This window comes from Colossoma macropomum, unplaced genomic scaffold, assembly GCF_904425465.1.
Source record: "Colossoma macropomum unplaced genomic scaffold, Colossoma_macropomum, whole genome shotgun sequence".
NCBI lineage: Eukaryota > Metazoa > Chordata > Actinopteri > Characiformes > Serrasalmidae > Colossoma > Colossoma macropomum.
This window is the reverse complement of record NW_023495471.1, coordinates 76,156-135,913: the sequence shown is the minus strand read 5'-3', so window position 1 is coordinate 135,913 and position 59,758 is coordinate 76,156. Positions and strand designations below refer to the sequence as shown.

The following is a 59,758-nucleotide window of genomic DNA, read 5'->3' as shown; positions in this document are numbered from 1 at the left end:
CTTTTAGTTCATGTAAATTCAATAGGAGAAAATACCTGGCGGGATTTTGTGATGGAAAGAGCCTCCATTTTTTTGCTCATCTATCCTGTTAGGACTAAACTAAGGCATTTGAGTTGGTGTCCTCAAGTTGAGTTAACTCATGAAATGCTGTTATACTAAGTTACCTTATCATTGTAAGTTGAGTTCATTTTTACAGTGCAGAAAAGCAGAAACCTGCAAACTCAAAACTCGTGTAGTAGAAGCGAATGAGAGGCTAAATATTGAACACTGTAAGTAAATAACTGTGTGAGGCTAATTCACAGCCACAGTCATCCGAATGTTCACTGACTGAATTCAGCACAGTATCTTCTATTATAAGTGAGATTCCTCTAATCAGGTGAAGTTCAGGGAAACATGTTGTTGTGGTGTTTACCATACACTATTTACCATACAGCCAATGCAGCAGACCATTTTCTCATATATACCACATAAAAATAAATGAAATATAAAACAGTTGATTTTCTCCTTATGTGAAAAATCTATGTATCCCTGCCTGCTCTGCATTTGTAATCTATCTCTGAAGTTTGTGGGTTGTCAATATGCTACTTATTAAACTCAATAAATAATGCAGCATTGATCCCAGTTTTGCAGTTTTTGAGTTCTGTCTGTATCTCTATTGTGCTGTATTTGGTGTGGAGTGCAGTTGCTAAATTCCATGAATAAACATCTGAAATATGTGCAAAGATTTTAATACCCCCATTACATTACATTACATGTTTTCTTGATTTTGAAGTCAAAATAAGTTATTTCACTTTCTACAGGGAAGACACTTGAATATGGCTTTTTTTCTGCAGTTTCTATTTGTTTGCTCAGTTTAACAAAAAAAAAAAAAATAATAAAAAAAAACATAAAATATGTCATGACTCTTGCACAGGCCACATTTGTTTTATTTATCCCCCACAACATGTTAAATACGGTAAATAAACAATAATTGTGTATTTAAATGTACAGAGGTGTGTGTACAGATGTGTTCACTTATTTACACATAGGAAAATCAACAAATATGTCCTTTGACCAGGTGTGGCCTGGAAAACATAACAAAATAACCCACTTAATCACCAAATCACTTAAACATTAACAACTACAACAAAAATCTTCCATTGCATACGGGTACTTAAAGGTATGACAATATTTTACTGTTATTATGATAAACAATATGTTTGTTTAGCATGTTTTGAAATTGTATCTGTGAAGTTCACCTACCCACCTTTTGTGTGTGTTTGGAGTTTGGGGTGGGCTGGTCTGCATCATGTAACTCCTGGTCTGAAAACAAGTTCCACTTTGGCCCTGGCTGAAGTACTTTATGATGGCAATTACACATGGATAAGTGTGTTTCTGTGTGAACAGGTCTGTGTAGAAGACGGTAAAAATGTCCAAATTGGTCTCAAATGGTCTTAAGTGCCATAAATCGACACCACACTGGTAGCATACTGGGCATTTCTGAAACACTGTTCATTTAGCCTGATATTTAAGTGGTATTTAAGGCCTTAGAGCAGGAATGTATTCTACTGTACTGAACATGGATTCTATATATAATAACGTTAAAGGCCGGCGTTCTTTTGTTTAGCCTCTTTACCTGTTGCGGCTGAAAATGAACATCATTTCTACGTTATTTGCGAAATTCTATCTGGATTTGTTTTTCAGATTACTACCACAGCATCCGTTGACAATGTCACGTTATTACGTTGTTTTTCTGTTGGAACGTTTTTATTATCACGTATTATTTTCTAATACAGAAAAAAAAGCATTTATTTTACAATTTTCTTTTGTTCATCGTTGTAAATATGTGGGTCCTTGGAAGACTATGTTAATGTTCTCGATGATATTGCTATTAACAGACATTGTTGATGTTATTAACAGTTAATAACAAGCCTATTTAACTAGTATGTACAGAACACTGGTATGGAAGGTTCTAAGGTGTGTAACGGAGGAACATGTTCTGTGTTCTAGATTTAGTTCTCGCTCTGCATCCGTTTGTCTTCCAGACGCGCTTCGCTTTCACTGCTGACCACAACTTAAACAGAGAGAGAGAGAGAGAGAGAGAGAGAGAGATTAAGGATTAGTGCCTTTATTGTATCGCTGCTCCCCCTAGTGGAGACTGCAGAGTATTAATGTGCTGTTGGAAGCTGAAGTAGAGCGAAAATGTGGACTGGCCTCCATGACTGGATTGGGGACCCTTAGAAGTCTGATTTGTCTGCAGCTATTTTTCAATTACATAATTTACGTTTACGTTTGATTTATATTCTATATGGACAAATTCCAACTTTTTCCGTCCATTTCAGTGTTAAAAAAATGAGAAAATGGCAAAAAGTAGCACTTTTTTTTCTCTCAAACACGACTATAGAAACAACTTTCAGTTTTCATTAAATTCAACTGCCAATAACTGGTCAACTCACTGGATGAACAAAAACTGCCCAGTCCATTGGCTAATTAAACGAAAACAAAGCTGACAGGGTGGAGGTCAGTGAGGTACAGCTGTTCTCTCTCTGTTTGAGTCGTCTCTGTTGGCTCTGTTCCTCACCTGTGGCAGCTAGCTGGACACCTCTGAAGCGAGTTTGACCTGCCTGACTCAAAACAATGCTTGACTGAAGTCTCGTGGGGTCAGATGTGATAACCATGAAACGTGGGGAAGCTTTCAGTCCTGTTTATCAGAGGGAGTCAGTTTTGGTGTAAGTGGTGGAGGATTCATATTTTTGAACAATACTGCCACCTTATGGCAACACCTGATAAAGAACAGCACGCTTGCCATCTACACTGACCCTCACTTCACTTTTTAGGAATTTTTTTTGATTATTAAAAATTATAATAATACAAATAAGAATGGCACGGTAAGAAACAAAACTGGGTCGCTCAACCTAATATTCCGTAGCTCAGGCTTTGGAGACACTAAGGTCAGCCCAGCTCTGTCTGTAGCTGATTGAGGGTGTGTGGGGCGAGTGAGTGATTTACAGCTTACACACTTTAAATAAAGAGTTCATGTTGAAATATGTTTCTCATAAAAAGGACGTTATAATACTGTTCAAAACTCTTTCATCTTCATCTTGGGTCTTGTTCTTCTTTTCTCTACTTCATCTCTGTAAAGACAAACATAAAGACAAACAGTGATTCAGAGGTGAAGGATGTCCTGGCATTCATACGGTCTCAGCTCTGGAACGGACCTGTAGACTCATAATCCACTGGAGAGAAGATCACCTTAGTTAACAGAGACTCATCTGAAGGTTCTGGAGGAGAGAGAGGGAGGAGGGGTTATGAAATCTGTGCTGATACCAATCATAATGTGTAATGCTACTAAAGAATGAAACATGATCTTTTAGATGAGTAATAATAGCCAATATTAGGAGAGACAGGGAGAAATCAGCAAAGCGTTTATGCGAAGCTGTGGCCAACATCTTGGAATAGTTCATCAAAATTTAGTGCAAAAACAAATGTAGAAATAACAGCTGCACCATATTCTAATAATAATAATAGTATCAAATAAGCATAAATCAGCACCTGACCAGCATAAACCAACATGATGTACGCTGCTCTCTTCCGCAGGGATGGCTTTGACATCGGCAGGTTTTCATGTTAGATGCGCTAATGAGCTAACAGAGCTAACATGTCAAGTTGGATGCTGATGATGACTCATGGTCTTTTTCACACAAGGTCTTTTCTCCTTGGAAGATGATATGGCAACACATAATTTGTCTGAGAAATCCATTCTCACTGTTTCTGGAACTAGCTAACATCAGCTAGAGTAGTTAGCCTAGTTAGCTAAAAATGCTCTAACTGCATTCTCAGTTGCAGTGAATAGAACAGCACTGGATGTATGACTACTGAACAGAGGACTCTAACCTTTGTTAAAGAGCGCTACGCTGAAAACCCGGATTAACTCCTACTATGCAGATGCTTTAAAAATGTAGTTTAACTCAAATTCTAATGGAGCGATTGCCCTTGAAGAGCCTATGAACCCTGCCAGTTGTGCTCACTAGTGCGTATTCACAAAGCTTCTGAAAGTAGGAGCGCTGATTTAGAATCAGATTTATGTTGTATTTACGATGATCTTACTGATAGGAACATATCCTAAATCAGCCCTCCTAACCTGTGAATATGGCCCACTTCTAGGATTGTGATTTCTTTGTGGAATGCTGCTCTACATACAGTCTCAGCTCTGGAACTGACCTGTAGACTCATAATCCACTGGAGAGAGGATCACCTTAGTTAACAGAGACTCATCCGAAGGTTCTGGAGGAGAGAGAGGGAGGTGGGGTTATGAAATCTGTGCTGATACCAATCATAACATGTAATCTCCACGTAAAATAGCAACTTTGGGATCATCTATGCTACATAGTATCATTAAAAGAGAATCCAGAGAAATCTCTGTATGCAAAGGACAAGGCTGAAAACCAGTGTTGGATGGCTGTGATCTTCAAGCCCTCAGGTGGAACAGACATGATTCTGTAGTGGAAATCACTGCATGGGCTCAAACACTTCTTTGTCTGTGAAAACAGTTAATCACTGCATCCACAAATGCAAGTTAAAACTCTACCATGCAAAGAAGAAACAGTATATAAACAGGATCCAGAAATGCTGCCGCCTTCTCTGGGCCTGAACTCATTTGAGAATACTGAGAATACTGCAACAACGGAAGATCTAACTATATATGCTACCTTCTGTGCCATTTGCTGACTCTTGTGTGATAATGGTCTGCTGCCAAATTTGATTGTATTGGTTGTGCATTCTGGGTGCGTATTAAGGTCGCATCAAGTTTTTCTTACCAGACCTTTCCTTCGTTATCCATAGAAAGAGAATAAGAACCACAGGTGCACTAATGATGATAACAGCTGCACTCCCGTATGAGACTTCACCTGAAACAGCAGCATGGTCAAATGTTTCAGTTAGATGATTTATAAATATACATCTTTAAAGCATTTTTCCTTTCAGATCTCCTACCTTGCAGGACTCTGCGATCAGACACCTGTAGCACCATCTCCTTCTCCAGACTGCTGTGCTGAATGATGCAGGTGTAGCTGTGTTTGTTCAGCTCCTCAGGTGAGACAGTCAGAACGCTCCTCCTCTGGAAGGTTCCATTCTGGTTGGGTAGCGTCTCTCTGAGCTCCACCTCCTCATGCAGATCCTCTCCATTCTTCTGCCAGGAGATCATCACTGCTTTGGGGAAGAAACCTGTAGCATGACACACCACTGGAGAAGAAGAGTCCTTCTGGAACAGAGACGCCTCAGGAGGGACTGGAGAGAGAGAGAAACATGACATTCAATCCACTCCTCCCACCCCACAACAGTGTTTCCTTTCAACATCATTAAATTTAATGCTGACAGCTGGTGAACTGAGCCTATCAGAATGTCAACTTGAAAGCAAACCCAATACCCATCTCCATTCACAGCTGCTACACAGAGCCAGACACTTTACATTTGTGTGGCTTTTTGCTCTGTTTTTTTCCTTTGTCAGGTACAAAATACACAACACAGATAATATGTAAACAAACTAGCTAGTCAGTTACTATCAGTCTGCATGTGCTTTAGATCAGTGGAAGTGGGACCGGAACCCACAGCAACAGGGAACCAATGAGAAACGTCTGTGGAAGTCAAATCACTCCTGTGATGCGTGAATGTAATATACTGCACTCATGTGTCAGAGAGAACAGCAGGAAAATGGTGCGAGGTTTCTTGCACAATACCAACCCTCCAGCTGTGGCCACAGTCCCCACAACCCTGAAGTGTTTGAGTGGGCTGCGGAGGACTATCAGTGGGACGAGAAAGACTGGGTGGTTCGAATGCTTCCCCTGTGTTCACAGCTGGCGTACATGGATCTGAAGAAAGCCATCCTCTGGCAGGTCAGCCGGACCTCCAAGCAGCACCGGTAGTGAGATGTTAGATTGGTCCTTCATGTCCATGCTATATGGCTCCTTTAGGAGATGGCTCCTAGCTGAAGAATGGGACTTGGAGGGACTTACTGATCGGGTAGTAATGCCGCAATTCATAGCCTACCTACCAGAAGTAACAGCTGATTGGGCACAGAACCACCACCCCGAAATCCTAAAGGAGGCCACCTCGCTGGCAAGGGCAGATACCACTAGTCAACCACTGCTGGTGCTGTAGGTTAGTTGCAAGGTCTCTGTAAGGGAGACGAAGTACACCACCATTGAGAAACAGTGTCTTGCCATCAGGTGGGTGGTCCTCACCCTCTGCTATTGCCTGTTGAGATGCACTTTCACTCTCTGTTTGGATCATACCCTGCTGCAGTGGCTCCACCGCATGAAAGCTGCCAGTGCTCAGATCACCTGCAGGTATCCGGCCTTGCCGCCCTTTAGGTTTGAGGTGGTTCACAGGCCTGGGGCTCTGATGATGGTGGCTGATTTCCTCTCCTGCCTTGGTTGGGGGTGTCAGCTGCTGGCCGGACAGCTGCCTGGCCTGAATCAGGTGGTGGGGGTATGTGGCAGCAGGGGCATGGTCAGACACTGTCTGTGAGGCAGAGGGCTAGTTTGAGTCAGGGAGCAGGCTGATTGGTAAGCACATGCACCTGTGGATAATTGTCTCTCTCCCTACTAATCCTTTTTTTTCTTCAGTAGAGGGAGAGCTGAGAAAGAGAGGCAGCAGAGAAACCTGACATCTCAACAACGAGCTTAGCATGAACGACAAGATGACAGACAGATGTTTTTGTTACAGATGACCGCTTTATCCTCCAAGACTAGGGTTTTTGTTTCACTGTGAATGATAAACTATCTCTGTGCCTCTAAGACTGCCTCTGCCGTACTCCTTACTCATTCACAACCGGGGTATCTCAAAATGTTTGTGATTGTGTTAACCAATTTTTATGTAATGACATGCATAGCTAGAATATATATATATATATATATATATATATATATATATATATATATATATATATATATATATATATATATATATATAACTACAATACCCCCACACCTCTCAAATCTCACTCCAACAAAAATGTAAAAGTTGGCAGCCCTGCTAGAATTTGTCTAGGTCCTTTTCACATTTCTGGGTTTATTCTGCTGGATGGACTCATTACTGGCTCTTTTCAGACAGTGGAGCAAAAAACCCTTTACTGAACTACTTTTTTCAAATTTTATTTCAATTCAATTTAATTTCAGTACATAATGCAGTAGCTTTTCCTGGCAGCTTAATGATTCTTGGCTATATTGTATTTACAACATATTGTTGCTGTCCAAAAAAGCTCTTTTTTGTGTTTTTTTTTTTATATATATGTTTTGAGCACAGTAACTGCCCTTTATGCTGTGTGAAAATTTCATGATCAGTGAACCAATAGAAATGCTTTAAAATAGCTTGGAATAAAATCTGCATAAAACTTAAACCACCTCTCCTGTGACGTAACCATTCTGGAGATATGTGTATGTGCTTCAGATGTGTAGGCTGAATATTAATGTAAAGTTTGGTGGTATTACTGTGAAAAATAAGATGATTAAAAAGAACAGTAAGTCAAGCAACTTACTTAATTGCTAATGGGTCAGTGTGCAGTGGATGGATGCCATGAGTGATAGTGATAGTAAATAATCAGTTGCTTTTCAGTGATGAATGTGACTGAGTGCTACTACCCCATCCCTGCTCACAATGTATCTAAGTAGCATGCGACTTTTTGTAGCTAACTGCAAATCTTTGTAGCTAATAGCTGTAGCCGCTACAGTTTTACTGAATGTAGCTAGTAGCTGTAGCGCCTACTAATTCTTTTAGCTCATCTATAACCGCTTTTCTCGCATCTCAGGAAACTTCTCCATGAGTTTCTTGTAAAATGTCTCTCACTGTTCGACTTTTTACGAGGCTGAAGTCGCTTCTCATTCACCAGCTTCTCATACGAATGGTCCCAATCCACCTTAACTGGTGCCTGAGGCGCTAGATTGTACAGCTGCGCTATTTAAGGTGGAACGGGACAATTTGAACGAGAAGCAGGAGAATGAGAAGCGACTTCAGCTTGGTGAGTTGTTGGAGATTAAACATATCAGGAAACCAGCTGGAGTGATTATAAATGCAAATAAGTCAGTTCGTCTCAAATCTCTCTCTTTGCCACTTTCATTGTCTGCGTTGCTGTGTGACCAGCAGTCTGTCCGTCAGTCTTCAGCGTTAAAGGGTGAATTAGCAGTTCTGCGTTAACTCCAGTGTTTAAGACCATTTATTGTGAAAACTGTTAGAACTGTGTGTTATAATGATTTTACAGTATAGGAGGATTATTATATTATTTTACCTAAAAGTCTAGTTCTGCTGTGGAGCCGCAGCAGCTCTGCAGCAGTGGAGAGATTATTCAGGCCTGATTCACCCCAGACAGAGCCAGCGTCATGTCTGTACAGATCTGGCTGAAATGTTTAAATTGGAGCAGTTTTATTTCAGCAGTTGACAATGCTTTGCACAAATTCTCTGGTTTATATTCAGTTTTTTTGTTGATTTTTGTTAGGAAAAACCTGGAATGACTGACTCTTTACTTTGCCTTTAGTCTAAACGTTTGCTGGATATCAGGCCTTCGGCTGTGTAAGTTTGATCGTTGGTTACACTTAAACTGACTTTTTGGTGATCTTCTTGTATATTTGCAGCTTTTCAATTGTCTGTTTCTTTCTGGCTCATGATTTAATGCAGTGTCTTGTTCACACTGTCAGTTGGGCTTGTTTGGTGTGTCAGGTGGAGATTCACAAACATTCTGACAATCACGCTTTGAAAGGAGCTAAAAAGTAGCCACTACTTTTTTTCTAATAAAGTTGCTAAATTGTAGCAGCTACAAATTTTGGGAAAGTAGCTACTAATTTTTCAGTAGCTACCCCAACCCTGAGTGAGAGTGAACAGTTACAGTAACAGAACATTTTACCTTACCTTTCCTCTCCACGGTGGATCTGCCATCACCTGTATACTTCTCTAACAAATTGATACAGTCATTGTCCAGGTAGTTCTTCATCTGAGGAGCCCAGGCTTCACTGTCCCACCTCTCTTTTGTGATAACAGCTTTAGCGTTGGCTGCAGTCCAGGTGAGAGTGTTCAGATCCAGACTGATGAAGTCTTCCCCGTCATTACCGTACTGATCATATCCGCTTTTGGTCCCATTATCATCCAGTTCACAGCCGTACATCCACTGCACTGTGTGAACTCCTGCAGAGAGACATGAACACTTCATATTGACACAAAATTAAATACTGCAGTCTGATCGCCATTCAGCTCCATTATCTACAGACACAGCACTGCGGTCTGATCTCCATTCAGCTACATTATCTACAGATACAGCACTGCAATCTGATCTCTATTCAGCTTCATTACCTACAGATACAGCACTGCAGTCTGATCTCCATTCAGCTCCATTACCAACTGAAACCGCACTGCAGTCTGATCTCCATTCAGCTCCATTATCTGCTGATACAGCACGGCAGTCTGATCTCTTTTTAGCTCCAAGTCTGATCTCCATTCAGCTCCATTATCTACAGATACGACACTGCAGTCTGATCTCCATTTAGCTTCATCATCTGTTGATGCAGCACTGCAGTCTGATCTCCATTCAGCTCCATTATCTACAGATACGACACTGCAGTCTGATCTCCATTTAGCTTCATCATCTGTTGATGCAGCACTGCAGTCTGATCTCCATTCAGCTCCATTATCTACAGATACAGCACTGCAGTCTGATCTCCATTCAGCTGTCAACTGAGCTCTAGTATCTACCACCACAACAGGCTTGCTCAATTTGCAGGCCTTCAGACCCTTGTAATTCAACATTTCACACAGATTTAAAGATTTCTGCTACAAAATAAAAGCTTTAAAAGGTAAGCTTTAAGAAGTTTAACACAAACTGTATTTCTGTGCAAATATTATATTTGTCTCTGTATTTGTATTATTGCGTCTTTTTCCATGACTGGTTGATTTAAACTGGTTGTTTTAAACTTCTTAGCTATTATTCAGTGGATTTGGGTATTTTCAGGCCTGTAATTATATTTTATAGCCATTATCTGATTTATGAAGGTCCTCACAGTTTTGTCTCATTTCATTTCTGAGTCTTTCCATGTTGATGAATGGACGTTCATTCATTAACTGGCAAGTTTTCACTCCAGAGTCATAGTGTATTTCAGAGATCCAGTGTAGCTGCATACATGTATTACTATTTCTCTATAAAAAGCTTATTACTTTATTAAAAAAATAAATAAATAAAGTAAAGCAATAAACTATGAGACACCATACTTTACAGTGATCATGGATGAGGGGACAAAAGCTCTGTGTGTGTTCATGTTCACCTTCACTCTGGTTGAGGCGCTGCTTTAGATTATCCACACTGGTTCTGAAGTTCTCCTCATGACGCTGACTAATCTGGGTCTCTTTGTTCCAGTAATCTTCATCCTCAACCTCCTTTATCCAGCCTGTCTTGGGGATCATCTTCCTGATGTTACTGTCATAGTACACAATCTGCTCTCCATCCACCAGACCCACCACAGAGAACTCTGGGAAGCTTATTCCTGGAGTTACTGCAGTGTAGAGGTATTGCAGAGAGTGAGTGGCTGTCAGGATGAAAAAACAAAAGACTAATTGTAATCACAATGTTGTTTTCTGATTCCTAATATTTTTCGATGATGCTCAAGGCTATGATTGTAAAAGGAATATGTTTTCAATGATAATCGATCGTAATTTATATCATTCAAAATTATTCTCACAAACCTCCTAAATCAGTTTTCAGCTAATATGGAAAAGGTTCAGTGTAAATCCTAAAGTTGAGGTTCATTAACTGAACTGAGTAAAGACAATTTAAATAAGGCAAACATATCAAGTGTCATGAAACAGTTTCTTACTCTTAAAGTTCATGAAACTGATGACCGTTAGTTTGAGTTTTGATTTATTAGAAGTTAATTAGCTGTTATTTACTGGTTATTTACAAATAAAGTTTTTTTTTTTAATGTTATCCTCATGCTGAGAAGTGCCACCGCTTAAAGTTGATCTAAAATTGTCTTGTTTCCTGATGACATTACTGGGTATAGCATATACAAAGAGAAAAGCAAAGGCCCCAAACCTGAAACTTGTGGGTTACATCTATATTTATATTTATTTGTATTTATATAAATACATATATAACCCACAAGTCATCAGGAAACAAGACAATTTTAGATCAACTATTTTAGATCAGGTGGTGGCAGTTGTGGGGCCTACAGCGGGGTGGGGGTGTTGGGGGTTGGCACTGCAACAGTATTAACTGCTTATGTTTTTCTAATTTCTCCATTTGTGTTTTCTTTTGATTTTATGAAATGAATGCTATTCCGATAGCATTAGAATTATTGGCAACACTTTCTATGAATGTCACGTTTGTAAGCATCTATAAACACATTTAAAACATGTTATAATGCCTTCATATGGCATTATAAACATGATTATAAACATTTACAAAAATGAATTACACTTTATAGCCATGTTTATTATACATTATGAATTGTTAATATAATGCATTATAAGTAGTGTTAATAACATGTTATAATGTCAGTGCCAAAGAAGTCAGTCCCAGCTTGGAGAGCGTAAAGTAAAGACAAATACCAAGCTAACGGTGGTGTACATTACCTTTCCCACATTGGGTAAAGCACTGATGGCAGCACTAGTTTAAACTCTGACATTTGAAGCCTGTAATGTGCTTTACTGTGAATGTTTTAGTGTTTCAGTAAATCCTTCAGTAAATACTTCAACTTGAAGCCTCACTCTGAACACTGGAGGAGGCTTTAGTACAGTACGCTTCACTTTACTTAGAGCAGATAAATACAACTTATGAGCTCTTATAATTTGTTATGAACAGTACTTATAATGTCTTATGTTAACAATTCATAATGCATAATAAGCATGGCTATAACATGTAATGCATTTTTATAAATATTCATAGCCATGTTTATAATGCCTTATGAATGCATTATAACATGTTATGAATGTGTTTATAGATGCTTACAAAGGTGACATTCATAGAAAGTGTTACCAAATTATCTTCTATTGTATTGACTGCATTTTTTTTTCAGTCCTTCTTTTCCTCAGTTCCATTTACATTAGATTGATTAGTTGATTAGACTGATTATTTTATTCTCATCTGATTTCTACACATTACAGGTGTTTCATTCTGCTATGTAACTTCATTATATTCACTGTTATATAGACAATTTTGGTTACTAGTCTCTTTCATCCCAGGACTAATGCCATTTTAATGTTCTCTATTGATGTAAATGCTGAAATGGTTAAACTGGTGCAGTGCTGAATGTAAACATGGCCTCAGATACTCTGATGAAGTAAAGACACGTTCATCTGTTACATTCCATTGCCTCCCAATCAAAGCAGTGTAGAACCAAAGCTGTGTTGTTTGAAGCAAAGAGTTGAAGTAGTTATTATTCAGTAACTACAGGGACTTCAGTGCAAACTGGCTGAGCTATTCTTACATTATAGTGTGTAATAAAACTTTGGAGCTGCCATTTAAGGGGTTAAAAGTCTGATCTTTTGGAAAGCATTAACAAAGTTATGAGCTCCGACACGCAGAATACTGCACTATATTTTACTTAATGCCACATATTAATACACATAAATTAATACCACAATATCTATATATGGTATTTATATTTTACATTTACGTCGCTGCTGTCGGAAGAAAACCTCGTATCTCCATTTTTGTAGTTTTTCAGTTTGTCATAATTTGAAAATGTCTGTTGCCCTTTACATTATGTGTAAATTTCATGATGAATGGCCCAAAATTACTGAGAAAAAATTCTAGTTCCATTGACTTAAATTAAAAGTAAAGTAGGTTTTTCTCTTCTCCTGTAAAGTTACCATTTTGGAGATGCGAGGTTTTCTTCCGACAACAGTGAAATATTACGTGCATTACATATATTAAATATAGATATTTTGCCTAAGAAATTGTTTACATAAAGTAAACTCACCTGCTGATGCCAGATGAACACTGAGTGTGAGAAAAAGGAGAGACTTCATGATTTTCTGCATGTTCATGCAGATTTCACAGCTCTCTGCTCCAACCAGTAAAGCATTAGCATGTCTTAGATGTACAGGAAGAGGGTCACTTCCCTCCTTCGCAGCCACACAGTACTGAATACTTGAACTAGCAGTGAGGTAAATGAAGTAAACCACAAACATTCATCTTAACACTAAGAATTGAAACTGGCCAAAGGGAAAAGGGCATCAGTTACACTGAAAAATAAACAGCAAGTCATTAATAAGAGGATTACGTATGTGGTCAGTTACATCATAATCCAGTCCAGCTGCTTGATTTGGACAAAAACAATTCAAATGTCGTGAAAGCAGCGGCACAGTATGTTCAACTGACTTTTTTTTTAAGAACAATCCTAATAAATAAAAAATTCCTATTAAATAACTACAGTGACAGTGTGTTTACATGCACTTAATAATCTGATAACTGCAGAAAATCAGATTCTGTCAGTAATCTGATCAATGTGTTTACATGCACTTGAGTAATCAGATAATGGGGAAACTTCAGTTCTGCATGACTCTGCATGAATCTGTTTTCACATATGCTCAGACTGAGAAATGCGAAAGAAATCAGAGTAAGAGTTTACATGCACTGAGAAATCTGATTACTGAGCTAAAATCCAGCCTCTTTATTGGATTTCTTAATCTGATTTCTAGACCTCACTCCGATCTAAGAAATCAGAGTGTGCTGTTTACATGACCATTTGAATAATCAGATAACTGCAGAAATCTGATTATGATTGGATTATTGAGTGCATGTAACATTGTAACTATTTTGTTCAACCATTATTTTACTGTCTTACCCCAAAAGCCGACGTGTGTGTCTGGTTTGCACCTGCTTGTTTAATGTGACTTGCATCTGGATTGTAATCTGATGACCAAACCAACCGCATGCATTCACACTTGTTAGTCAAGTGTGTCCACATTTATGCTTTATGGTGGGTCAAATCATCTCATATACCACAACCAATCCTGTGTTTTTTTTCTTTGTTTTCATGTTGTTTTTTATTAAAAATCACAATTAAGTCAGTGTTTACAAGAAGACAAACCATGTCTCATGAACCATGAACAACAGGTCTTTCCCCATTCAAAGAAATGTGAGCCTGTATTTGTACTGGAAACAGCTGCCCTGCAGCATCGCCGAGATGGCCGTTGAGTGGACAGACTTTCCGATAATGACTCTGAAATAACTTCACAGTTGAACTGAAGGAGCAGATACACCTTTGTTTAGTGGTGGAGGTCTAGTGGGCGGAGTCTTCCCCAAATGCAGAACAGCAGTGTTGGAAGGGGTTTTGCTTGTGAAACGTTTTGAGTTTTCCATGTGTCGAGTATGTTTACACCATTCTGTATGGATAACGTCCATCCAGACATAATGCTGATGCTCACTGGTGCACATCCTGCATATTTTATGGCTTTGTTCATTTTGTTAACATTTCTATCATGAAAATAAATTAAAAACACATCTGACTTCAAACTGAAAGCATTACAATCTAAATTCTGGTTTTATGCAACAGGGAGACACAGAATGAACTTGAAATAATAGTCCTACCTATTTCATGTTATTGTCTCATCTGACTTTTTGATTGTTTTTGTAGCAGCTTGGTTTGGTCTTGTGGTCTTTATGCTTATGATGATGCTGTTAAAAGAAGGAGTCTGTTGTTTACTTTGCTGACTTTTACTGCACGTTTCTCTGGGCTATATTTAATGGAGTATGTAATACAGGATATTATTAGCTGGCCGCTCTTGTTTTTCAGGCCCGTTGGCTGGTCCTTGAAATGCATAGGGTTATTAGAGTTTTTAGGTGGTGTTGTATCTCAATCTCTCTCTCTTTCTCTCTCTCTCTCTCTCGCGCTCTCTCTCTCTCTCTCTCTCTCTCTCTCTCTCTCTCTCTCGCTCTCTCTCTATATATATATATACACATAGAGAGAGAGACCTCAATCTCTCTTTTGCTTGCTCGCTCACTTGCTCGCTGAGTAGTCGTAGCTCATGTGCGTGTGTTGGAAGCTAGACATTAAAGGTAGCCTACAAGCACGTGGGCGGTTCTTGTGTATACTAGGAGATGTGTGAAGATGCAGATAACTTGCCAGGAGCTTTGGCCAAATTGGAGTTAAACACTAACTTCCATGAAGTGATGCCTGTTTTCAATAAATCTAGACTCAATAAATCAAGTCATGTTAATTTCATCAAACTGCATTGTCATTATAATATAGACATTGTTATGAAATGTCTTTACTGCCATACATAAGCAACATACCTTTGTTTTTAAGCTAATGTAACTGCATATTGTACTGCATATTTGGCCTAAGCAATTGTTTATATGACTGAAGTGAACTTACCTGCTGATACCAGGTGAACACTAGTAAAAGGAGATCCACTGGTGCTGTCGTATGACATAAACTGAAAGCATCAGAGGAAAAAACAATTCGGACATGAGCAACAGCAGCGCTGTGTGATCACGGTGGCTTTTGTACACTTGTGCAATGCGTTTACATCCTGTTACAAGTTTTAGAGGTTATTCATTTTGAGGCAAAAGGGGCACGGGCTCAGGAGTATTTCACTGTTGTCAGAACAAAACCTTGCATCTCCATTGTTGATGTTTTTCAGTTTTTGATATATTTTGAAAATGCCTCTTGTTTTTCACATTGTGCGTAAATTTCATGATGAATGGACCAAAAGAAACGGCCCGAAATGACTTGTAAAAAATTCTGGTTCCATTGACTTACATTAAAAGCAAAGTCTGTTTTTTCCTCCTCCTTTAAAGTTACCATTCTGGAGATATGAAGTTTTCTCCTGACAGCAGTGATTTGTTTCTGCTGAAACGAGGGATATTAATAGGGAGTTTCTCCTCCTCTGCTGCAGTAACAGCCTCTACTTTTCTGGGAAGACTTTACACTACATGTTGGAACATTGCTGTGAGGATCTGATTGCATTCAGCCACAAACAGTGCTTTTCTATGGAGATTATATCAGCTGTGTTCGCACAACTGCTTACACTTGCACCTGATTTCACTCATTAGATGGACTGTCTGGACACTTTTGGACATTTTGGATATTTTAAGCAACACATACGAGGTGAACGAAAGAATGAATTCTGTCATCATTTAAAATGGAGGTTTATATTGCCTTTAGAGTGAGGAGCGATTCAAACGTCAACGTTTTCTAAGCAATGATTTTAAACATTTTCTTTGTTTTTGTTAAGCTATTAGTAATTATTATTTTTTAATTAATATGTGGCCGTCTATATTCTTATGGCCTTACTTCAGCTTATATTTTAGCTTTTTTTCTGGTTTTACTTTTTTGTATCTTTTTCATTGTCCCACTTTATGACCATTTATTTATTTATTTGAGATTTGTTGTTGTTTCTACAATTCCTTTGTTATTACTATTGCATTTTTACTTATTTATTTCTATTGGTACTTCATCATTAGTTTTAGACTGATCAATTATTGCATTTTTAATCCTTTATTACTTTATTCAATGGTTTTATTTTCTGCATTTTTGTTTTTTTTTTTCTCTCCTTTTTTTCTCTTTGTTTTTGTTCTCTTATGCTGGTCATTTGCCTTTTTATTTTGCTGGTTTTTATTTGCCTGTTTTTTTTATTTGCCTGTAGAGCAAACTGAGCTGTATTTTAAAGTATGAAAGGTCCTATAGAAATAATGTTTATAATTATAATTATTGATTATTTTATTTTACTTTGTTTTAATTTAATTTGGTGTTTGCATCCTGAAAAAAAAACATTATTCTTGAGTGAGCTTTTTAGAAAATGGTGTGAATGGAATTTCAAGCCAAATCTGTTTTTGAAAATGTTAGCTTAGCTTTAGAATAACATTGTTCTTGAGGTTATCTCCATTGATACCTCCTTTGATATTTCCTTTGATGGGACTCCCACAGCTCTCTTACTCCTCTATGTCCACTGCCAGGAGTGATCGAGTGTATAAAAGTGAGAGTTCATGTAAATCCAACTACTTCAAACTAAAGTGCTGTTAAGATCAGTCTGAAAGTAACATCCTTTAAGATGTTATCTAGTACCCTCCCACACTTGTGGTTTACTTTCCATCTCTAGCTGTTAGCGTAGCTGTCAGCAATGTCCAAAATATGCACCTGTGACCGCAGCCTGAAAGTGGATATGTAGCAAAAATACTGCAGAACTGCATTAAGCAGTACATTTCATATTTACTAAGAAAAAAAACATGAAGTATTCAGATCTTAGACATTTCCAAGGGTTACTGCATATATACAATAACTGAAGTTGGCCAGACTCTGGACCAAAATATAAACGTACATGCTGAAAACTTTGTTAAATTCATTTAAAATTTGTTAATAACTGTGATCCTTGTAACAGCTTTTTTAGTTTTCCAGTCTTCAACTGATCATTGGTCATTGAGGAAATGGTGACCTCAGAAGAACATGAGCTCTGGACGCTGAGCAAGTAAATACAGAAGTAAGGAAGAATGTGCCAGAAAATGATTTGAAAAGGTGTTACATTGACACAGGGACAGTTGAAAATTCCTTTTTTCCATCATAGACTTACTAATTAACCCTAACTTTGCTACGAGCGTGTCTCATGATGATTTATCTTTTAAAGTTTGTGACGAATTTGCAATTAATTCAATTAAGTTTGTCCACATGTGATCTTGACCCTGTTTTCTGCTTCATTCCTTAAGTTAGTTTTTGATTGTGTTCACAAGGATGTTTTAACTATTGTAAATTGTTCAGCAGGTGTTCTTCCAAAAGCTTTTAAAACTGCCCTGGTGAAGCCTCTGCTAAAAAAGAGTAGCATGGATCCTTCAGTACTAAATAACTTTAGACCAATTTCAAACCTGCTTTTTTAAGTAAATTCTTAGAAAAAGTTGTTTTCAGATAATAAAATCGAATATTGAATAAGTTATATGAGAAGTTTTAATCAGGTATTCGTTCTAATGATAGAACTGGTTCATGTCATGAATGACCTCAGGCTCAGCGCTGATGCACAAAATCCTTCTATTCTGGTTTTATTAGATCTTAGTGCCGCTTTTGATATTGTTGATCACAAGATTTTAATCCAGCGTCTTGAATGCTGGGTCGGCCTCTCGGACACAGTTTAGAATGGTTTAAATCATATTTAGGTAATTGGCAGTTTGTGGTTTCAATGGGAAATCATTCATCAAAAAATAAAAAATCTTGTGGAGTCCCTCAAGGTTCAGTCTTAGGGCCTTTGCTTTTCAATTTGTACATGCTACCTGTAGGTGATGTCATTAGGAAACATAATATACATTTTCATAGCAATGCTGACGACACCCAGTTATACATTTCTATTCTTTCTGAAGATCAAGACTCTGTAGACAGACTGACCAGCTGTGAGGTCAGATATTTCTCAGTGGATGTCGCAAAATTTTCTACAACTAAATCACAAAACAACTGAAAAACTGATATTTAGTTGTAAAACTCAGAGAAAGCTGCTTTATGAGAAGCTTCATTCTTTAGCCGAAGTAGGGGTGTGATCTTAGACTCTGAACTCTGTTTTATCTGCATGTAAACACAGTCACTAAAGTAGCTTTTTATCATTTGAGAAAATCACTAAAGTTCAGCCTTTTCTCTCTCAGAGCGACGCAGAGAAACTTGTTCATGCATTTGTAACAAGCAGAGTTACTGTAATGCTCTTTGTACTGGACTTGCTTAGTAAACAATACATCCTTTACAACTTGTACAAAATCAATCAGCATCCTAACAAAAACAAAACAAAGAAATCATATCACTCTCGTTTTGAAAGAGCTGCACTGGCTGCCTGTATGTTCTAGGATTTTAAAGTCCTGCTACTAGTTTTTAAGGCTCTAAATGACCTTAAAGCACCTGTTTACATTACAGAATGTCTGCTTATGATCTTAGATCTGCAGATACTGACCTTCTACAAACACCTTCTGTAAAATATAGAAAACATGGAGAGACTCGTTCAGTTATTCTGCTTCCAAACTGTGGAGCTCAATTCAGCTTTTATTAGACAGTCAAGCTCAGAGCTCATCTTTTCAGAAACATTTGAAAATGCATCTCTTCTCAGAACATTTTCCACAGGACGCTGTTGGCTGGATGTTTCTGGTTGGTGGACTATTCTCAGTTCAGCAGTGACACTGAGGTGTTTAAAAACTCCAGCAGCACTGCTGTTTTATATGCTGCTAATATAATACAATATACATTGGAGATTATATAAATGTGTTCAAGATCAAACTTCTACAGTCTACAGAAGGCGCCCTCTACTGGCCACCCTATACTCTACACAGTCCCAATTCACAGAGACTTTGTTAGGAAATTTAGAGTGAATATGTGCAGCACTAACACTAAGACATCTTTCAAACTCAGAACAAATAATAAACACCCCAATTCGGTTAGCAACTTTTAATATGAAGACAGTGGAGTATTAGAATCATGAATAAAAGGTTTAAAAATGAAATAAAAGCTTACTCATTCACTCATTCACTCACTCACTCACTCACTCACTCACTCACATACCTTTAACAAGACTGTCCACAAGGGGGAGCTACTGGCACTCTAGTACCTGGTGTACGTCCAGACCAGCAAGTACAGTCATGTGAAAAAATTAGGACACCCCACACCTTTGTCTTTTAAACTAAAAATATTTGAACATTTGGATATTTAATCTTCATTTAACAACACCGAGAGATGGAGGTTATACAACTAAGCAAATAAATAAAAATAATTTGTAAAAAGTAAATTATTAGAAATGCAATTTTCTTCTGAGAAAAAAAGTTAGGACACCCCCATATTCCTACATAAAATGCCTAAAATTATAATCAGGTGTACCATATCAGCTGCAAATGATTAGAACATTGTAAGAGAGGATTTTGGAGGAGCCTGTCTTATTTTAACCTCAGACATTTATTTTGGTTTGCTCTTGGTTGTTGAAGTGAGTTGTATCATCATGGCGAGATCCAGAGAGCTCTCTGAGGCCTTCAGACAGAAGACTGTACATGCATATGAGCCTGGGAAGGGATTCAAAGAGATCTCAAAACCATTAGATATCAGCCCAAGAGCAGACCGCATGATGCGTAAAGAAGTCTCGAACAATCCTAAAATGCCATCACGGGACCTACAGGCAGCTCTTGCCACAGTTTATGTCAAGGTGCATGCATCTTGTGCTTTTGGACAGATGAATCCAAAGTTGAATCATTTGGGCACAGTAACCAAACCAAACACAGCATTTGAGCACAAGAAGCTCATACCAACTGTGAAGCATGGAGGTGGCAGTGTCATGGATTGGGTCTGCTTTTCTGCAGCAAGGCCTGGCAGGCTCTCCATCTTAGAATCCACTATGAATTGTGTCAGACGGTGCTTAAAGAAAATCTAAGACCATCTGTTCAGAAACTGAAGCTGAAGTGAAGGTGGGCCATACAACATGACAATCACCCAAAACATTACAATAAATCCATCAAGGAATGGCTCAAAAGAAAGAAATGGAGAGTTCTGGAATGGCCAAGTCAAAGCCCGGATCTTAATCCTATTGAGATGCTGTGGGGTGATTTGAAACAGGCTTTGCATGCAAGAAACCCCTCAAACATCACACAGCTAAAAGAATTCTGCATGTGACATGTGAGCGGGAAACCTTTCTCCCAGTTGATGTCAGAGACTAGTAGACGGTTATAAGACATGTCTAATTGAGGTTATTTCAGCCAAAGGAGGAAATACCAGCTTTTAGGGCATAGGGTGTCCAAACTTTTTCCTCAGTAGGAATTGGCATCTTTTCCATTGTTTTTTTTTAAATAAATTCTAAAAAAAAAGTCAAATTTCATTGTTTTTACAAAGGTGATTCAATAACATCATCTTCATCTATAGATCAAATATCGAAGATAAACATTTAATGGGATGTCCTCATTTCTTCACATGACTGTATGTATTCCTGCAGGCTGGACCAACTCCAGATAACAGGGCCTTACCTCCAAACAGGTCAGTCGTAACTCCAAACAGGTCAGTCGTAACTCCAAACAGATTTGCATGCTTATTGGTCTAATACAAATGTTTGCAAACAGACTCTAGCAGGCCCTGTAGGTTTTACCACATTTTGTGGTGGACTTGTTAACAACTCAGTACTTTATCTATTATCTCAATACTCTGAAATGTTGGCATTTTAATCTAAACAACAGTTTTATATACAGCAAATATAAAATGTCCACATGCTTAAAATGCATGCGCCTTTCAGTTCTGTCATTGTAAAAGTTCCCCAATCACAGCAAAAACACTGGAAGAATAAGAGTTAATTGCAGCATTTACACAAGTGCATATCCGCCTGACTTTTAGTTAACTAAGACTACGATACAGGTCAAAATGAAGTCTAGAAAAATATACACAATTATTAGTTTTGTCAGCAGAATAATTCTGTTTAACAATCAGCCAGCAGGAGCACCAAACCCAGCATCACAGCAAACCCACCGGACTTCTCAACAACTAATAGCAAAGAAACCTGATTCATGCCCTCACATTTTTGAGCTATAGCCCCCCACTCATTTGGAACTATGGACCACCTATTTGGTGTTACGCGCTCCCATCTATGGTACACCCATTTAGCCCTCCCATTTGGAGCTACAGTGTGTTTTTCTCAGTGCACATCAGTGCTGTACTGCCCACATAATTTGCCTATTTTAATATTTTACTCCTACTCCTGCAGCACGAGCAGCTGATAGTAACGGCAGATGAGCAATAAAATAACAGCAAAGATACACTTTTCATTTTGCCACATGGACTGCAGTACATATTTCAAGCCAAGCATTAGTGACCTGACTGGCTCAATTCAGATTGGTAAACCAATCATAAAGAAGCAGAAATTAAGTTTATTTTTTCCAAGTTTTTTTTTTTTTACTAATATTGCTTTTTTGTGATGCACATAAACGTCAAGCATCTCTGTTTTATATTTTCTATTTATATTTTTATATTTTCATGGAAAATTTCTGACCACTAAATGAACACTTCTGTGTGTAATTTGGTCCCTTTAGCAGTTTCATTGTGAAACCAACCAACCCAAATTGAAAAGATACAATAATACAAAAACTCGCATGAACAGGCTTATAGAGATATGATGATGATGATGATGATGATAATAATAATAATAATAATAATAATAATAATAATAATAATAATAAGAAGAAGAATAACACTTTTTATTTATATATCACCTTTCAAATGCTCATGTTTGCTTCATAGAGCATCAAAACAGGCCAGCAAAACAGCCAACTATGAAACACAGTCACGTCATAAAGAAAACAAAACAAGAGGGAGGACATGAAGGACAGCAAACAACAGATATGTACAGTAATATGTATGGTAATAACAGAAATAACAGCAAAACAAACATTTTTACAGATCATAAGGAAAAAGCAAAATAAAGACGTCATTAGCAAGACATGAAAGTTAGTTTTTGTTCCTCAGTCAGTGGCCTGTTGCATTTTGAATAACCTGTTCTTAAAGAGTGGAAATTAAATAAATGGGGTTGATTTATGACTTTTACAGTGCTGTATATTCTGCACTCACTGGATTAGCTGAAGTCCACTATGATGCCAATTACACATGGATAAGTGTGGTTCTGTGTGAACAGGCCTGTAGAAGACGGGTTTATCTGCTAAACGATACAAAATGTCCAAATTGGTCTCAAATGGTCTTAAGTGCCATAAAACGACACCACACTGGTAGCATACTGGGCATTTCTGAAACACTGTTCATTTAGCCTGATATTTAAGTGGTATTTAAGGCCTTAGAGCAGGAATGTATTCTACTGTACTGAACATGGATTCTATATATAATAACGTTAAAGGCCGGCGTTCTTTTGTTTAGCCTCTTTACCTGTTGCGGCTGAAAATGAACATAATTTCTACATTATTTGTGAAATTCTATCTGGATTTGTTTTTCAGATTACTACCACAGCATCATGTTGTTATGTTGTTTTTCTGTTGGAACGGTTTTATTCATACCCAGCCATCACCATGTCTTGGGATGTCTTCAGACATGTCTAAAGACACATTATGCAGACGTCCTAGGACATCTTGAGGCATGTCTTAAGAAATGAAGACATGTCTTTAAGACATGTCTCTAGACACGGATCTTAAGATGTCTTGGCAATAATAACATCCCAAGATGTCTCAAGATGTAGGATGCATAATACATATTTATAAATTTTACCTACATTTTTTTTTAAATAAATCTTTTACTTTTAAATATTTTAAAGGGAATTTTAAAACATAACATTATGTGATTACATTTTTTTCATTATTTAATTTTTTTGTTCTATGTAAGATGCATAATGGTATCACTTATTTTAATATATGTATTGTATATTATTTTATAAACATACAAACATTATATATATTAGTACATACTACATTTATACATTTCAGAACAAATTTAACAACAAAAGTAATAATAATAACAATAGGCACATGGTTCCCAGTCTGTAACTTTCTCTACAATAACCATTTTATATGAAACCACTAAATGACTTTGTTTACATCGCAAGGGCAGAATCAAGTGTAGATTAAATATAGATTACAATTATTGTTTATTGTTTTTACAACTGTGTATATGCACAGTACAATAGCGTCATCACACTTGATTTGTTCTGCAGACGGGGAAAAACATGTTAACTGACTTTGTGTAGAAATTTGAAATATACTGCAATAAATACACAGTTCCGACCAATAAATCTGATTTTAAGGTCTGCTGTTATTCCGTATATAAGTTATGCTAAAATAATAGCAATATAGTACTATGAACAATTATAAATGATGGGAAACAATTTTAAGACAAATTCATATGGACTAAAAAGAAAAACTGACCAACAGAGTAATACAGAGGTCTGAACCCCAGCAGCACTCATAACATACCAGAGCCAGATAATGATCAGCTGTCAAACAATTAATACCAGACTCAGATGTACTGGGAGCTGGAATAGAGCCAAGCTGTGGACATTTTATGTGGACATATGTGGACACAGGAAACAGGACACAGATAACTGGATGTGCATATGTCCATGCCATAATGCCTGAGCACTAACATTACTGATATCACACTGCTAATGTTACCGATCTCTCCTTTTAGAGTTAAATCCGTGATGAGTGAGAGAGCTGTCAGATTCACAGCCCATCGCTTCTTCCTCTGGTTTTTCTCAGTGTTGGTCTTCTTTGTCAGAGATGTGAGGAAAATGCATCTGTTGAAAAATCAATTTTAAGACAATAAATTTGAAATTACTTTTAGATCTGCATAGACAAGCAGGCTGAATTTAAAGGGGACCTATTATGCTAATTTCCAATGTTCATAAATTTATTTTGGGTCTACTATAATATATTTACATGCTTTGGTGTTCCAGAAACACATTATTTTTCTCATACTGTAATTGTTTACTCACCCTCTGTCTGAAACGCTCTGTTAAAGCTCCTGTGTCTTTAAGCCCCTCCTTCCTGATGAGCCCAGTACGCTCAGATTAGTTAGCTCGCTCACTTGGCTCTGACTGACCAAGCGCCAGAGCGGTTCCGCCAATACATGGGCTCCGGTAGATGCGATGCGTTGTGTGAGGGCGTGCCAAGCTCGCTGGTAGGTGGGCAATAAGGATTGTGTTATGGGATTACATCATCTTGTAACAAAGGAAAAGGGCTGGGGAACTCCAGGCCTCAGGCAGCTGAGAAAAGTGGTTTCTGTGGGAAAGAGTTTCTCCCTCTGGCATATACTTTCAGCTTTGTATCTTACACGCACAAAAAGCTACATAACACAGTAAATAAAAGGGAAAGCATTATATATCCCCTTTATAAGTAGAATATAATGTACTGTATACATAATTTTACTCATCTAAAATCAACTCAGGCATTTAGTACACAAAGAAATGTGACAAGGCTTTAAATAATACCTATGCATGAACTCCAGCGTGGCACCCAGCTCACACGCACAGCTGATGTTCAGACAATGATGTTCAGTGTAATGAAAGAAGCATCAAGATGAGGCCACTTGGCCACCATACTGGATGAGGCCCAAAGAGAGGATGTTCCTTTGGAAGGATTGAAAACAACAAAGTTGATTAGATAATTCACAATTCGATTGTTTTCATCCTCTAACATGCCTCAGTCAACATGTAACAGAAAGGACCGTTTGCAGTTGAGGCAGGTGTGAGCTTAGTACTGATATCTGTATCTGTTAAAAGCTGTGTTAAAGGAGAATTACATGATTTTTAAGCACAATTTCATCATTAAGATGCAAAAAAAGTAGTTTGATATGAAATGTTCCACTGTGGAAAAACTTACAGAGTCAGAGTTGTTCATAGTGGCTGTGACAAGAACCAGACGATTGAAGAGTTCAATGCCTCTAATCTCTACATTATTACATGAAATGATTATTAATAAGAGCTGAACTCTATTAGAGCATGTTTACCACATGCTGTATACTATAAATTGTAGCGCTCTGAGACTTGCAGTATTACACATTAAAGCACTGTGAAGAAGTAAATTCATAAATATTGATACAGTGTTGGTGATATTGCCATATTGATATTTTGAACACAGCTGTAATGGCAAATAACATATTAATAAATTGAATGAACAAAGCGCAGATATTTGAATACTGTAACCCGGCTTTACCTAAACATTCTGCTCTTCTGTATTACCATAAATACTTCATGAAATATATTAGTTTGAAATACCCACCAAATCTAAACATCTGTCTGACATTCATATAGTTTTATTTAAAAAAATAAAACTTGAGTCTCACCAGTTGCTCAGCTTCAGACGATTTCTGATGAGAAACATCTAAAACAAAACAAACACATGAGGTAAATGCAGCAAAACAATAATAACAGCAAAGCATAACAATGAACTTAAACACAAAACAAACTGGTCATTATATATTACTGACTAAAATGTAGCCGAGTAAAACATAGATTATTAATCTAAAGCACAAATAATATCTTTTAAAAATACTCTAGAAAGTACAAATCCACCAAGACGTTACTGGAGTAAATGTAACTGAGCAAATTAAAATGATTACTACCCTCTCTGAGCTACACAGACTGACGGACTGTGTTCAGTCTCATTGTTGTATTGTTCAGTGTGCTGACCCTGCTGCGCTGTGATCAGTGTGCTGACCCTGCTGCACTGTGATCAGTCTTAGATTTCATTCTGAGGCGGTCTTTCATTTGGAGCGCGTGCTAAGCGACATCTGACGCAGCCGCGAGGCGCAAACAGACAAGCCGCTTAGCCGCTAGCTAACCTAGCTAACTACATACGCTAACCTAACGCTGGTGTCGTCACTCGGCAGATCCACCCAGAAATACAGAAATAAAAGTTTACTCCAGCTGACTGTCAGTGAGGCTGCTGATCTCATTTTGTCACTACTCACCTTTTAAAAGCAGACTCTGACCGTTGCAGTCGCCACTCCAGTCGCCACTCCACTCGGTCCAGTCAGCTAGTTATCTTAGCTAACTACGCAGCTGAAAATCCTCGTTTGTGGAACTGAAAGCGTCACCCGGCAGGCGGCGCTGTCTCAGTAAGGAGTGTAAGAGAGTCTTATCAGATTTAACACTCGCTAAACAAACTCGATTAAACTGACCGCGTTAGCGCCCTGACTGAGTCGCTCACTGTAAACGGCTGTAACGGTCGCGCTCGGCTTTAAACGGAGGAACGGCGGAGAGCGCTCGCGCTTCAAAACCGAACGTCCGAGAGGCGGAGTCTCGCGCTTTGATTGGTCTGAAACTCCCGCCAGTCTTTTGTTTGTCCTCCCATTGATCTGTTTTTCCGGTTCGCACGGCTCTGCTGTACTGAATGAACTGTGCTGTTTTGTTTTTGTTTGTTTGTTTTTTTAATCTAGACACAGAGTAGAAAACTGCAAACCCTTGAAATACATAAGACAGCTGTACAGCATTATTATACAGCATCACTGGAGGCCATGTCTTAATAAATTAAAGTCAAAGTATGAAGTTGGACATTTAAACAAAAATCTGTTTATTATGTAATTTTACGTGGTGAAACAAAACAGGTCTTTATATATTACCACTCAAATACATTTGTTTATTAGTGTTTGTGTTTTCCAAATACCTGGAGATAATAATTTTGAAAGTTTTACATGGTATATAAAAAAGTTTGTTTTCTTTCTGTTGGGCCAAATTAAAAGTCCTGATGGTCAAACTTGGGGCAGCCCTGATCTGCTTAAGGAAATAAACAGAAGTGTAGATGATGAAGAGAGTGAACCAAGTGCTTCTCTGCACTAAGTTCAGGTGGTCTGTGATCTCTAAAGTACCCAGGTTAGCTGTTAAGTACATTTACTTCCTATTAGTTCAAAGTTGCTTTATCTTGGTTCCTAGCTTGTTGTCTCTGGTTACAATTGTACATTTGAAAATAGATCAGTGTTGTGTTAATCATAGCATGTTTTCTACAAATGAGCAAAAGGCTGTGACTGACTGTGATTATCTCCATTGGTAAATGTTACAAATTAAAAGTTATTCTACCATGAACTTCAGTGATGTAAGGAAATGAGTTTAAACATTTTAAGGTAAGGTAATGGTTTAAGAATTGATTTTTTCTTTTGCTGTTTTGCCACTGTAAACACATTTCTGCAATAATCAAAAAACAAAACATACAAAAAAGAATCACAAAAGTACAGCAAGTACAACCTTAGTGAAAGTTCTTTTAGTGATATCACACAAAAACCGTAACATTACAGCAGGCTGTTTCTTGAGGACATACTTATATTCTCTTTTATATAGTTATATTCTCATTATATTGTACATTAGGCAGTGCTGTGGTAATCCTGGTAATCCTCAGTAGTAATCTTCAGTTTGGCAGTATCATAGGAATACCACACTCATACCACAGCACTGTTTGTAATGAACCACTCTTTGGTTATAACTGAACTGTCTTAAGACACAACATCTCTGTGTCTTAAGACAAAGTGATGTCTTAAGTCGTGCCTCGTCTTCAAGACACACAAAATAATTACTTCTTTGTCTTAAGACGTTAACTTTCATGTCTCAAGACAAAGACAGTGTCTTCACTCATATGTCTTAAGACGTTCTTGAGATGTCTTGGCATAAGAAAATGTCTCAAGACATCTTATAAATACTGTCAAGACATCTTAAGACACAGTGACAGCTGGGTATGTTATCACGTATTATTTTCTAATACAGAAAAAAATGCATTTATTTTACAATTTTCTTTTGTTCATCGTTGTAAATATGTGGGTTCTTGGAAGACTATGTTAATGTTCTCAATGATATTGTTATTAACAGACATTATTGTTGATGTTATTAACAGTTAATAACAAGCCTTTTTTAAAATAAAAGTGCAGAACACTATTATGGGAGGTTCTAAAGTGTATGCTGATTCTAAATGAAAGAGGCTGGGGTGCAAAGTGTGACATGTTAACATTATAAGGTTCTAGGCTGGGGAGGAAATTTGTGCTAAAGCATCAGAAGTCCACACCCATTGCTAACAGGTGGATAAAATTAAGCACATAGCCTTGCAGTCTCGATAGACAAACACTGGCAGTAGAGGGTCATACTGATGAGCTCAGTGACTTTAAATATGGCTTTGTCATAGGATGCCGCCTCTGCCATAGGATGCCGCCTCTGCCACAAGTCAGTTTGTGAGATTTCTGTCCTGCTAGATCTGCCCCAGACAACTGTAAGTGCTATTATTGTGAAATGGAAGCATCTAGGAGCAACAACAGCTCAGGCACGAAGACCACGCAAACTCACCGAGTGGGCTGCTGAGTGCTAAAGCGCACAGTGCCTGTCCTCTGTTGACTCACTCACTTAAGAGTTCCTCTGGAACAACATCAGCAAAAGACCTATGCGTTAGGAGCTTCACGAAATGGGTTTCCATGGCTGAGCAGCTGCACACAAGCCTAAGATCAAAATGCACAATGCCAAGCGTCAGAAGCAGTGGTAAAAAACGCCACCACTGGACTCTGGAGCAGTGGAAACGTATTTTGTGTAGTGATGAATCACACTTCTCTATCGGTCAGTCTGATGGACGAGTCTGGGTTTGGTGAGTGCCAGGAGAACGTTACCTGCCTGACTGCACTGTGCCAGCTGTAAAGTTTGGTGGAGGAGGGATGATGATATGGGGCTGTTTTTCAGGGGTTGGTCTAGAACCCTTAGTTCCAGTGAAGGGAAGTCTTAATGCTTCAGCACCAAGACATTTTAGACAACTGTACACTTCCAACTTTGTGGGAACAGTTTGGGGAAGAACCTTTTCTGTTCCAGCATGACTGAGACCCAGTGCTCAAAGCAGCTCCATAAAGGCCTGACTGGGTGAGTTTGGTGTGGAAGAACTTGACTGGCCCTCACAGAACCCTGACCTCAACCCCATCCAACACCTTTGGGATGAACTAGAATGGGGGTTGTGAGCCAGACCCTCTCGTCCAACAACAGTGTCTGACCTCTTCTAGATGAATGAGCAAAAATTCCCACAGACACTCTCCAACATATGTAGAAAAATTCCCAGAAGAGTGGAGGCTGTTAGAGCTGCAGAGGGGGACCAACTCCATATTAATGCCTATGGATTTAGAACAGGATGTCATAAAAGCTTCTGTACATGTAATATGTAGGTGTCCCAATACTTTTGTCCATATAGTGTATGTTTCTAATTACACACAACACATTTAAAATTCTGTCTGTATAATATCAGTGTCTATTTTCTGTGCTCTACCAGTTTTACTGTGCAACTTGTACTGTGGATGTGACCAGTACAGAGTCAGAGCGACGCAGGTTGTACAGTAATCAAGGAGTCCATTTTAGAGCTTTTCCTGCTTTAACACAACCACTTTAACTCAATAATAGGCTTGTAATGAGCTGATCAACTGGATCAGTGTGTTGGGTGCAGGGAAAACACTAAAAAGTGCAGAGCCTCCAGGACCAGAAACACTACTCTCACAGCTGGAGATCACATCGTCAGCAGGCAGTAGCCCTGGAGAAGAAGGAGACTCATTTGCATTAGCAGCACCCCTGGATTTTCCTCTATCTGTAAGCACTAGTGAGCAGTTAGTGATAACCATGTGACAACTGCCTCTCACATTACATTATCACATTACATTTCCATGTTCAAATATCTACAGTTAGAAGAAGTCTTAAAGTCTATGACATAGACAGCATGAGATGGTATCTGAATGCAGCACAGCAGTTATTAAAGTGAAGAGCAGCTCCAACTGAAACAGGGCCTAGCATGAAGATTCAGTACAGCCTTTATTTTAAAGAATTAATTATATTTAGCCTACTAGAACTTTTCCGTGTCAGGTCCCAAAAGGTTAAGAACTGTCAGAGAACAGTAAACATGACTTTTAACTAAATATGAAATTTGCCATTTCACCAATTTTTAAAATTTCTGCATAATGAAATGAGTCTTTCAGAGTGGTTTGGTGTGAAACGCTCTGTTCTAGAGAAACTTAAGAAACCGAGTCAGAACTGTTCACAGTGGTGGTGATAGGAACCAGACGTCCACCTCTAAAAGCTCCCTCACAGAAAGTTACTACAGTAAATGATTATGAATTCACTGCCTGATGTTTAATACATTGTTTTACAATAGATTTGAGGAGATTTTCGTCCTAAAAAGTGTTTTTAAAACCCATTCATGTTGGAGAGGTTGATGCAGAACATTGAGAGGCAGAACAGTCCAAAAATTGGTTCAGTAATGGTTTTGGATAGTAAATAAAATGTCTATATTTGTGTTGTAGTCATGGCGACCCCTGGTTCCTATCAACACCACTGTAAAGAACCATTTCACACCAAACCATTCTGAATCACTCTATTTACATCTCAAGCACTGAATTATGAAGAAACTTTGAACAATTTTAGGAATTCCCCTTGAAGATGCCCTTGAGTTTTAACCTACAAACGTAAAAGAATCTAGGAAACCGTTTGCCTTGAAAAAGTGTACTGCCCCTGATACAAGAGGGGTACCACCCCAGAGCCAGTGACAAAAGGGGTACCATCCGATTGACAAGAGGGGTACCGCCCCAGTGACAAGAGTGGTACCGTCCCAGAGGCAAGTGGGTACTGCCCCAGAGACAAGAGGGGTACCACTCCAGTGACAAGAGGGGTACTGTCCCAGAGACAAGAGGGGTACCACTCCAGTGACAAGAGGGGTACCATCCCAGAGACAAGAGGGGTACCACCCCAGAGGCAAGTGGGGTACCATGTCAGTGACAAGAGGGGTACCGCCCCAGAGGCAAAAGGGGTATCGTTCCAGTGACAAGCATGTTTCATTTTTGGAAACGATTTCCTAATAAACTGAAGATTATCCTTGAATGGGATCATTTTAAGTTAAAAAAACACAGAAAATCTGACTGTAAAATGAATTTAAAATTAAAAATTTCAAATGTTTTATTTTTTTCTTCTCCACTGAGGGAGGGGTGTTTTATTTACCATTTTCCACAGTAACCATGCAGTTTCTGCCTGTTTTGAGCTCCCTCTATTGAACTACTTATTTCTTCATATCATTGATGGAATATATTTAGATTTATAATTTAAACTTAACATTTAGCATGAGAGTATCCTATAACAAAAATAACATCAGTACATGAAGAGAATGAATGAAAATTTTGGAAAATAAGAGTTAAATACTCAAAACTAACAAGACGGCTAAGGATGCTGGAAAGCTTTTGGGGCAAAAGACTCCTCAGTCTGTAGGACTTATCCAAATGAATTGATCTCAACTAGATTTCAGTAACTAAGGATTGTACAAGAAATAGTACAGGATGATAGATTTAAATGTGTGAGTTTAACAAATGTGTGTGTTAAAAAGAGTGAAGGAAACCAAAAAATGAAGTTAGTGCAGTCGTTCTACTGTACAGTGTAATGACCTCTGATCTGAGACATCACCTCATAGTAAATGGAAATAAGAGTGATTTGCCTGCGTGATGAGTGGCTGGGACGTGATAAATGTGCGGGTCTTCCTCGTCCTCCTGCACATCCCAGCCAAGCTGAGAAGATTCAGGACGTCTGCAAACATCTCAGCCCATTATGGTAAGAAGCTCTTCAGGAAAATCCTTCTGTTCTCTTTGTTTCTGCCTGTTGTTAAACGTTCGCTATGCTTCTTCTGAATTGTTTAAACATAGATCAGGTCTAAAAGCACCATGTTCATCAAGTAGAAGTGATGATCTACAGAAAAAATGCAGCACTCAAGCTACACATTCATGTTTGTCAGGCCTGTCCTACTTCTGTTACTTGACGTTTGAAACTGTGTGCAGGTGTGGACAGGTGTGCTGAGGGCAGTGCTCCTCCTCTCTCTGCTCTCTTCAGGAATCAGGGATGTTGAAGGCCAGAGAACTGTAGACCTGAAGGCACTGGAGCACATAGTCAGTGTGATAAATGTGCAGTAAGTAGTGATTGACTGATCTACAAAACAACAAAGAAGCTTCTATATAAATAAGAATGTTTCTTCCTAACATCATAAATAAGAAAAAATATTTCTATAACAATGAAAGTGTCTGTAAGGTTCAGTGGTCAGAATAGCCAGTGATGAATTTTAAAAAAGCAAAGGTAGTGCCTTAAAAACACCAATTATTATCTAGTTATTATTATAAGAAATTAATGTATGTTATTATATTGTTGTTGTAGTGTTATTATAGTAAAGTGGGGTAATAAAAGAAATGTTTTAAACCTGATTGTAGAGAAACGTTTTATAGTGACCTCCTTCTTATCAGAGTGGAGCCCATGATGAATCAACTAACACTCACTTTAATCCTTCATTGTTTCTGTGCAGTAACGACCCAGCAGTGTCTCAAGTGGTACCTGTAGCTGGATCATCATCTGTACCAGTGTCTGGATCAGGTCGTCTAGGCTTTCAGTATGCTATGGCAGTCAGGATCGCAAAAAATCAGTGTCTACAAGGTTTTAATGAACAGGGTCTTGAACCTCTTAAAACGGAAGTCAGTAATTTCAAGAACACCTTGGGGACGAAAGTGTATGAAGGACAAATTGCTCAGGTCATTGCTGCCAGATCTAAGAATGAAAGACATTCAGAGTACAAGCTGTTAATAGAAAATGAAGGGAAGGCGATAAAACAATTGTTAGAGAGCAAACAGGGAAGAAATGATGAAGATTGTGTGATCTTCTACACATACAACTCCCCCTGTTTGAAAAGGTGCCTAAATGAAGAGGCAGACGAGGAAACAAGAAAGATTCATGATAAACAAACGACAAAAGGAAAAAAATTAACAGGAATTTTCAGGTGTATTTATAATTATCTTAATGAGCTCAACTCCCTCCAAGGGCCGAGGGCTTTCGTTTTCTCTCAGATCTACAGAGAAGACGTGGACAAGGAAGAGCTGTCAGACTGCTTCAAGAAAATAGCAGATCAGATTCCTCTGTATCAGTGTGATAATAACAATAAGTGTAAGCGTTGTGGGCAGGATAATGAATACTGTGCAGGTGCAGGTGCAGATCTGGCTGGATAGGACACTGTTTATCTGATCTCCATTAAACACCACATCCAGCAATGATCAACAGACCTGCTTTGACCTCAACACTATTATCTGCTCAGTTATAGCTTTCTTTAAGCAAACAGGTATTCAGACAATTATCATAAACGTGTCCTAGCTCCATAGTATGTGATGTGTTCTAAATGGGCATCTCCCCAACTCGAGCTCAAGACATTCAACATTACAGCTGTATGTGAAAGTTTGAACACCCCCTGGTTGATTTTCTGGCTGAAAATCTCCACAGAGAACACATTTAAATATTTGTACTTTTCTGCAAATTTTAGTGGACAATTTCTATTCTAACATTTTGGAAAAAAACAAATAACTAACATATAGTATAGAGAAAATTAAAAAAGTTAAAAACTTACTCTCCAAAATTATTTTTTTAATTTTATCTTCAAAATTCTATCAAATTTCCTCCCATAATTACTTACAACCAGTTACAATTCCATGCACATTTACCCTGTTATGCAATAGCTTCAACCTAATCTCCATGTGCTTCATCTGTAGTGTAGGGTTGATTTTACCATGACCACTAATTTCAACATGTTTGCCTGAATTTACTTACAGATGAAAAATCAGCAACTTAAAATTATGATTTTTACACAGATGTTCTTGATTTCACTCAACTTGAGGGCACTGGAGTTCACCAAACTCAAACATCTTAGTTTAAGTCCTCATATTTCTCACATTTTTAGTTCTGTTAGGTAAACAATATAGATTTTTTCTTCCCCACTAGCTGGGACCATCATACAATCCCACTAGGCATTTTTTTCCTCTTGGGCTCCCACTTATGGATGGCTGTGGCATTACTGGGTGTCAAACTCGCAATCTCTAGATAGTGGAGTTAAAGTTTAGATAGTTGCATCACGTGTTACTTTTTTAAGTTGATACAACAAATATGTTTTTTCAGTATATAAATCATTTATGGATGCAGAAACAGGAGAAACAGGGCCTCTCAAGTGGTGCAACCATGTAAGCCACAACATCAGGAGATCATATGTATGAACACCGTAAGTGGGAGCCCAAGAGGAGAAAATACCTGGTGGGACTATGTGATAAAAAGAGTCTCAATTGTTCTTGTTTATCTAACTTTTGACTAAGATGTTTGAGTTGGTGTCCTCAATTTGAGTTAACTCATGAAATGCTGTGTAATACTAAGTTACCTTATCATTTTAAGTTGAGCTCACTAATTATTTACAGTGCAGAAGAGCAGAAACCTGCAGACTCAAAACTCACTAGCACATGAAAATAAATGAAATTAAAACAGCTGATGTTGTGAAACAGTTCAAAAAAATCTATGTATCCCTTATGCTTTGCCAATATGTTACTAATTAAACTCAATAAATACTGCAGCATTGATCACAGTTTTGCGTCTGAGTTCTGTTCCATCTGTATTTTGTGTGGCCAGTGTGGTGTTGTTGAATTCCACATCTTCTACAGGGAACAAACTTAAATATGTCATTTTCCTGCACAATGTCTATTTATTTGCTGAGGTTTAAAACATAAAATGTGTCATAACTTTTGCATAGTCCTCATTTTGTTTTATTTTTTCCCAAATATATTAAATTCAGTAGTTGTGTATTAAAGTGTGTGGAAGTGTGTCTCTGTAAAGGATGTGTTTACTTACAGAATCAACAATACATAGAATTTGACCAGGGGTGCACTAACTTATGCATACAACTGTGTATAAAGCAAATTCCAAAGACATTCCACTCCAACAGCACAGGGTAGACAGACTGAAAAAATATCTTACCAAAGCTGTTATGTAAGTTTACAACACTGGAGCAATCCAGTGAAAAAGTAGTTCTGGTTACTTTCATCTTTCACTGAAGAATTACTGAAAATATTTAATAAAAATGTGATTTGGGTAAATGGTAACTAAATAAATGTCAAGTAAATTGTTTTTTTTCTTGGAATCTGTTCACAATAATTGACCGAGCCCTACAGATGCAGAAGATGGAGAGCAAAAAATTCCTTCACCTATGCATCAAATTAATAACAATGAATTATAAAACAGTCGTTGGGCTAAAAAAGATCTTGTAACAAGAACGTCTGGGCACTGGATACGCATGGCTTGGATGTGGAGACAGTACAGTATGATGTAGCACAACAACACTACTGGAAGCCCATCATTGTCTTATGCTTTAGCCATACTGTCACTTTTATATTCTAGTTACTATTATTTAGCAGCATCTTACTTGTACTCAAACTCTGGAAGTTTTGTAGTAATACTCTAATTTAATTATTAAGTTTTGGTTGGAAACAAAAGGGTCAAAATCTTGAAACACCCAATGGAAATGTATCCAGCTAGGAATGTTATCTAGGTTGACACAGCCAAGCGAGCTCCCATTGGTTAGGACTTCAGGAGCTGGACACGTTAAACTAACTTCCAACATACTTACGAACTGCCAGAGGAATCAACCAATCACGTTTTGATTACAATGAGATCAATTTTGTGAGAACATTGTCACTTTTGGAGGTTCTAGATACGTCACTGTCTAGAAATAAGAGCGGTAGTCTAAGCAGGTTTCAGGTGGTTGTTAGGAATGGAAAACAGTGGCATTTATTGAAGGAGTCACTTTAAAACCGATACAAATATGTTAATGAAGGTTACGATTACAATTAGCTTAGTGCTAACATAGTATTAGAAAAGCCATAGAAGTTGGCAAGATTTACTTTATCATAGTGGTGTTTTCTCACTGATCTTTGCCCTTTTAGGCCCAAACTAAAGGCCCTGTTTTAATAGTCACAGTTCAGCACTGGATATTATATCAATGTGTTCAGATGTTCAGCTTCTTCTCTGTATTGTCTCATCTCCTTCCTGATATTTCTGAGCAGAAAGTGCCCTCTACTGGCCACACTGCACTCTACACAGTCCCAGTTCACAGAGACTTAGTAAGGAAGCTTAAGAGCGAATATGTGTAGCACTAACACTAAACCATCTCTCAAAAACTCAGAATAAATAATTAACATAACTGCATGTTCACAATTCAGGTTAGTATATGGTTTTAATATGAAGGTAGTGCAGTATTAGAATCATGAATGAAATTTTGTAGGAAAAATGATTTATGACATTATGTAAAGTGTTAATTTAAACAGCAGAGAATTTTAAGAGAGTTGAATGTAAGTATGTTAAAGCTTTGATTTGATTGATTATAATACTGAAACGATATTGATAAAAATGACTGAATGATTAAAAAACATCTGAATTGAGTTCTTCATCTTGGTCCTGTTCTTCCTGACATTTAGATTTCTTCTGTAAAGACAAATATAAAAACAACAGTCATTCACAGGTGAAAGATTTACACCTGTTCGAACAGGATCTACACCAGACCTTATTAATAAACTGATAATCCAGTGGAGAGAAGACGATCTTTATTAACATGATCTTTTTAATGTATGATAATTTAATATTGGTGGAACATGAGCAGGCTGGGCAGGCTGCTTAAGCTATGCTGCACCACAGCTACGAGGATTCCTGGGCCGGTTGCTTGAGCAGTGACACACTACATCTACAAGGCTTCGCCCATAAATTGCTTGAACAATGCTACACCACAGGTACAAGGCTTCCCAGGTTGGCTACTTGAGCAATACAGTTCTACAGCTATGAGGCTTCCAAATGGTAGCAACACCTTCACACACAGCTACAAGTCTTCCTGGGCTGGCTACTTGAGCAATGCTACACCACAGCCACAAGGCTTCCTAGGCTGACTACTTCAGCGATGCTACACCACAGCTACAAGGCTTCCTGGGCTGACTGCTTGAGTGATGCTTCACCACAGCTACAAGGCTTCCTGGGCCGACTACTTTAACAATGCTACACTACAGCTACGAGGCTTCTTGGGCTGACTGTTTGAGCGATGCTACACCATTTTAGAGCTAGCGTCTAAACGTCTCTTGACTTTAACACATTTTGTGCTACAGAATCAGTTTTTTCTACCTGACTGGACTCTTTGATCAGCCACCTGTAGCACCATCTCCTTCTCCAGGCTGCTGTGCTCAATGATGCAGATGTAGTTGTGTCTGTTCAGCTCCTCAGGTGAGACAGTCAGAATGATCCTCTTCTGGAAGGTTCCATCCTGGTTGGGTAGCGTCTCTCTGAGCTCCACGTCCTCATGCAGATCCTCTCCATTCTTCTGCCAGGAGATCATCACTGCTTTGGGGAAGAAACCTGTAGCATGACACACCACTGGAGCAGAAGAGTCCTTCTGGAACAGAGACACCTCAGGAGAGACTGGAGAGAGAGAGAGAGCGAGAGAGAGAGATAAAGACAGTTCACCGTGTAATATTTTGACTACTGAATATTTGTGTATTATTGATAAAGCAATAGTTCAGAAAGAAAATCAAATCTACACCATTTTTACATTAACCTAAACATAGGTGACTTCTAAAACTTGAGCTCTACTGCTTAAGTGTCCACTCAGTAAAAGAGCATCTGGAAGAACTCAGAACCCAATCTGACCGACAGCTGTGACCACAGACTTTACCTTTCCTCTCCAGAGTGGATCTGCCATAACCCACATACTTCTGTAACCACTCAATGCAGGTGTTCTCCAGGTAGTTCTTCACCTGAGCAGCCCAGTTTACACTCTCCCACTTGTGTTTGGTAATAACAGCTTTAGCGTTGGCTGCCGGCCAGGTGAGAGTGTTCAGATCCAGACTGATGAAGTCTTCTCCATCATAACCGAACTGCATGTATCCTCTCTTGGTTCCATCATCATCCAGTTCACAGCCGTACATCCACTGGAATGTGTGAAAACCTGCAGAAGCACAAACACTTCATACCGATGCACAATATGAGAAATTAAACCACATTAGACACCATTAGATCAACATACCCTGTAAGAACACACACACTGTAAAAATGAGCCTCTCATCCTGTGAGTGAACATGAAATAGAAGAGAAATTCCAGCAACTGTTAAAAAATTCTGCATCATTAAACGGTTGAAAGGTAAACAGAGTCATTCAGAGTGGTTTGGTGTGAAACGCTCTGTTCTAGAGAAACTTACAGAGTCAGAATTGTTCACAGTGGTGGTGATAGGAACCAGACGTCCACCTCTAAAAGCTCCCTCACAGAAAGTTTTTACATGAAATGGTTATGAACACACTGCCTGATGTGTTAGACAATTAATTGTGGAGGCATACATGCAGGGTTGTTATGAGGCAAAATAGTCCCAAAAGAGAACCTATTATTTTAGATTTTCTATTTTATCATCATCATTCCATATAAACTCAGAAGACTCGTGTAGGTTCTCTGGTGGTTTTGATAGTAAATAAAATGTCTATATTTGTGTTGTAGTCATGGTGCCCCCTGGTTCCTATCACCACCACTGTAACCACCACAGGGACTGGCGCAGTTGCAGGAGTACAATGTAATCAAAGCTCTGAGCGCTCACCGTCAGTGTGGTTGAAGCGCTGCATTAGAGTATCCAGGTTAGCTTTGAAGGTCCCCTGATCACTCAGCAGAGTCTGAGTGTTTCTGTTCCAGTACTCCGGATCATCAGCGTCTATCTTCTTCATCCACTCAGCCTTTGGGATCACTCTCCTGATGTTGCTGTCATAGTAATCACACTGTTCCCTGTCTACCACACCCACTGTGGTGAACTCTGGGAATTGCATTCCTGGAGTTACTGCAGTGTAGATGTAGTGAAGAGAATGGGAGGCTGTCCGGATGAAAAAGCAGTACCTCAATTAGTAAACATCATGTTAATTTATCATGTTAATTCGTTATTGATTGCATATATATATATATATATATATATATATATATATATATATATATATATATATATATATATATTGCATATATATATATACGCTGAGTACATGGAATGGAAGTCTGAATATATGGAATGAAACCTGAAAATATGGAATGAAACTCCATAATGAACCTTGAGAAAATGGAATGAAATCTGACGTCATCAAGGCACTAGCGCCATCTTGTGTTTCGTATATGTGAGACTCCGTACGGACGCCGGCAGTGCGACGCTATGACTGAGTCAGCACGAAATGTAGTTGCAGTAATCCTGAATAGTGAAGGGATAATTAACACCCTGGTGAAAATAATACCGGTAACCGTATTTAATACTGTGAACTTTATTCATTGTTTCACTGTGGAAGAATGCAGTGAACCTCACAGGCCAGACTATTATCAGGCAAACGGTAATGTGGAAAGAAACATGCCTTCCACCAGAGCACCCCACAACGACCCTACCTAAAATCTTCACCCGTTCACTTGAAAGGCCCCAAGGCTATGGTGTGGGTTAGGACTAGCTATGTAGTTGGATGCTACGTTAGATGCCCCCCGGGACGCGATCGCTTGTAATGGGGATAGCCCTCGACATCCACCCCCTCGGGATGCGATCGCTTGTAACGAGGATAGCCCCCCCTTGACATCATGGTTAAAGTGGAACCCCAACACCATACCCCATCCCTACAACCCCTCTTTACTCATTACTGCACTCTAGGCTGTTTGTGGGCTGCTCCTGTGAGGTGAAAGGCTTGTTTCTTTCTAGTGTTATTTTGGGCAGTACATCCGTTCACCAGGGTGTTAATTATCCCCTCACTCTTCAGGATCACTGCTCCTAGATTTCACATATCACACATTGAAAAATCAAGACGGCACAAGTTCTTCGATGACATCCGATTTCATTCCATATATTCAGACTTTCATTCCATATATTCAGACTTTCATTCCATATTCTCATCAATGTTCACTGTATATATATATCGATGTTCATGAAATGTTTCTTGTTTGGCTTGCCATAATATACATACATACATACATATATGCTATATGGACAAAATTATTGAGTTCAGGTGTTTCAGCCACACCCATTGCTAACAGGTGGATAAAATTAAGCACATAGCCTTGCAATCTCCATAGACAAACACTGGCAGTAGTTTGTTAACTGTAAGTGCTATTATTCTGAAATGGAAGCATCTTGGAGCAACAACAGCTCAACCACGAAGCTGTAGACCACGCAAACTCACAGCATGGGGGTGGTGAGTGCTGAAGCTCACAGTGTCTATCATCTGTTGAATTACTCACTAAAGAGTTCCAAACTGCCTCTGGAAGCAACATCAGCAAAGAACTGCACATTAGGAGCTTCACAAAATGGGTTTACATGGCTGAGCAGCTGCACACAAGCCTAAGATCAAAATGCACAATGCCGAATGTCGGGGGGAGGGGTGTAAAGCATGCCGCCACTGATGAATCACGCTTCTCTATCTGTCAGTCTAATGGACGAGTCTGGGTTTGGCGAATGCCAGGAGAATGTTACCTGCCACTGCACCAGCTGTAAAGTTTGGTGGAGGAGGGATGATGCTATGGGGTTGTTGTTCAGGGGCTGATCTAGAACCCTTAGTTCCAGTTTAGGGAAATCTTAATGCTTAAGCAGAACAAGACGATTGTTTCCAACTTTGGGGAAGAACCTTTTCTGTTCCTGCATGACTGAGTCCCAGTGCACAGAGCAAGGCCCATAAAGGCATGACTGGGTGAGTTTGGTGTGGAAAAACGTGACTGGCCCTCACAAATGCTCTTCTGGATGAATGGACAATAATTCCCACAGTCACTCTCCAAAATCTTGTGGAAAGCTTCCCAGAAGAGTGGAAGCTGTTATAGCTGCAAAGGGGGGACCAACTTCATATTAATGCTTATGGATTTAGAACAGGCTTCATAAAGCTCCTGTCAGTGTAATGTGTAGGTGACCCAATATGGTTTGTCCATATAATGTATTATTCATGTGTTTTGCATTCAGCAGCAGACATGGTAAAATGCCATCATTAGGCTTATAATTTCACACCTACCAAAAACAGACATGCAAACTTATAAGCAGTGAAAAATGTGACAAGTTCAGAAACCAACCCCTTGTACAGGTTTCTGAGGCTTGGAACATTTAGCTTAGAAACTTTTAGTTATTTTCAAATGTAAATGAAGCATTATTATGCATTCATATAGAGAAACAGGTAGTTGCTGTAGAACAGATGGGACCATTTCTGGTGCTGGAGATCCAGAGGTCAGATCCAACATCGCTGTGTCTATTTTTCGTCTATTAATTGGAGTGGTGTTATATAAGGGCTGGAGCTAAACTCTACAGGCTGATAGACCTCAACGACTATGGCAATTCAAGTCATGTCAAAAACTATATTGCTTTTCAGATATTTTGAAATTTTTGTGGAGACTTATTGCTTACCATACCAACGCCAGTGTGTACAAAATTTGGCATCATTGTCACTTATGTTCTATCTGCTGAAAGGCCTGTGCTGGTGCCATAAGTTGTAAAATGCTTGGACCCCTATGATCGCCACTTGAAATGTAATTTGCAGGTGATCTCTTAGCTCTCATAGAGAGTACAGTCCACAGAAATCATTGTGTTCTACATCAATTTCAGACAAAAACAAAGTGGTACCTGACTGTCTTGGTTGCGAACAATAATAATTTAGTCGTACTAGCCTTTTAACACCCACCATTCTAAGACTACAGAAGAATGATATCATATTTGTGCAAATGAAACCAACTGCTCAATAAACTTCTGTTGCACAGAAGAGGCTTCATTTAGCAGTACCATTAAAGCACTGATTTCCAGTGACTTTAGCTAAGGTAATATTATCCAGCAGCTCCTGAAACTCTTTCAATCCACTCAGTTCATATGAGGGGCATATTTAACACTCATATCCAGGAATTTCACTGAAGGGCGACAAGTTTGTCAATAATGTGACTATGACTTCAATAAAGCGTGTTGGTGGACAGGGCTGTAAAAAGTCCAGAGAAACGGTACTGAAGTGAAAGTTTGAGTGTTGAACTCTTTCTCAGTTAAAAGCAGAAGTATGGAGCTAAAAATATACTTGAGTGAAAGCCAAAAAGTATCAGCATGTAAACATACTCAAGAATACAGAATATGAAGACTTTTTAATAAATGGATTCAATTCAATTAATTACACGCAAGCCAAGCTAACGTCAGCTAATGAAACATTTTTTCACTGTTTTTTTACACATCTACATGCTTAGTTGGAGTTTTTTGAGGGACCTTTCAAATATGACTTAAACTACATTCATGTGCGAACGACAGGCTTGTTGTGCATTGGACAAGGTTGACGAACGCACCAGCGCCCCCTACTGTGAGCTCTACCTTCATGGGGTGTTGGATTGTTTTAGAAATTTCATTCTCAGCTTGTTCCTCCCAAAAAAGTGTATGGTCTCTCCCATATTTAGCTAAAAATTCCTCATGGTTGTCTTCAGATGCTCATCCTACGAGATTACGTCTGGCCACTTGAGACTAGCAGAGTCTGAGTTACAGCCACCATTAAACTGATGGAAAAATCTTCCAGGTGAATCTAGTCCCTGTCGGATCACTGTGAAAATTCTCAGATGAGTTTGCTGTGGGAAGACAAGAAGGTGACCAAAAGCATGTTCTACTTGGACATGTGTAACAACATGAAAAATACAGCTAAACCTGGCAATCAACGAATGTGTTCAACCAAAAGTTTAAACAAAAAAATCACCAAACAGTGCAGGAATCCAAAGTTCCCCAATCGTGCTTTAGGTTGTTGACCCTCAGCACTTGCTTGTAGCTCACTGTTTTCTAGTTCTGCTCTTGTATGAGCCACTGCCCTGCACATTTGAATGTTCCCCTGCTCTAAAAGACCTGATTCACATCATCAGCTTCATGAGGGTAACATCGGGCAGGAACAGCGCTCACACATGCAGTAAGAAACAGTTAGCTAGCCTGTCACTGAACTTGAACAGAGAGGAACATCTCCAACCTTTACCTTCAGATGCTTAGATAAATAAAGTTGAAATTACACGAACTTTCACTGAGAACCTCCAGATTCCAAGAATATATCTTAAGTTCTTTAGTGTAATCCCAGATTTTAGTTCAGGGGTGCCCAAACGTTTGGTCTTGGTGGTCAAAGTGCAATGTGCGTGGTGGGCTGCGGGCTAAAAAGACCAAACAGTGTACAAATAAAGAAGGTTGGTTGGTATCATAGTTAATTTTTTAAAAATAAGAATGTGAGTTATATATAGAGGTGGGTAATTCAGGTCCAAAGATGCCTTTGATGTGTAAATGATTATTTCAGGCTTGACAGGGTGACTCACAGCAGAATACATTCACCATATTTTAGCCTGTTTTTATTCTCCTCACTCAAATCAAGCTGCTGGATTAAAACATTCTCGGAAAACAGCAAGTTAACAACTGCAGCACTGAACTTTTATGGCTTCTAAGACAATCTTTAACCTGTAAACCTTTAGATTTACATATACATTATGTTGTAAGTAATATGAACTCACCTGCTGATGCCAGATTAATGGTAAGTGCAAGAAAAAGGAGAGACGTCATGATTTGGTTCCTGCGCTGTGTATCTTAATGCAGACTTCAACTGAGAAAGAGAAAGCAGAACTGTCCAGCTCTTCACCCCACGAACAACAGAAGAAGGATATCCTTGAATTCTTTGATATCCAACCACACATGATGAATGTCACTTCCTTTTACCTATGGCCGTAACTTTGTTTACAAAGTTCTGGTGGCAAGGACGAGGACCAAGTCAAAAAAAGAAAATAAAAAAAAAATCAGTTCTCAAAACAAAGCTTCTTCATGTCTTTAATTGACTAGCAATGCATCCAAAATTTCAGAAAGAAGACAAAAAAAGTCTTCAACATGTACCACAAGACACATACATCATACCTCTGCAGCCTAATAACACTGACAGGAGCCTATACAGTCATGCAAAAGTGAAAATAAGTGGACACATTTTCATTATTTACTGTTTATTTTCTGAATTGACCATGTTGGGGGAAAAATGAAACACAAAATGTGTGTAAAAAGTATGTTTTATGTGTTTTTTTTATCCAATATGTTAAATTCAATTACTGTGTATTAAAATGTGTTCTCTGTAGAGGGTATGTTAAATTATTCACACCTAGAAAATCAACAAGACACAGAATTTGACCACACTCAAAAAAATTATTTATGGCCATCACAAACATTAAGCCAATATTTTTTCAAAAAAACATAAAAATATACTTTACTTTTTTATATTCATTAGAAGCAACCCAATTAGGATAAATCCAAAACTGATTTAATTGAACCGTATAAGACCTGTTAGATTTTTCCACTAAATCTTATTAGGATGCAGTATGCATGTGCTATAGTAACAGGAAACGCATCATCAACTGGAAATTGCTTCAGCTGGCATGGTGGACATGAAATGGCTCTTTTTATTTTTTACAATCTCCTGCCATCCTGCAATGAAATAGTGATGCGCATTAACTTAATTTGTGTTTTTAATGTTTTTGATCATATATTAATGTTTCATTTGGCTTATTTTGAGAGATACTCTAGACAACACCAGCAAACTAGCTAGCTAGCATCCTTGCTAGGTCTGCTGTCATGTTACCGGGTACAAAAGGTAGATTAAATAAACAATGGCAGTGATTTATTGTGAAGCAGTATATAAAGATTAATTCCATTAATATTCAAATCAACAGTTCATGGTTTTTGTAACTGTAGGTGACCTCGACATGTTAGCATGGCATGAAGTGACTGATAGCGTTAGCTAGCTAACTTGCATGATAGTCAGCATGAGAGCTGCACCTCAATAGGAATGTTGTGCACATAAACATTTGCTTTAATTAGTAGTTCAGTTGCGAGTGAATAGAAATTCTAAAGAAGGGAATTTGATCAAATTGTCATTTAAACCATTTACACAGTCTAAGTCATTGTGCTGTGAATACAGAAAGTACTATTAACTCTTTAGAAATACATAAATGTTATGTAAAAGAATTGCATAAATCCTACTTTTAATATAGACGTTATTTAATTCATTCAGGTTTATTGAACATGATGGAGAAACTTGGAAAATACCATTTTTACATTGGATTTATGTTTTTTAATTGAATAGAAAATTGACATGTAATTAAAATACATATGTTTAACTTTTGGGCTTAAATATGTTTTTGAGTGCAGGGGGCACCCAAACATTTGCATATGATTACCTATTCATGTGTAACTTTATCCCTGTATATAGATAAAACAGTATTTTTCATAAATATATATTTTGTTCTCTCCATTTTGTTGGTTCTATTTGTTGCTTGCTTACACAAACCCGTTTGAATACATTATCTCTATTTAATGTGTAAATATCTCACATGATGTAATGAAAATGAAGCAGAAGGAACGCCACCTCAACACTGCAGGGAGAGAAAGATCAGTATTATTTAATAACATACCTTGTATCATGTTGTATTTAAACTCTGCAAGTATTGTAGTAATAAAAGTGTATTGTAGTAGTAAAAATGTCAAAATCCTGAATGTTTCTAAATATTTCTGAACCTTTACTTTAAGCTGCTTGTCTGAAGATAAACTCACTTTTTCAATTCATATTAGTTACTTGAATAATTTGTAGCAGTTACTGAATAATTCATGGTAGATACTGAATAATTTATAGTCGATACTGAATACTTCATAGCAGTTACTGAATAATTCATATTAGATACTGAATAATAGTAGATACTGAATAATTCATAGTAGTTACTCAATAATTCATAGTAGTTACTGAATAATTCATAGTAGATACTGAATAATTCATAGTAGTTATTGAACAACTCATAATAGATACTGAATTATTCACAGTAGATACCAGGGGCACTGGGGTGGAAGGGAGTTTTGGTAATGTGGCACTCTGGGTTTGGGGTGTGGGAGTGGGGTTCTTTTGCCATGTGTGTTCTTTCTGCTGGTTTTAAAGAGCACTACCCACAGCAGAATCACGGCTATGTCAGATATGCAGCACTGTATGTAAGCATTTCCAGTTTGAGCTACACAGTTCTGTTAAAGGCCGAGACTGAGTGAGAAGAGAATTAAGGATTTGGGAAATTGTGTTCACTGAGTGTATTCTGTATTCAAACAAAGAAAAATGTTCTTGCTTTGATCTAAACTGTTGTGCAAACCATGTGAGGACTTTCGAAGAAGAAAACTGAGTAGTAAAAATGTTTGTTAGCAGTCATTTAAAATAAATACACAGAAATCAAGCTGGACCATAACTTTAATAATGGCTTCTGATCTGAAACGTCATCCTGCAGTAAATGGAAATGAAAGTGAAAGGAACTGCCTGCTGGACGCTATATATACGGGGTCTCCCCCCCCCCTGCACATTCCAGCCAAACTGAGAAGATTCAGCACGTCTGCGAACATCTCGGCCCATCATGGTAAGAAGCTCTTTAGGGAAATCTCCCAGTTTCTGCTTGTTTTAAACGTTCTCAGTGCTTCTTCTGGATTCTTCAAACACAGATTAGGTGTTAAATCACCATGTTCATCGAGCAGAAGAAGTGATGATCTACAGAAATGAACTACGCGTTTGTGTTTATTGGCCTTTTCCACTTCTGTACTGGGTGGGGTTGTAACGGCTGCTTCTGGGAAAACACGAACATATTGTGCTTTTTGTTTATTGTAGTCCGTTTTTGGAAACAGTTCTTTCTAAGATGCGCATCAGACACCCTGGTGAACACGTCCAGCACCGCCACACACAGTATGATACTGGAAAACGGAGCTCTGCTACGATAAATGACGGACTGTTGGAGGCGCTGCGCGACCAGGCCTCGGGACCTCGGGACTGCGTGACGCCGCTGGCCGGGAGAGGAGGCGTCGCAAACGGTGTGGCAGAAAGTGGAAACGCGGTAAACGCTCGGGGGTTCGAGCTAAGCTCATTGCTAACCCTGGCCGCCCGTCTGTACCATCTGTTCTCCTCTCCAACGTCCGCTCTCTGGACAATAAACTGGACCGCCTCAGACCACAGCGTGAACCCCGGACCGCTGCGTTTTCCTGTTGTACTGAAACGTGGCAGTCCAGCTTAGCGGGGCTCACAGCTCACAGCGCCGGCAGGGCGGCAGCGCTGCCCGGGAAGACGCGCGGCGGCGGTGGCTCGTGTGTTTACAACGAAGAATGGTGCAGAAATGCGGTAGAAATATTATTTCAGAAGAGATTTATTTCAGACGAGACTGAAGACGTTGGCGAACCGGGTGACTGTAAAGATGTGGCACTGAAACTTTCACTTTCGTTTAGCTTCCAGCTGCGCCTGCGTCTGCCTGTGTCTCAGCAACCACGTTTGCGCGTGCGCATCGGCGACACAGCGCGAAGAACGGCATGGAACGGGCAGTTCTGTCCAGTCACTGTCCTGTCTCACGTGCACAACTCAGAACATGTACAAATTACAGGAAATAATTTCTTTTCATTTTATGGGATGAAGTTGACTGTTGTGAATTTCCAAGCGAATGGCCGTGACACACTGACACACCGACACACTGACACACCGACACACCGACACTCTGACACACTGACACTGCATTTCAGACAGCAAGGAAAAGTCTTGAGTAAATGATAATGAGTAAACAAAAGAAAGTATTTTAAGATGTTTTCTGCTCTTTTCTGGAGCGCAAATCGAGTAGCCGCTCCCACCTCTGTCATTTCTACGTACGTATCTCATGCAAATTGGTCATAAACATTACTGGCATTACCTCATCTCCCCATCGAATGTATGTATATATATATATATATATATATATATATATATATAGTAAAGTGAATTTTAAACACGTTATTTCTGCCTCGTATGAGTTTGAAACAGTAAAACTGGCTAAAATCAATAGATGTTAGCTATAGAAAACACTAACCATTTTACAACCTCCTTTAATGTACTTTTGATACTTAAGTACAAAAGCAAATAAGTACCTTTGTACTTTTACTTAAGATTACTAGAAGAGTACTTTTAGTCAAGTAGTGTGTTACACCTACTTTTACTGAAGTACTGTACTTTTGTTCACTGTTTTTGTGTACTCGTTACATGTCTAATTATTTATTGTATTGCCTATTATGTGTACAAGCATCTCTTTCTGCCCTAAAATGAAAATCTCATTGAATAAATAAAGGATTTTGGACTTTCATCTCATTTTTTTTTTCCAAGAGCAAGTGTGTCCAGGGAATGTGGGTTTAATGTATATAGAAATATAAATGGGGATTTCTAAACAAATCATTGTGATTGATTTACTGAACCTTTTCATTACACATTAACAAATGTCTTGTTGCCAAAGGTGCATATGCACATAATGTATAGTCTATAATGAAATTAGGCATATATGAAATGTTATAAAGTGCTCATAAATCCAGAGTGAATAGTCTAAAGTGACTTCTGCTCCTTGTAACTCTGCATCATTACTTACATTACTGCTTCTCCCTGATGGCTTAAATCACCAAATATGTACACAAAATAAACAATAGGTACTACTGTGTTCTCAGGCGACCATTACACGCCATTACACGACCACTGTGATTTTTATTTCTTCCTTCCAATATATTTCAAGATATGGGTCTCATTTGATATCAGTGAACAACTAACATTACATAAAAACAGTTACTATACATAGCTAACACATTCAGTCACAGTTCAGGTGGATACTATACGACTTATAATACTTCAAAAATCAATTTCTTTCATTCAAAAACTGAACATCCTTAATATGGATTCAAGAAAAAAAACAGACAATGCTTGCTTTGTAGGTGTTCATATAGCACCACTGATATTGATCGCTGCTTAGCTTTCTGATTGATTGATTATGGATATAACTCTTACATTGCCTGCCTTAGTTTTTGACCCCTGCCTGCTGTGACTGTGAGTACTGGACCGCCCCAAATAAAGCCACTTTGTTACAGGGAGGCACAATATTTAAGTGATCTATCAATAATCTATCGTTATGTCATCTAAACATAATTAGTCAGATTAATATAGAAATTCTCTGAATTAGGTAACAGTTACATATTTTAACAGGTAATCAATAATGACATGCTTTTTTTAAAGTAGCCCTGCTTCTGTTGTTTATGAGTGTTTGAAACTGTGTGCAGGTGTGGACAGGTGTGCTGAGGGCAGCGCTCCTCCTCTCTCTGCTCTCTTCAGGAATCAGGGACGTTGAAGGCCAGAGAACTGTAGACCTGAAGGCACTGGAGCACATAGTCAGTGTGATAAATCTGCAGTAAGTAGTGATTGTCTGATCTACAAACAACAGAGAAGCTTCTACATAAATAAGAACGTTATTTCCAAATGTCATAAACAAGAAAAACATTTCTATAAAAATGAAAGTATCTGTGAGGTTTGGTGGTCTGAATAGCCAGTGTTATAAAAAAGTTTTATGTTCATGTTTAATTTAAGAAAAAATGGAAAAGCATGAAAATGTATAATTTCTGGATTTTTTTCATGGTCACCAACACTCACTTTAATCTGTCATTATATCTGTGCAGTAACAATAAAAACCCATCGACATCTGCACCAGCATCTGGATCAGCATCTGCGCCGGATGATGTTCAGTATGCTATGGCAATCAGGATTGCAAAGGATGGTTGTCTAAAAGAAACTGATAGTGCGAACTTTGTATCTCTTAAAGAAGAAGTCAGTCAATTCAAGAACCAACTGGAGAAAAAAGGGGTGTATTATGAAAGAAATACAATCATTGCTGCAAGACCTAGTGAAAGGCCTGATAGGCATTCAGAGTACACACTGTTGATAGAAGACGAGGGGAAGGCCATTAAAAACTTGCTAAAGGATGAAAAGGGAAGAAAAGATGATTGTGTAATCTTTTACACCTACAACTCCCCCTGTTTAGACACGTGCCTAGATGAAGAGAAAGATAAAGCCAAACAAATTCTGTATGATAAACAACAAAAAAAACAAAAACAAAACCAAAACCAAAACCAAAACCAAGGCAGCCAATCATTAATTCTGAAGTGCATTTATAATCATCTCGGTGTTCTTAACTCCCTCCAAGGGCCAAGGGCCTTTGTTTTCACACAGATCTACAGAAACGACAAAAATAAGGATATAAACCTTCTGAGAACAGCTTTCAAGGAGATAACAAAAACAATTCCTCTGTATCAGTGTGATAACAATAATAAGTGTCGGCCTTGTGAGGAGAATAATGCATTCTGTGTCCCTGACAAGCTTTGAACTTTAGGTTTGACTTTGCCTGGGTAGACCAGTTCTTATCTGATCTCTATCAAACGCCAAATCCAGAGATGCTGAACAGACCTGCTTTAACCCCAATTTACCTGCTCAATTCGCACTGTTAGCATTGTAGCTTTTTCAAGCCAAAAGGTAGGATTCACTGATTCAGTCGATGACATTGTAATTGTGCCCTGGCTCCATACTGTATGTGACAGGTTTCCTAAATGAGTGACTCTCTGACTCCAGCTCAAAGACGTTTTACAGTACAGTCATACGCAAAAGTTTGAACACCCCCTGGTCAAATTACAGGTTGTGTTGATTTTCTGGGTGAAAATATGTGAACATCTACAGTGCTCCTCTACAGAGTACACATGTAAACTGTTGCAAATTTTAGTTTCTATGCATGGGAAAAAATTAAAACATAAAATATAATATGAACCATAACTTTTGCTTAGGCCACATTTTGTGTTTGAGTAAATGTTGACTGGCTGAATTCAGCACAAGATCTTCAATTATCACCGAGTTTGCACTAATCAGGTGAAGTTCGGGGAAACATGCTGTTGTGGCATTCGACCATACCACCAATGCAGCAGATAGAGATTAGGTTGAAAAACTCTCTTTAACACATACAGCACATAAAAATAAATGAAATGTAAAACAGTTGACTTTCACATCATATAAAAGCTATGTTATCTCTGCTTGCTCTGTATTAGTAATCTATATCAGGAGTTCATGCTTTGCCAATATGTTACTCTTTAAATTCAATAAATACTGCAGCATTGATCACAGTTTATGCCTGAGTTTTTCTGTTCCATCTATATTGTGCTGTATTTGCTGTAAAATCCATAAGCCAGTGTGCAGTCACTGAATTCCATGAATAAAAGTTGGAAATATGTGGCTGCAGCTGCATGCAAAAGTTTGTATGCCCCCATCAAATTATTTTTGTTGATTTTCTAAGTAAATACAAGTTAAATATGAATTTTCAGCAAAATATTGATTTGCTGACTTTAATAAAATGGGAAATAACATAAAATATGCTATAACTTTTGCATAGTTTATGTTAAATTCTGCCAATAGAGTCATTGTGTATTAAAAGTACAGGAAAAGCAGAAGTGTTGTTTATGCAGAAGTAATTGTTAATGTAATTGATATGTTTCAAATTTCATATACATAATCAACATAATTGATATCTTTATTTTATGGGGCTAAACGTGAGAACATCTGGGGACAGCCATGAGAAATTCTGGGGTAAATGTTAAGTAGGAATGAACCTTGGCTGTGTCCTGTTTCGTTCACTAGTTCTGTATGTAGTGTATCAGTACATAGTGAATACGATTTCAGGCACTGGCCAGGTCCCTGGAGGTCAAACACTGATGGATGTCTGAGAGGTCTGTCGAGCTCTCCTGCTACCCGCTTCAGACCAGTTGCCCACGCCCCAGTCACTGCCACTTGCCCAGCTACCGCCACCTGCCTTGGACTGGCTACCCACCCTACACTGAAGTGGACTCCTAACTATTACTACTACTACTACTATTAATATTAGTAGAATAATAATTTTGTAGGTAGTTTGACCAGAGGAGGATGGGTCCCCCCTTGTGAGCCTTGGTTCCTCCCAAGGTTTCTTCCTCAGCTCTGAGGGAGTTTTTCCTCGCCACTGTTGCCCCTGGCTTGCTCACCTGGAGGATTTACATTTCATGTTAAAACTTTGTCTTTAATGGATTTCTGTGAAGCTGCTTTGTGAGAACATCAGTTGTAAAAAGCACTATACAAATAAATTTGACTTGACTTGATTTAAAGAATCACTTGCATGATTCTATGGTAGGTTAAATAATTCTTCAGATTAATGCAGAATGTGATGTATTTTGAAAATGGTTCTATGTAGCACCAAAAGAGGTTCTTCTGTTGAAACAAGCTTGACATCATAACAATAGAAGAACCCATTTGGTGCTATATAAAACCATTTTCAAAATACAACACATTCCGTATCAATCTGAAGAATCACTTCACCTACCAAAGAACCACTTAGTTGTGTAAATGATTCTTTGAGTCACATTCTCCATCAGTCTGAAAAATAATTTTCTCCATGGAAAGAACCATTTAATCATGGAAATGGTTCACTGAGTGTTCATGGTTCTATGTAGAACCACTGTCTTTAGTCAAGAAGCGCTGAAGTACCATCTTTTTTTTAATGGTGTAGTGAGATGCTGCATTTTCTTTCCTCCTCCAAGCTGGGCTGTGCTCCCATCATCCAACCAGATTTTTGTGTTTTCTATAATATCTAGGTAGATAAGGCCGAGCGAGCTCTCCCATTGGTTAGGACTTTAGGAGCTGAACTGAAGGCCTTACACACTAGATTAACACAAGAATCGAACAGTAGAATCAACCAATCACGCTTTGATTTACAATAGGATCCATTTAACGACTGTAAATACGAGCCGTAGTCTAAGCAGTTTTTGGCTAGTTGCTAGGAATAGAAGCTTCTAGGCTTCAGATAAAACATATGGAATTACTTTTATAAGCTTCAAGTGTCTGTTTAACCTAGAACAGCTACACTATTTAGCTTTGTGCTAACATACCATTAGAAATGTAATTGGGATGCTAACAGAAATTGGCATTTTAACAGAGAGGTGGTTTTTATTTCTCATTTTCTCACTGATTTTTGACCTGTATGGCCCGAACCAAAGGCCCAGCTCTCTGTTTAGTCTGAGCTCCTTTATCTGTTTTCTGGCGCCCTCTATTGGCCTCGCTGTACTGTACACAGTCGCAGTAGTTACTAAATGAAAACTTCTGTGTTTTTCCTTTTTTCCAATTTGCTGAGTTTTTTAAATGTGTATGTCTGCATTCCAGTGAAGCACAATGTTTCTTCCATAGGCTTCCACAGACCATTGAATGAGACTTCAATGGAATGCTTTTAGTGTCTGTAATCCCACTAAACGGACGCAGTTATGCTGTTATTATTTGATATTACAATAATAATAATAATAATAATAATAATAATACTAATAATAATAATAACATCCACTTTAGTTATTTTACTGTTGTACTTGTATGTCCCATTAAAGCCTGTGGTAGATAATCTTTGTCCTTTACAGTAGACAGTAGAATCAGGTGTACATTCAGAAATGCTTTATTATAAACCCAACACTGCAATACTGAACACTATAAAGATAAAATAGCAATCATCTGATCTGAGTTCTTCATCTTGGTCCTGTTCTTCTCTACTTCATTTCTGTGAAGACAAATATGAAGACAGTGATTCACTGGTGAAAGATGTCCTGCCATTCATACAGTCTCAGCTCTAAAACTGACCTGTAGACTCATAATCCACTGGAGAGAAGATGACCTTGGTAAACACAGACTCGTCTGAAGGTTCTGGAGGAGAGAGAGGGAGGCGGGGTTAGGAACTCTGTGCTGATACCAATCATAACGTGTAATGCTGCTAAACTGAAATGACCAAAATTAAACATGATATTCTGAATAAATGACCATTCTACTGAATTAGTTCAAACTGCAGGCCCTGAGTAAAAACTATAAAAAAACAATGAACCTTATCCAGAACTTTATACAATTAAGAAACCATTTTGGTGTTTTAATAAAAATATTATGATTGTTTGCCCAGCTTTTCAAAGCTGTGCTGGTCATGTACTGGCTAGTGTTTTTGAGTTCTGCTCAAAATGAACTAAAATTGTCCTTACTGAAACATGTGGGAGAGTTTGGTGTGTTATGTTTGTTTTGGTAGTGACAAAATGGTAAACTTTAATATAAAAACATAAACATAACTAAGGTATAGAGTCACACAAAGCAAAATTATTGAAGTCTAAAGTTGGTTAAAAGTCCCAAATATGTTTTCTACTCTGACTTCAGATTTGGTATAATAAGAGTCAGTATTAGGAGAGGGTGGGAGTGAGCTGTTTAGGCCAAACTGTGACCAATTGTAGACCAGTTAACCAAAATGTGATGTAAAAACAAATGTAGAAATGACTTTCTGGGGAAAAAAAGCTAATGTAACTAAATAACTGTCAATAAAAACGATGACAGATTCTGCTGAACCTCTCATTTAACTGACCAAACTAAAAATGAACTTTTTCCATACAGTACACTGGTTGATTTTCAGTTTCAGGAGTAAATCAGATGCATTCTTTTGGCGTGTTTGTACGGAACTGGTGTATGAGCCTAAACGTGCAGATTATAGGTCATGTGCAAAGAAGAGCACAAAACGTGGGAGGATCACTCAGACAATGGGCGGAGCTACTGGACGTGCAGCTGATTACAAATTCCACCCAATTTACTAAATTTTGAGTCGCGTGCCCTAGCCAGATTTACATGGATTTTTATTTTTTAAACCAGATGTAAATTATCAGTAGTGTCTCAGAGGCGAGGTGTTGGGGGAGTTTCTTTAATTGTGGCTACACACAGCGGCTAGATGGAAACACACACTTAGAACACAAACTGAAAGAACAGTTGGTTACTTTTTTACTTGGGGTTCCATGACAGTAGCACTGTAATTGTTGACCCCTTTAAATCTCAGGCTTATTACATACTAAGGCTTATTATTCAGTAAGTACAGGGATTTTAATGCAAGCTGGCTGAGCTATTCTTAGGTTATAGAAGTGAGTAATAAAACTTTGGGCCTGTCGGCGGTCTCTGGCCTTTTGGGGGGGGTACTCAGCTGTGCTAGCTATCTATGTTTTTGATATGTACTAGATTCATGAGACTCTTTGTGCCTCACATTTAACACCAACTTTCAATGTCAGCCTGTTTTGGAGGCCCCCAGTCCAGCCCTGATTTTAGTTATTTGATTTACATTGAAAAAGTTCAAATATTTTAAGACAGTTTGGAATTAAACCATTTTATGTGATTATATCAACAATAATATCTGATGGGTTGGTTTCCATTCCACTGGAGGAATGGCCACATGAGACCTGCTGACAGGTCAGTGTAGAAAGGTGTTATCTGAGCAGCCCCTAACATCACTGTCTCCTTATCACTAAACTCTTCTCTTTTGCCCTGAATGTCTTTATGTCTGATTTCGGTGTTCATTTTCAGCCCTGCACCTCACCAGCGCATGGTCAGCCGTCCTCTGTGCAGCCTGCCCTCAAACTGCAGCCGCACGTATGTCTGACCTCTGTGTGTCTCCATAGAGACTCGTGTGCAGCTTCCTTTTCCTTACCGGACTCCTTCATCATCTTCCACAGTGAAAAGAGGAGAAGAACAGCCAGGACTGCACTGATGACGACACCAAACAAGCCTCCATGTGAGCCTCTGTCTGAAACACCAGTGAGGTAGATCTGTCAGTCTCCTTCAGCTGCTTCACCAACCAAACGAGTCTGAGAGTACAGAGGGGTTTACTGCCACCTCGGAATCAGATTCTCCTACCTGACAGGTCCCTGCGATCAGACACCTGTAGCACCATCTTCTTCTCCAGGCCACTGTGCTGAATGATGCAAGAGTACTTGTCCCTGTCCAGCTCCTCAGGTGAGACAGTCAGAATGCTCCTCTTCTGGAAGGTTCCATCCTGGTTGGGTAGCGTCTCAAAGAGCTCCACGTCCTCATGCAGATCCTCTCCATTCTTCTGCCAGGAGATCCTCAGTGCTTTGGGGAAGAAACCTGTAGCATGACACACCACTGGAGAAGAAGAGTCCCACTGGAACAGAGACACCTCAGGAGAGACTGGAGAGAGAGAGAGAGAGAGAGAGAGAGAGGACAAGTTGTTGTTGATTTTCTAAGTGTAAGTAAGTGAACACGTCCTCTACAGAGACACACACCAGCACATTTGAATACAAACTTAATGTTTATTAGCTGAATTTAACATACTGGAAAAAAGTTATGGCACATTTTTAACTTATCTTCAACTGCATATTTAACAAAAGTAAATGTTTGACTGATGTGATCCTGAACAAGCTAAGGTGCAGCATTTGGACAAAATATGTGCATATTTTAGTGCAGTAACCCAGTGTAAACATTCCACTCTTCTGGAATTCAGCTGCGTGTCCAACCTGAATAGATACTGAATAATCAGTCATAACATTAATAACTTAAAAATAAAACCTGTACATATTATACAGTGGCTGATTAAGATCCATATGGCCAGTGGATTCACTAAAATAATAACATAACATGATGTATTATTACCCTCTACAGAAATCAGAGGGTCTACTGTATTACACTGAGGGAAAGTAAAGAGAGGCATCCATGAGATGTTTGTCCTCCACATGCTGGTGAGTAATCAGTGAGTAAATGATCAGCAGGTTTTCAGTGATGAGGGTGAAACAGTGAGAGTGAACAGTTACAGTAACAGATCAGATCACTGTACCTTTCCTCTCTAGAGTGGATCTGCCATAACCCACATACTTCTGTAACCAGTCAATACAGGTCATCTTCAGGTAGGTCTTCCTGCCTGCAGTAAAGCCAGCATCAGGATCCCACTTGTATTTGGTAATAAGAGCTTTAGCATTGGCTGCAGTCCAGGTTTCAGTGTTCAGATCCAGAATGATGAAATCTTCTCCATCATAACCGAACTGCATGTATCCTCTCTTGGTTCCATCATCATGCAGCTCACAGCCGTACATCCACTGCACTGTGTGAACACCTGTAGAGACACACAGGAATATAAAGCTGGAACTTAATACAGCAAATTAAAGCATGTGATCTACTGAAACAGTGAACCTCATTCATTTACATTATAACCTGATGCCAAGTAATATGAACAGATGGAGTTTTCTGCTCTTCCCTTGCCTCAGTGCACAGTGTTAGTCACTGGAATCCCTATAGTTCCGTGAAATAGTTAGTACCTCCCAGTCTGTGTATTTTGACATTTAATCTTGATATTTAATCATTTATTAATTTATAAAAAAAAATAATAATTAAGGAAAATAGAAAAACTAAGCAATTCTAATATAGAGATTAAAAAGTATTTCCATCATAATTTACTCTTCTCTGTTAATAACATAATTTCTGAATGTTGTTGCATTTGTTTGATATTTAAATGCAAATTAACGCAGTACCACACTTTAAAACACATGACTAGGAATAGAATTCACAGTTTAGTGGCCTTTTATAGTTGCTCTAGTTAAATCAATCAACAATGAGCATTAACCGATAATGACAGTGTGAGGAGGCCCAGAGGCAGAAAAGCAGCCCCAAACCACAACACTTCCTCCACCATGCTTCACAGCTGGTCTGACGTTATTTTGGTCAAAGAGCAGTTTCAGGTTTTCAGTGAACAGCTTGACCTTCATCTTCAGAGCACACATTCTTCAGCGGTGCTGTCTGACAGTCATGCATCTACTCTCTTTTTCGAGGGCTTTTATGGCAAAGTTGTACGTTTTTCATATCAGATCTTCTATAAGTGTTCAACAGGGTTGATATCTGATGACTGTGAAGGCCATAGCAAACAATTTTTCATACTCAAACCATTCAGTGATTCCTCAGGGTTTATGGATGGGCGGGTGGTGTAGACCACTCCCATCAGGACAGAAATGTTTCATGAAATGTTTCATAGGAGCTCTCATTATTATGCATAATGTTAATCATGGAACATGTAGACTTTAAAAAGGCTAACATTGACTCTTGTTGTTCCTGTTTCATTTAAAGGATATTCTTTCTGGCTCTGAGATGCTTTGCTGCATACTTTTTTTAACTGAAATATAATTACACTAATAATTTAAGAGTAACTGTAATATACAGTAAATTGCATTAAGTTTTATTCGTGTTGCCCTTTGGAACCCCTGACTGCTCATGACGACTTCAGTATGGACTGAATTCAGGACAGTAGCTATTACAGAATAACAGTTCCACTCCAGATAAGAAAACAGCATCACACAAACATCCTAACTGGTTTTAAATACTGTCCTAACGTTAGGATAAACACCAACAGAGTCACATCATTTCATGTAACAAATTCACAGTAATTAGAGATGCTACACTTATTTCCACTGCACAACAGTGTTTTCACTTGTGAGATTTTTTTTTCTAACTCTGAGGTTCAAAAATGTTAGTAACAGAACAGTTGATTATCAACTTTGATTGAGTAGTTTAAGATTTACTACGTGAGATAAGATGCTGTAAGATAAAGTTCCTAAATTAAGACAGGATTTGGTTCTATAACACAAAATTGGGAACATTTTTTCCATCAGATTTTAACTTCAAATATAGAACATTTCTGTAATACAACATCGGATATAATCCTTAAATGTGGTCATATGTTTATTATTTATGAAGAAAAATGAACATATATAATTACTGCATTATAAATGCTAATAGATCTGTAATTACCATCAGTCTGGTTGAATCGCTGCATTACATTACCCACACTGGTTCTGAAGTTCTCCTGATGACGCTCACTACTCTGGGTCTCACTGTTCCAGTAATCATCATCCTCATTGTTCTCCATCCACTCTGTTTTGGGGATCATCTTCCTGATGTTACTGTCATAATAATCAATCTGCTCTCCATCCACCAGACCCACCACAGAGAACTCTGGGAAGTTTATTCCTGGAGTTACTGCAGTGTAGAGGTACTGCAGAGAGTGTGTAGCTGTAAAGATGAAAATTAAAACAATTAATAACTGAATCATACAATTTACAATCATACAATTTGTTATAATCACAATAATCATATGCATGCAAGTAGAAATGTTGTAAGTCTTCAGAGGTTTTTATTGATCATTCAGGCCAGAACTGGGGAATGCCACCGACTTTACATAGTTCTACATAATTAAACCGTTGAGATGCAAACAGAGTCATTCAGAGTGGTTTGGTGTGAAACGCTCTGTTCTAGAGAAACTTACAGAGTCAGAATTGTTCACAGTGGTGGTGATAGGAACCAGACGTCCACCTCTAAAAGCTCCCTCACAGAAAGTTACTACATGAAATGGTTATGAATTCACTGCCTGATGACTGAGACACTGTTTGCAATACTTTTGAGAAGATATTGGCCTTAAAATCCATTCATGGTGGAGGGATACGTGCAGGGTGTTATAAGGCAAAATAGTCCCAAAGAAAACCTATCATTTCATATTTATCACTTCACACCAAACCACTCTGAATCACTCTGTTTACATCTCACACACTGGACTTTGCAGAAATTTGGGTGGAGTTCTCCTTGAAGGCTCTGTAAACTCCTTAAGCCTAATAAGCTGAAAACAGTGAATGGCTTCAAAGGACCAGTATAGCTGCACTATTAAAGCTGTTTGTGGTCTCCTTTAAAGCATTAGCAGTTAAGAACTATCAACAAAGTTTGCAGCATATTTTTTTTTTCTTTTGACTCAATTTAAAGCCTGTAAAGTTACACATATGAAGTCACATGCAAACGTTTGGATGCTCCTGGTCAAATTCCATGT

At 38.4% G+C, this 59,758-nt stretch overlaps 4 protein-coding genes across 4 annotated transcripts in view; 1 reads left to right on the top strand and 3 right to left on the bottom strand.

Moving 5' to 3' along the window:
* Positions 1–3,102: 3,102 nt before the first annotated feature.
* LOC118802194 (H-2 class I histocompatibility antigen, Q9 alpha chain-like) lies at positions 3,103–13,002 on the bottom strand. The gene is made up of 8 exons (XM_036562681.1): positions 12,936–13,002; positions 10,281–10,541; positions 8,878–9,150; positions 4,972–5,265; positions 4,797–4,886; positions 4,201–4,263; positions 3,198–3,260; positions 3,103–3,113 (listed from the first exon to the last, which is right to left on the bottom strand). Exons 1-8 carry the CDS (start codon positions 13,000–13,002, stop codon positions 3,103–3,105), a joined length of 1,122 nt encoding a protein of 373 aa, XP_036418574.1.
* An 18,933-nt stretch (positions 13,003–31,935) lies between these two features.
* Positions 31,936–51,206, top strand: LOC118802190. The gene is made up of 3 exons (XM_036562676.1): positions 31,936–31,974; positions 32,199–32,326; positions 49,719–51,206. The coding sequence occupies exons 1-3, from the start codon at positions 31,972–31,974 to the stop codon at positions 50,419–50,421; spliced, it is 834 nt and encodes a 277-aa protein (XP_036418569.1). The 5' UTR covers positions 31,936–31,971; the 3' UTR covers positions 50,422–51,206.
* LOC118802188 (H-2 class I histocompatibility antigen, Q9 alpha chain-like) lies at positions 36,424–43,838 on the bottom strand. Its single transcript, XM_036562674.1, has 5 exons — positions 43,727–43,838; positions 38,832–39,098; positions 37,922–38,194; positions 37,375–37,668; positions 36,424–36,690 (listed from the first exon to the last, which is right to left on the bottom strand). The coding sequence occupies exons 1-5, from the start codon at positions 43,773–43,775 to the stop codon at positions 36,680–36,682; spliced, it is 894 nt and encodes a 297-aa protein (XP_036418567.1). The 5' UTR covers positions 43,776–43,838; the 3' UTR covers positions 36,424–36,679.
* Positions 51,207–55,721: 4,515 nt separating the features above from the next.
* Positions 55,722–59,758, bottom strand: part of LOC118802189 (H-2 class I histocompatibility antigen, Q9 alpha chain-like) — a 5,368-nt gene continuing 1,331 nt past the window's right edge. Inside the window, exons 2-4 of the mRNA XM_036562675.1 lie at positions 58,693–58,953; positions 56,732–57,007; positions 55,722–56,088 (exon numbers count right to left, since the gene is read on the bottom strand). Coding sequence (XP_036418568.1) covers positions 55,781–56,088; positions 56,732–57,007; positions 58,693–58,953 — 845 coding nt within the window. The 3' untranslated portion in view covers positions 55,722–55,780. The remainder of the gene's footprint in view (positions 56,089–56,731; positions 57,008–58,692; positions 58,954–59,758) is intronic.

What these genes read in the sequence shown, in the direction of transcription:
- LOC118802194 (XM_036562681.1), bottom strand. Translation starts at nt 13,002, where the DNA reads ATGAACATGCAGAAAATCATGAAGTCTCTCCTTTTTCTCACACTCAGT. An exon ending in ATCCACCGTGGAGAGGAAAG is followed by an intron (nt 5,266 to 8,877) that starts GTAAGGTAAAAT and finishes CTCTCTCTCCAG; the next exon opens with TCCCTCCTGAGGCGTCTCTG. An exon ending in AGTGGATTATGAGTCTACAG is followed by an intron (nt 3,261 to 4,200) that starts GTCAGTTCCAGA and finishes TCTCTCCTCCAG; the next exon opens with AACCTTCAGATGAGTCTCTG.
- LOC118802190 (XM_036562676.1), top strand. An exon ending in GTCAGTGTGATAAATGTGCA is followed by an intron (nt 32,327 to 49,718) that starts GTAAGTAGTGAT and finishes ATATCTGTGCAG; the next exon opens with TAACAATAAAAACCCATCGA.
- LOC118802188 (XM_036562674.1), bottom strand. Translation starts at nt 43,775, where the DNA reads ATGACGTCTCTCCTTTTTCTTGCACTTACCATTAATCTGGCATCAGCA. An exon ending in GCGCTTCAACCACACTGACG is followed by an intron (nt 38,195 to 38,831) that starts GTGAGCGCTCAG and finishes GTGCTTCTGCAG; the next exon opens with GTTTTCACACATTCCAGTGG. An exon ending in ATCCACTCTGGAGAGGAAAG is followed by an intron (nt 37,669 to 37,921) that starts GTAAAGTCTGTG and finishes CTCTCTCTCCAG; the next exon opens with TCTCTCCTGAGGTGTCTCTG.